Source organism: Microcaecilia unicolor, chromosome 4, assembly GCF_901765095.1.
Source record: "Microcaecilia unicolor chromosome 4, aMicUni1.1, whole genome shotgun sequence".
Lineage (NCBI taxonomy): Eukaryota > Metazoa > Chordata > Amphibia > Gymnophiona > Siphonopidae > Microcaecilia > Microcaecilia unicolor.
In genome coordinates this window covers 33,088,840-33,160,928 of record NC_044034.1, presented here as the reverse complement: position 1 = coordinate 33,160,928, position 72,089 = coordinate 33,088,840, and positions in this window count along the sequence as shown.

The window sequence follows — 72,089 nt, the reverse complement described above, 5'->3', positions numbered from 1 at the left end:
CACAGACCCTCTCCACCTCCCCCTCCCTCCCGCCCGCCCGCCACCAACCCGTCGCCGATTTTTGCTGGCGGGGGACCCCAAGCCCCCGCCAGCCGAAGTCCTCTCTTCCGTGCAGGATGCAAGTTTCAACGCTTCCTGTTCTTCTGAGTCTGACGTCCTGCACGTACAACGTGTAGAACGTCAGACTCAGAATTTGGAATTTAGTCTGACGTCCTGCGTGTTGTACGTGCAGGACGTCAGACTCAGAAGAACAGGAAGCATTGCAACTTGCAGCGGCGCAGCCTGCATGGAAGAGAGGACCTCGGCTGGCGGGGGGTTGGGGTCCCCCGCCAGCAAAGGTAAGTGACAGCAGCGGGGGAGGGTTGGCGGCGGCGGGAGGGGGTGGAGAGTGTCATTGGTGGCGAGGGGGGGTCTAGCAGTGGCGGGGGGGGTCCGGAAATGGCGGGGGGGGGGATCGGTGGCGCCGGGGGGGGGGCTAAAATGTGCCCCCTCCCTCTGGCTCTGGCCCCGCCTACCGCCAGAGTCCAGATACGCCCCTGCCACCAGGCCCTTCAAGTTAGGTCCGGGGAGTGCTGCAATGTAATGTGGTGGTGGTAGGCAACCAGGCTGAGCTTCCTAGAGCTTCTGGGCCCTCGGTCATTGCCCGGTTGCCTGAATGATCAGTCCACCCCTGGAGAGAACACACAAACATGCATTGTTTTGATCACTTGTTATGTCCTTGGGAAAGAGCCTTGATAAATGAAATTTCTTTTAACAGGTGACTTTGGCTTCTTAACTTTCTATTTGTGAAAATGGTTCTGGCATTCTTAGCGCCAAACACATTAGAACAGTAATAAGGGAACATCCTTGTTAACAAATAGCTTGAGTACATGCTATTCTGCAGTGGGCGAATGATTTTATTCTCTGAAAACAGAATATAATATTGATCTCAAATAATTCAACTGGATGTTATGCTAGTCCCTAATGCAAAGTAAAGTTCAGCTTGGAGAAGAGACGGCTGAGGGGAGACATGATGCAGGTATATAAAATAATGAGTGGAGTGGAACAGGTGGATGTGAAGCGTCTGTTCACGCTTTCCAAAGATAGTAGGACTAGGGGGGCATGCGATGAAACTACAGTGTAGTGCATTTAAAACAAATAGGAGAAATTGTTTCTTCACCCAATGCATAATTAAACTCTGGAATTCGTTGCCGGAGAATGTGGTGAAGGCGGTTAGCTTGGCAGAGTTTAAAAAGGGTTTGGACAGTTTCCTAAAGGACAAGTCCATAGACTGCTACTAAATGGACTTGGAAAAATCCACAATTTCGGGAATAACATATATAGAATGTTAGTACGTTTGGGAAGCTGCCAGGTGCCCTTGACCTGGATTGGCCGCTGTCGGGGACAGGATGCTGGGCTTGATGGGCCTTTGGTCTTTTCCCAGTATGGCATTACTTATTTACTTATGTACTTATGTACTTTTCTGGCTAACATTTCTACTTCTAATCTTATGGGCTTTGGAGTACCATAACAACTTTTAGGGGGTCTTTTGCGTAGGCGCACTGGCGTTTTAGGCATGCATTAAAAATAGGTGCGTGCTAAATGCTAAAGATGCCTATCAGCCTTATTTTCAAAAGTGATGGGCGCCCAGATTTCGACCCAAATCAGAAGATAGGCGCCCATCTCGCAAAGGCGCCCAAATCGGTATAATCGAAAGCCAATTTTGGGGCATCTTCAACTGCACTCCGTCGCGGGGAACGAACAAAGTTGATGGGGGGCATGTCGGAGGCCGTGGTGAAGGTGGGACTGGGGCGTGTTTATCGGCCGAGGAGAGATGGGCGCCTTCGGCCGATAATCGAAAAAAGAAAGGCGTTTTTAGCGCGAATTTGGGCCACTTTTTTTGGACACTTTTTTTTCACGAACAAGTCCCCAAAAAAGTGCCCTAAATGACCAAATGACCACCGGAGGGAATCGGGGATGACCACCCCTGACTCCCCCAGTGATCACTAACCCCCTCCCACCAAAAAACCCCCAACTTGAACAACTTTGTTTTCTAGCCTGTATGCCAGCCTCAAATGCCATATCCAGCTCCATCACAGCAGTATGCAGGTCCCTGGAGGAGTTGTTAGTGGGTGCAGTGGACTTCAGGCAGGTGGACCCAGGCCCACCCCCCCCTACCTATTACACTTGTGGTGGTAAATGGGAGCCCTCCCAACCGCCCCCAAAACCCACTGTACCCACATGTAGGTGCCCCCCTTCAGCCATAAGGGCTATGGTAATGGTGTAGAGTTATGGGCAGTGGGTTTTGGGTGGGGGGATTTGAGGGGTCAGCACCCAAAGGAAGGGAGCTATGGACTTGGGAGGTATTTGACTTTTAAAAAAAATTGTTACAAGTGCCCCCTAAGGTGCCCGGTTGGTGTCCTGGCATGTGAGGGGGACCAGTGGGACCAGTGCACTACGAATCATGGCCCCTCCCACGACCCAATGCCTTGGATTTGTTAGTTTTTGAGCTGGGCGCCTTCGCTTTCTATTATCGCTGAAAAACAAAACCGCCCAGCTCAAATCCGTACATATCTGATGCATTTGCCAGGTACAAACCGTATTATTGAAAAAAAAGATGGGCGCCCATTTTTATTCGAAAATACGGTCTGTCCTGCCCATTCATGTACTCGTTCTCGGACATAGACGCCCATGGAGATGGGCGTTCGTGTTCGATTATGCCCTTCCATGTATTCCTATGGGCGTCTTTAGCGTTAAGCATGTGCCTATTTTTTACACGCGCTAAAAACGCCAGCTCGCCTATGTAAAAGACCCCCTAAGTTTCTTGTCTACCTTCAGGATAAAAAAATAAAGAAATTGTCAAAGGGAATGAAGTCCTGAAATAACTGATTGTCAGCACTTAACCACCTAAGTTAACTGGACAAATTGAGTCACGTAAAATACAGTCCTATCTTTATCTTTATGTAAGTAGACAATTTACCTGCTATTTGGACAGATATTTTGGTTTACATCAGTCACAGTTTGGTTTTAGAGCTGTAAATAATAATAAAATAATAATTAATTAATCTCAACAGTGACAGAGGCCAGAACTGGCAACAACAACATAATATCATCAGCATAGGATAGTCGAAATTCCCCTAAGCCCAACTCTATGCTGCCAAAAGATGCCATAAAAAAAAGTTTAAAAGACCTGGAGAGAGCAGAGATCCCTGGTGGACCCCACATCCTGGAAACCAATGATCTGATAATTTCTGTTACACAGAATAACTCTGATTAGGTAAAAATTCATGGAACCATTTATATACAGTGCCAGATAGTCCTATTTGGCTCAAATGTCCCAACGACAAGACATGATGAAAACCTTTCTATTTCCTAAAAATGTTAATGATTAGTAGGATTTGTTTTGTTATGTTTGTAATTTGAACTCATTTTGTACTTCATCATCTACCTTGTACACCGCACTGAACCCCGAAGCTGGGATACTAGCGGTCGACAAGCTAGTATTTGACTTGATTTGATCTCATTTCACTTAGGCGATTACGGGGGTCTTTTACAAAGGTATGCTAGTGTTTTCAGCATGTGTTATACGCCAGAGACACCTATATATTCCTATGATTAATTTAGTGTACGCTAAAAACGCTAGCGCACCTTTATAAAAAGACCCATAAGTTGCAAATATTGCACTTACGTAGAAAAAAACAGTGAGGAAAAAACCAAGGAGGATGTAAAAAAACTTTATTAGGATTAAAAGTGAGCTGACACGGCCGTGTTTCGGCCCTAAGGCCTGCCTCAGGGGTCTTGATCAATCTGGGTGTAGCAGTGTAATTTAATACACTGATGAGAATTGATGCCCAATTATTGGATAATATAAATCTTCCTCCAATTTTTTCTCCTTGAAAAAATGGCTTGCTACACCCAGATTGATCAAAACCCCTGAGGCAAGCCTTAGGGCCGAAACACGGCCGTGTCGGGTCGCTTTTAATCCTAAAAATGTTTTTTGACATCCTCCTTGGTTTTTTCCTCACTTTTTACATCTCACGGTCACGTGAGGTATTTTACCTCCTTTTTTTTTTTTTGCTAAATATTGCACTTAACCAGATAGGAGAAAATCGACTGTATAAACCTGGATATTCAGTTCTGGTACCTGGACATGGCCTAGCATTGATTATCCAGGCCTAATGATGGCAGTGGCCAAAAAACCGCTGAACACCGCCAACAGAATATTTACCTCCGTTTCAAAGTTCTTCGACAATGACTTTAGAGAACGGTGTCCGCTGCATGTATAAACCAGGGACAACAAGGGTGTCAGTTTCCTTTCTCTGTAGTAAATGTTGTGGCATATGTGTGCGAGTACTGGGGCTTGGTTCACAGGGGGTCCTTTTACTAAGCCGCGTTAGGGCCTATGTGCGCCCAATGCACGCCGGTTCCGAGTTCCCGCCTGGCTACCGCGTGTGCCAGGCGATAATTTCATTTTTGGCGCGCGTTCCCTATGTGCACCAGAAAATAATTTTTATTTTCTGGCGCGCGGGGCGCTAAAAGGCATTTGACGCACATAGACCCTTACTACCTGGTTAACGCGTGAGACCTTAATGCTAAGTAAATGCTGGTGGTAAGGTCTCAGACCCAAAATGGACGTGCGTCAATTTTCATTTTGCTGCACGTCCATATTCGGTCAAAATAATAAAAAAACTACTACTACTACTACTACTATTTAGCATTTCTATAGCGCTACAAGGCATACGCAGCGCTGCACAAACATAGAAGAAAGACAGTCCCTGCTCAAAGAGCTTACAATCTAATAGACAAAAAATAAATAAAGTAAGCAAATCAAATCAATTAATGTGAACGGGAAGGAAGAGAGGAGGGTAGGTGGAGGCGAGTGGTTACAAGTGGTTACGAGTCAAAAGCAATGTTAAAGAGGTGGGCTTTCAGTCTAGATTTAAAGGTGGCCAAGGATGGAGCAAGACGTAGGGGCTCAGGAAGTTTATTCCAGGCGTAGGGTGCAGCGAGACAGAAGGCGCGAAGTCTGGAGTTGGCAGTAGTGGAGAAGGCAACAGATAAGAAGGATTTATCCATGGAGCGGAGTGCATGGGAAGGGGTGTAGGGAAGGACGAGTGTGGAGAGATACTGGGGAGCAGCAGAGTGAGTACATTTATAGGTTAGTAGAAGAAGTTTGAACAGGATGCGAAAACGGATAGGGAGCCAGTGAAGGGTCTTGAGGAGAGGGGTAGTATGAGTAAAGCGACCCTGGCGGAAGATGAGACGGGCAGCAGAGTTTTCAACCGACTGGAGAGGGGAGAGGTGACTAAGTGGGAGGCCAGCAAGAAGCAGATTGCAGTAGTCTAAATGAGAGGTGACAAGGGTATGGATGAGGGTTTTGATAGAGTGCTCGGAAAGAAAGGGGCGGATTTTACGGATGTTGTAAAGAAAGAAACAACAGGTCTTGGCAATCTGCTGGATATGAGCAGAGAAGGGCATTTTTACAGGTGCGCTTAAAAATGATTCTGCGCGCGGCCAAAAACACGCACCTACACTACTGCAGGTCATTTTTCAGCGCACCTTAGTAAAAGGACCCCTGAACCTTTTAAAGCCAGGCAAGTAAGTATTTCAGAGAGTATACAAATGAGGTGCTGTGAAGACCAAGGCAGTGCTTCTCAACCCAGTCCTCAGGGCACACCCAGCCAGTTGGGCATTCAAGCCAAGGAGAAAGTGCATGCAAATCTAACTCAAGCATATTCACTGCAGATATCTTGAAAACCCAACTGGCTGGCTGTGCCCCAAGGGCAGATAGTATTTTGGCTTCTTGCTTGTAGTTCTTACTGATGTCACTAAAGGGGTAATTCTGTGAAGGATTTCTCACATCAATATTGTACAAATACCGGGGCTTTTTTTGAGGGGGTACTTGGGGGTACTGAGTACCGGCACCTTTTCCATTGCCTGCTAAAATGGACCCATGGTCCTCAAGTTTTAATGGAAGAGCTCAGGCTCTACACACCAATTCTGCCTTGCCATAGATTCTGTGACTGGTTGCAAGGGACCTGGCTATTGTGGGGTGGGTCCTTCAGCGATCGCCCCGCTCCTGAAGGGTGGCCTAGCGTATGAGTACCGGCACCTTTTTTGCTAGAAACAATACACTGACAAATACACACTATCCGCCCGATAGTTAAAACCATTTAACCTGCTAGGAATGGCTCCTGGCCAGTTAAATGGCACTTAACCGGCTATCCAGCAATATTCAGTGGGAGATAGCTGGTTAGCGCTTAGTGGATAGCCAGTTATATCATGTGAAATCACCAGCTACATGCCGATATTCAGCGCATTGCCGGCTAAGTTTGGTGGCCAAATTAGGCCACCAAAATAGATGGGAATATCTTTGGCCAGTTTAAACTTAAGCAGCCAGTTTTGAATATTGGCTTGGATGGTTAAATTTAAAACAGCCAACAAACACTTGGATATTTTATTTATTTATTTGTAGCATTTGTATCCCACATTTTCCCCACCTATTTGCAGGCTCAATGTGGCTTACGTTGTTCCGTATTGGTGATCACCAATTCCGGAAAAGAGAAAATACATAGTTAAGATGGAGGTGACAGAGTGGATTAGATATTCAGGTAAAGAAAGTTCATTTTCGTGATGAGAAATAAAAGGTATAGGATTAAACTTCAATCGTGATAAATTAGCTTGAACAATCAGGAGTAAAAAAATTTCAATCGTGATAGATCGGTTTAAACAATCAGAAAATTAATGGTTACGTTTTGTGTAGTTCTGGTGGAAATTTCTTACTGGTGTTTAGGATGGATCTTTGTGAAATGCCTTTTTGAATAGGTTGGTTTTCAGTAATTTTCGGAAATTATTTATGTCGTGTGTTGTTTTTATGGATTTTGGTAATTCATTCCATATTTGTGTGCTTATATAGGAGAAACTGGAAGCATATGTTAATTTATATTTTAGACCTTTGCAGCTGGGGTAGTGAAGATTCAGGAACGTACGTGATGATCTAGTAGAATTCCTGGTTGCTAGGTCTATAAGGCTTGACATATATCATTATATTTAATGTCGGTCACTAGAAACGGCCCAGCGTTGACTGTCCAGGCTCAGCACTGCCTGTGGGAGGCAGCCCAGTAACCTCCCGGGGTCTGAATATTGGCACCTTTGACAAATAGGCATGAGTTTTTATACAACCCAGATGTGTGCGTGTCTGGTGGCAGAGTTTGGCTGGAATGTGGGTAGAATTATTACAAATACAGTATCCCCCGGATTCTATATAGGTTGCCCAAATTTATGCGCACATTAGTGATTTAATGAGGTGCCAACAATCAGCTATTGATGTTAATTGGCACTAATTTGGATTTACATAGTAACGTGGTAACATAGTAGATGACGGCACAGAAAGACCTGCACGGTCCATCCAGTCTGCTGAGGAGGAAGGAGGTGTTTTAGAGAGCTCTGCTGACTTCCAGTGGAAAGGGAGTGAGACCTAGCTCCCTCCCCAAAGATGAGGAGGGTCCCTGGGGAGAAGGCCTCAGGAAAGTCCCAGGCTATGGGGCCTCCTGGGGCCCGGGACCAGAAGGCCGAAAGGAGTGGCTCTCTCCCTGGTTTGACTACCGGGAGAAGGGAAAGGAGTCCAGTGGACCGAAGGGAGAAGCAGCCCAGTGGAGGCCATCAGAGCATTTCCCCCTCCATGGCCCAGCTTGCGGAAGGTAAGCGAGAAGACAGTGGAGGGGGGAGGAAGATAGTACAGGCCCCAGAAGGGCGCTTCCAAGGAAGGGAGAAGGAAGAGGCGATGGAAGTTTGCCAGAAGCCTTTGCTGGAGGCAGCTGAGAGTGAGAGTGAGGAGAGTGGATCGTCAGATGAGGAGTTCCTTGAAGTGAGCTATGACCCTGATGATCCAGCAAGTAGTGTGGTAAATATTGTAAGATGAATTAAGCTGGTGGAAAAAGAAGTAGTGGAGCTAGGAAAACGTCTGAAAATGGCAAGAACTATGTGTAAATTTGCCCCAGCGGAGCACAGACAAATGTATGTTAAAGAGGAAGCCCGGATATCAAAGTTGTTGGGGAAAAAAAGAACACTTGTTGAACTGTTTAAAAAAGGGCTCTGTGAATCCTTTGAGGGAGCTCTATGTTAACCGAGAAAGGATGGCTTCAATACCACAGTCTGGGGGTTCAGGAACACTACAGTTGCAGCAAGCTTCAGTGTCTTCAGCAGCATTAGACTCAAAAGAGTTGTCTGGGTTCAGAGGTGACCCCACTTTAAAATACATGAGACAGTTGGCAACACAGTCCAGAGCACTTACCCAGCAGCCAGAGGATAAGGAGGCAGCGGCAGGACATGGCTCTGAGGTGGGGGCTGGAGTAGAGATCCTACCTGTGGAGGGGAGGACAGAACTCAGTAACTTTTCAAAACTCCAGATAATGGAGGCAGCAGAGGGAGACGCAGGTAGCAGCCTGTTTTCTACAGAGGTGGTGGTCGAAGTCTCAGAGGGCTTACCTGCAGTTGTGCAAACAGCAGAGACAGTTGCCGTGAAGGAGGCCCTGTTGGAAAAGGGTCAGCAGAGGCAGACTCCGGTATTTTTGGCCGGGTCTGCAATGACTGAAGTGGAAACCGAAGCAGCATGGCATCTGGAGAAGCCCCGCCCACGAAGTCCGGGAGCAGGGGAGGTCTTCCCTGAGCATGGAGTAGCTGGCGGTTTACAGGAGAGGGGTCGGAGAGAGAGGAATAGGAGCGGGCAGCAGCTGGGAGCTCATTTGACCAGCTGTCCATTACAAGAGGTGAAATCGGGGGGTGCTAACAGCCAGCCTGTGGCGGAATCAGGAACAGACAAGCCATGCCCCCGGGAAGCGCCAGCCATTGGGAGAACGCAGGAGGGACTGCACCAGAAGCAAGGGGGAAGTAACCCGATTGTTGAGAGACTTTCGTTGACTACAGAAGTGGACATGGCAAGTCTAACAGATGTGCAGCGGGTGGTGGAGCAGACCTGCCAGCAGGACGGCTGGGAGCGAGGAGCCAAGGGGAGCGGCGGAGTTCCGGAGGCTTCGCCCCTGGTGCCGGAGGTTGGAGGGAGTTCGGGGGCAGAGCGAGCAGGGAGTCTGTTATCGCCAGCTGCAGACCTGACTGGGCAGGTGCCAGAGTATCGCCAGGAGACAGAGGAGAGGAGGCGATTAGCCCAGAGGCTGGAGCCTGCAGTGGCAGGGACGAGCAGGGACGTTCCAGGAAGTGGAGATGGGCAGGACAATCAGTTGGAGGCAGCCCAAGCCGCAGAACTGACTATGGACGTTGCTGGATGTTTGTCTGAGAGGGAAGGGGACGGGGGACAACGGGAGGGGGAGGGGGCGGTGGATATTGAGGAAGGGAGAGGGATGAGGGGAGGGGCAGAGGGACAGAAGGGGGGGGAGGCAGAGGGAAGGGCTGGAACAAGTGTGGAGGGGGGGCGGTGGGGGCTGGGGTCCAAGTCCTTTGCGGCAGTAGTCCAGGGAGGGGGAAGGAGGGAGGGGGGGAGATCGGGTGGTTTTGAGGGCCCAGGGAGGGGTTGGGGGGGAGCGGGGACAGGGGGTGGACAGCTGCCTAAGCGGCGAAATGTGGTACAGCTGAAATGGATAGGGGAGGGGGCAATGCCCTCCAGGGATCGGGTCTTGAGGCTGGTGATGGGGATGGGGTTTATACCCGAGGACTTTTACGCGTGTATACACCCCATCAACATCCCAGAATATGACTTGAGCTTCATGACCCAGAGGGGGATGGAAATATTCTGGGAAAGGTACGAGGGGGGTGAGGGGAAAGGGGGAGTGGCGGGACCTCAGGGCCATTCCAGTCAGCAAGCCGGACCTGGTGCAGATCACCCTGCTCGTGAGAAATGAGTCTATCTCTGGGGCAGATTTAGCCTACTGGCTACAGAGGTACGCGGAGCTGAGATCCCCACTTACAAAGTTACCGGATCCAAGCAGGGTTTGGGCAGGAGGTTGGGGAGCCCTGGTCAAATTGAGACAGGAGAGCCATGTGGTCCAGCACATTCCTTCGGCTGCCTTTATCGGTCGTGACAGGATACTGTGCTTTTACAAGGGGCAGCCGCGGCAGTGCTTCAGATGTGGTTCGTTTAGGCACTTCAGCATGTCATGCCCAGTGGTAAAGTGTGGAAGATGCGGGGATCAGCATGCCACAGAGGACTGCACCGCGATCAGGTGCAACCTCTGCGGCGGGTTAGGCCATGCATATCGGAACTGCCCTAGGGCGGCCCATAACGAGTGGGATATGTGGGGGAAGGGACGGGGAGGGGGGGGTAATGGAGGAGGGGATAGGGCAGGGGGTGATAGGCAGGGAGGGGCAAGGGGGGGAGAAGGAGGGGATGCAGGAGGGGGGGCGGCAGGGGGCTGGGTCAGGAGTGGAGCAGGGGGGAGAGGGGGAGTGGGTACAAGTGCCACAGAGGAAAGGGAAGTTTCGGAGGGGGGGGAAACTAGGGGTGGGCAGGGAGGGGTCGCTGCAGGGGAAGAGGGGGGGGAACAGATTTCAGGTGTTGGAGGAGGAGGAGGAGGATAGGGAGGTTGGGAGGGAGGAGGAAGAACAGGGGGAAGGAGAAGAGGTGGAGTTAATGGAGGAAGAGGGGGCGGCAGGGGGGATTGGAGAGGGCAAACGGAAATATGAGGAAGCACTGGAGGAGGGTACTGGTGGTAGGAAGAAGGGCGGGAAGGCTCTGGGGGAAGGGGGAGGGTGAGGGAGGAGGAAGAGGGAAGGGAGGGAGGGAGGGGAAAGGGGAGTAAGAGGAAAGCTGAGGGGGCTGGGCAGGTGGTGAAGGCCCAAGTGCAGGCTTGGGGGACAGAGTGGAGCTAGAGGAGGATCTGGAGGACTTGGAGGACTTGGGGGAGGTGGAGGACTCGGTGGAGGAGGTAGGGGGTGGGGGTGAAGAGGGGAGAGGGAGGGATCAGGGGGTGGGTCCGGATAGAGCAAAGAAGAAAGGAAGGAAGAAAGGGGGAGGTGGGGGTAAGGTGCAGACAGGACGGCTGCAGGGGGGGGAGGGGGATGTGGCAGGGGATGATGTAGACCGCATAGCAGAGGACCTGCTTCAGGGTAAGAAGGGGGTATCCCAGGAGATAAGGAAAGAAGTTGGGAGTGAGCAGACCCGTGACTCGCAATGAGGATGGCAGGCTTAGTGTTGACATTTGCCACGCTGAATGTGGCCAGCATCGCCTCTCCGAAGAAGCAGGGTTTAGCGTATGACTGGTTCGCGAGGGTCCAAGCAGATTGCTTCCTGCTCCAGGAGACTCGGCTGCGGTCCATTGAGGTGATCAGGCGGGCAAGGCGGGCCTGGAAGTGGGGTCCCTCGGTGTGGGGGTTGGCGGGGGAGAGGTATGGTGGGGTGGGGATCTTATTTAAGTCCCACCGGGTGAATATTCAGCGAGTGGTGGAGCTGGGGGTGGGGAGATGTCTTGTTGTGGATGCGATTTGGGAGGATAGAGCACTGAGGGTGGTGAATGTGTACGGGCCCCAAAGCAAGAAGGAAAGGGTGCTCCTCTTTGGGAAGATCAAGCCCTACCTATACACTTCGCGCCAAGTAGTCTGGGGGGGAGATTTTAACACCATATTGCGGAAAAAGGATAGTGGGGGACGATCGGTACAGGTGGGCTATGACGGGGTGAGGCTGGCAGGGATCATGCGGGAGGCGGAGCTGGTAGACGCGCATGTGGCCTTCTGTGAGGAACAGGAGGGGTTCACGTTCTTTCGAGGGCAGTGTAAAAGTAGAATCGATAGATTCCTGGTAAAGAAGGGGGTTTGTCTGGGGGGTCCACGAACCGTGGACGTGGACTTTTCAGACCACCACATGGTCCTCCTTCAGGTGGGGGGGGGCGGCAGCGCAGAGGCCAGGGAGGGGGCTATGGCGACTAAATTTAAAGTGGTTAGGTAGCGAGCAGGTGCGGGAGGAGTACCGCCGGTTTTTGGAAGATCAGGTGTCAGTGCAGGGGGCATTTCAGTCATTGGGGGAGTGGTGGGATACAGTGAAAAGACGAACGCGGGGATTCTTTCTCAGACAGGCGAGAAGGGAGGGGAGGGAAAGGACAAAGTTGGGCATGGCGATAAAGAAAAAGAGGGACACACTGATTTCACAAGGGGGGAGGGAGGAAGAAATACATGATCTCCAAGCACTCCTGGAACAGGTACAGTACAACCGCTACACCTCCTTGGTGTACGAGCGGGACTTCGGAAAAATGTGTAGCCCGGACCCCTTCGCATGCTGCCGGGAGCGGAGGGCGCGCAGGGTGATGGAGGGGGTACGGGACGCACAGGGGGTCCTGCAGGACACCAGGGAGGGGATTCTGGGGGCAGTGAGGGACCACTTTGCGGCGTTCCTTTCAGCCCAGCAGATTGATATAGAGCAGATGGAGTGTTATGTGGAAGAAACCCCGGGGATAGGTCACGGGGGACCCCAGCTTCAGGCCCTCTTGAACCCGTGGACAGAACAGGAGGTGGAGGAAGCCATCGGGGCGCTCCACAGGAAGACTTCGCCGGGGCCGGATGGGCTAACAACTGAGTTCTACCAGGCCTTTAAGGAGCAGCTGGTGCCGATCCTGGTGAGGGTATGGGGGGCAGCCCAGTTGGAGGGTTCCTTGCCTAGGTCCCTGACGGAGGCGGCTCTTATCCTACTAAGTAAGGGGAAGGACCCGGCGATGCTGGCCAACTGGCGGCCTATAGCACTGCTTAATACAGATCGGAAAATTTTTGCGCGAATGCTATTCCAGAGAATGAGGCAGGTGTCTGGGGATTTGCTGGCAGCCTCACAAGCATGTGGGGTTAAAGGGAGAGGGGTCTTGGAAGCGGCAGCGTGGGTGCGGGAGGGGGTAGAACGCAGTAGAGTGGGAGGGCATGGTAGGCTGTTGGTAACACTCGACCAGGAAAAAGCGTTTGATAGAGTGCAGTGGGGTGTCCTATGGAGCATTTTGGAGCGCTATGGGTTTCCGAAGGGCTGGATAGAGCAATTACAGCTACTTTATCGGCATGCGGGGTGTTTCCCCCTGGTTAACGGGTGGAGAGGGCAGGGGTTTGAGGTAGGGGCAGGGGTCCGACAGGGGTGCCCACTCAGCCCGCTGTTGTATGCATACGCCATCGACCCTTTTATAAGACGGCTGGAGAAGGGGGGGGGCGGAGGGGCTGGAAGGGGTGGAGGTGGGGGACAATAACCAGTTAAGGGTCGTGGCGTATGCAGATGACGTTACAGTGTGGGTAGCGGACCAGAGGGAGGGAGGTAGATTGCAGAACCTGATCCAGGAATACTCGCAGGCAACAGCGTCGCAGGTCAATTTTCAAAAGTCCAATAGCCTGTGGGTTGGGGATCAGGGGCTGCAATTTGAGTTGGGAGGTAGGTTTCCTACAGCTGTGGAACGTATACGGGTCTTGGGAATATATTTCGAGAAGGGGGATTATAGGCTCTACAACTGGGATAGGTGTCTCCAAGAAGTGAAGGGGAGGGTGGATAGATGGAAGGGGTGGAAAATGACCATGGGGGAGCGGGTACAGCTCATCAAGGCACACTTAGTTCCTTTGTTTCTGTTCGTCAGTTACATCTGCTTGCTGCCGGAGAGCCAGTACGCGGCCTTGTATGGGGTGTTCTTCCGGCTGCTCTGGGGCAACAGGACGAATCCGGTAAAACGGAATGTTACCTATCTGCCTAGGAGGGAGGGGGGGGTGGGCATGATAAACCCAGTCCTGTTTTTCAGCGCTTTGTTCCTGCAGTTCAATCTGGGGAGGGCGGTAGGGCGGGAGCCACCGGGGTGGGCTAGGAGTGTCCTGCAGTGGTGGCCGAGATATTGGGACCTATGGCGGGAGGGGGGGAGGGTAGTGGCACTGCGAAGGGGGGCCCCGGGGGGGGTGAGTTATTGCAAGACCCTAGTGAAATTGGTGAGGGTGGGGGGGGCTGACGGTGGGGGAGGTGAAGGCAGGACAACGGGGGGTCTGGATGGACAGAGTACGGGCGCAGGTGTTCTCAGCTCCTCTGGCGCTGAGGGACGCGCCGGCCCCACGGATGCAGCAGGGGTTACGGTTGATTGCTTCGAACCGCATCCCGGTGAAGTATAAAGACCTGGCGTGGCTGTCCTTTCACGGTAGACTGTACGTCCGAGGAAATTTGAAATATCGCAATGTGCGGGATAGAGGGTGCCCACGGGAGGAATGTGCTGGAACTGAAGAGACGATGGAGCATTTCCTGGTGAGGTGCCCATTTACAGTCCAGGTCTCTGACCGGGTTTCCTCGTTGCTGCAGATCCCCAGTTTCCGCAACTACAGCTATGCGGACTGGGTGTACGGCCCAGAGGGTGGAGGGGGACGCGGGGATCCGGTAACACGCTTTCTGATTTCGGTGATATTGCGGTACTGCCTCTGGATGGCGCGCTGCAGGGTGTCCCTGTACCAGGAGGTCCGGCCGGCGGAGGTAGTCAGCTGGGATGTGGTAAGGGCGGTGCAGGAAGCGGCAAAGTGGGAAAGGGTGGAAAAAGGGGTGGGGGTGGCTTCGAGATGGTGGAGACACGTGAGGCTTAAGCCACCATGAGGGGACATGCTTCCCAGGGGATTGTGTGCCAGTTGTCTGAAGGGGTTGTGGGGGGTCGGGGGGGGGGGGGGTTGATCCATTGTATTATTGAGGAGGGGGTGTACATAGATAGGCAGACCATGTCTAGCTAGGAGCCTGGGGTTTGATTTGCATGTCCGGTTTTTTTTTTCTTGGGTTTTTCTAATACACAGTTTCCACTGTAGTATTGAGGAGGGGAGGGTGTGTACATAGATAGGAGGACTGTGTATAGCTAGGGGCTTGTTTTTGATTTGTATGTTATTTGTTTTTAGTTTTTTCCAATAAAAAGAGTTTTCCAGTCTGCCCAACAAGATAAACTCATATGTGCTACTTTTTGTGTATACCTGACCTTGATTTGTATCTGCCATTTTCAGGGCACAGACCGTAGAAGTCTGCCCAGCAACCTGAGTTCAATGTGGCTAACAATACAGTTAATCAAGGCTAAAGAACACAAAACAAAGTGAATACGACTACATCATGCAATATTACAGAGAATACAAACACTACAGTGCCTGGATCAGACAGAGAGAGTTAAAAGTAAGAGCAATCAGATCAGCCTAAACAGAAAGATCAGGAACTGCTTCATGGAATCTGCTAAAGAGGAAGGTCTTTAGCAATTTTTTCTAAAACCTGACTGAGAGAGGCGATAAGGGCTCCCACGCTAATCTGGTGGTAATCCGCCGGGTTACCACCGCGCAAGCCATTTCCGGGGGATTTCTTTTTCCCCCGGTAATGGCATGTGCTTGGGGTGGGAATACCGCTGGCGGTTGCGTTGGGCCGATGGTACTCCCGAAAGAGCAAACTGTAAGCCCGCATTGGGCTTACCGCCGCTTTGTAAAAAGCCCCCTTGGTTCCATGATGGCACAAACTGTCCTAAGGATTTACAAATAACCAGTGGCGTACCAAGGGGGGGGGGGGCGGTGGAGGCGGTCCGCCCCGGGTGCACGCCGCTGGGGGGTGCCGCGGCGCACGCCTGCTCTGAGATCGTTGATTTCGCGCGTTCGCTGCAGCTCCCTCTGCTCTGCCCTGGAACAGGTTACTTCCTATTCCGGGTCAGAGGGAGCTGCAACGAATGCGCAAAATCAGGAAACTCTGAGCAGGCGCGTGTTGCGGCACCCCCCCCCAGCGGCGTGCACCCGGGGGGGTCCGTGCTGCATCGGGGGGGGGGGGGGGTCCGCGCTGCATCAGGGGGGGTGCTGCACCCGGGGGGGTGGGGTGCCGCCCCGGATGTCCGCCCCCCTAGGAACGCCACTGCAAATAACACAGCAGTTTTCAGACTCTAAGCCACTGCATAACAATTTCTGTAATAGTAAGAAACTACTATTAACACTTGGTATACCGAAATAAAGAGATGTTTCTGAGGTCACACAAAGAGCCATGAAAAAGTTCCTTTTTAGCTAATTATAACTCATAGTCTACTGTGTGTTTTAATGTCTCAGCCCACACAGTATCCTTTGATTTACGAAGTTTTATTCAATATAAAGACAATAACTTTCAGAAAGAAGGTTCTCTTTTATATACTACTGGAGAATTCAAAATCGTAATATTTCTTCTTTGGAGCAGCTGAGTGCTTTGATGCATCAAAACACATAAGAGATCTGTGATTCAGTATGGAAGACATTTTGAATGTTTATTTGGATTTACTAACAGCTGTTTCTGTTTTATACAAAACTTTAGCCTGAAAGTACATGGATTTGGGCTACAGATATATAGATAGTAATTTTTAACAGCATGCCCATATAGAATTAAAAAAAAAAGACACCTACTGTGTGCCCATTTATAAATACAACACATGTGTGTATGTGCCTTCATGAAATGGAATCCCCAGTATAACCTCAGTGGTGTGCAAATAATTCTCACGTGAAATTACTCCTGCTCCAAGGCAGGAGCAATTTTCTACAGATACATGTATGTTTTAAGTATACATGTACCCTGAAACTTTGCCCGTGTTCCACCTAAACTAAACTTTCTTACGTGCTTACTCACAGCAGTGGCGTAGCCAAGGGTGGGCCTGGGTGGGCCCAGGCCCACCCACTTTGGGCTCAGGCCCACCCAGTAGCAGCATACCTATGATGTGGCTGGCAGGGATTCCCAAGCCCCATCAGCCGAAAACTCCCAACAACTGTTCCTCCTGCATACGTTGTAAATAGCAGATCTTTGCCTGCAGCGAGCAGCGACTGTTACATACTGCTTGCACCGGCCCCATAGCCTTCCCTCTGATGTATTCCCGCCTATGCGGAAACAGGAAGTTGTATCGGAGGGAAGGCTGTGGGGCCATCATGAGCAATGTGTATTAGTTGCTGCTTGCTGAAAGTGAAAATCTGCTATTTAAAAAGTATACGGGGGAGGGGGGATGTTTGAGATACCATATGGCATGCAGGCAAAGAGAGGGAGAGACCAAATCATTTGTGGGACAAGGTGGAGTTCTTCTGCCCACCCATCTTGGGCCCAGGCCCACCCAAAATTGGGTGTCTGGCTACGCCCCTGACTCACAGTCTGCAGAAATGCATGCATGTAATTGTTAGCACTCATATTTGTTCCTCTCTATATACCCACATAATTTTAGAAAAGCAATTTCCTATGTGTTAAACATGCTTCAGAAGAGGAAAATGCTTTATACATTTACACCCTTTAAAATCTTCTATAACGAGTCATAAAAATGCGGTTTAGTCCTCCTAAAAATGCATAAAGAAATTTGAAAACGAACACTCAATGGTAATCATTGCGGTCAATCTGCATTTTAAATACTGCCTTCACATTTGACATTCATAAGTCCTTTCTTTCAAGTTCCTTCTCCCAGCAAGACGACACTAGTTGATTAAATACAAGACAGAAGTGTCAAATCCATCAAGCTGACAAGTAAGCTCCTTTCAAGGAAAACTTTTTGCTATTTGTTATTACATTCTCTTGTTCATGCCCCCCAGAATTAGAATAACATTATGTTGTGCCACTGTATTTTTTTGTCCTTGATCAGGAAAATCTGCAAACTAATTGCAATCCCGCTAACTTATTCCAGCAATGTTCATCTTATTTATAATCCAAAAGCAATTAAATTCTCCTTTATAACACACTGACTCGATGACAGATGTGTGGTACCACTCAGACACTTGATGGCTGGCATAAATCATTCTGCGATCAAAGTGTCTGTTGACTGAGAATCTGTAGCTACAGCAGATGCCTTTGCAGACAGAGTGACAGAGAAATTCGTCATGTAAGTCTCATCTCAGTTAACCGCCTTTCCTAGTGCTAACTTTGGAATCTGACAGTTTGCTTTTTTTGACAATCAAGATTCTTAACATGCGCTTTATAAAAGGCACTGATTTCAGTTTACTATTTACACTAAATAATACCTTTATAATATCGCCAAAATTCGCCCTTTCCTTTCTGAGCATGCTACCAGAACCCTCATCCACACTCTCATCATCTCTCGCTTAGATTACTGCAACTTGCTTCTCACAGGTCTTCCACTCAGCCACCTCTCTCCTCTTCAGTCTGTTCAAAATTCTGCTGCAGGACTAATATTTCTCCAAAGTCGTTATGCCCATATCAGCCCTCTCCTGAAGTCACTTCACTGGCTCCCTATCCGTTTCCGTACAAAATTCAAGCTCCTCTTATTGACCTATAAGTGCATCCACTCTGCAGCCCCTCACTACCTCTCCACCTTCATCTCTCCCTACACTCCTTCCCAGGAACTCCGGTCACTGGGCAAATCTCTCCTAATTGCTCCCTTCTCCTCCATCGCTAACTCCAGACTCTGTTCCTTTTATCTCGCCGCACCTTATGCCTGGAATAGGCTTCCTGAGCCGTTACGTCTAGCTCCATCCCTGGCCGCCTTCAAATCCGGGCTAAAGGCCTACCTCTTCGCTGCTGCTTTTGACTCCTAACTTATCACTTGCTCGTAACCTTGTCTTCCTGTCTTCAATTAGTCTCTTTCCCTATGTGTCCTTCTGTCTGTCCTACCCTTATCCCTCATTGGTCCTGTCTGTGCATCCTGATTTAGATTGTAAGCTCTTTTGAGCAGGGACTGTCTTCTTCATGTTCAATTGTAAAGCGCTGCGTACGACTGGTAGCGCTATAGAAGTGATTTATAGTAGTAGTAGTAGTGTTCTAAAATACACGAGACCTAGTCATCCATGATTTCAGTTTGATGTCCTTTCTAAAATTCTGCTCAAAACTATTGTTAGAGTTTTTACAGTGAGGTCTGTCCATTAGCATGATGAATATTCTGGAGCTACAGAGTGGAAATTAGAGTTGTACAGTCATGGGAAAGTGTTGCCTCCCCTTGAATTTGGAGTTTGGGGCCCAGGGAAGGAAGAAACTGCTCTCAGCATATGCAGCTACCATGTATGTGAAGATACCAGAAGATTCTCTAAGAGTTTTAAAGTCACAGGCTATGCAAGAGCGAATGCTGGCACTGTGGGATTAACTGAATGGCTGTAACGTTATCAAGTACACGATCACCACTTGTCCGTCCCCTGAAGAAGCTGAGGTGAAACGGAGGGCCCCATTGACAGATTACAAGTGCTGTTCCTATTTTCAAGCTCAATGGAACATATAATTGCTGATTTGTGACACATTGGATTTTTTTTATTCGTTTGAACTGCATATCATGTCAGTCAGAAATATTTATACGAGCCGCAATTTTTGTAAGGCATATTTAAATGTGATGTTTGCCATGTTACATTCTCATTAGAACATAAGTACATAAGAACATAAGTAATGCCACACTGGGAAAAGACCAAGGGTCCATCGAGCCCAGCATCCTGTCCACGACAGTGGCCAATCCAGGCCAAGGGCACCTGGCAAGCTTCCCAAACGTACAAACATTCTATACATGTTATTCCCGAAATTGTGGATTTTTCCCAAGTCCATTTAGTAGTGGTTTATGGACTTGTCCTTTAGGAAACCGTCTAACCCCTTCTTAAACTCTGCTAAGCTAACTGCCTTCACCACTTTCTCTGGCAACGAATTCCAGAGTTTAATTACACGTTGGGTGAAGAAAAAATTTCTCCGATTTGTTTTAAATTTACTACACAGTAGTTTCATCGCATGCCCCCTAGTCCTAGTATTTTTGGAAAGCGTGAACAGACGCTTCACATCCACCTGTTCCACTCCACTCATTATTTTATATACCTCTATCATATCTCCCCTCAGCCGTCTCTTCTCCAAGCTGAAAAGCCCTAGCCTCCTTAGTCTTTCTTCATAGGGAAGTCGTCCCATCCCCGCTATCATTTTAGTCGCCCTTCGCTGCACCTTTTCCAATTCTACTATATCTTTCTTGAGATGCGGCGACCAGAATTGAACACAATACTCAAGGTGCGGTCGCACCACGGAGCGATACAACGGCATTATAACATCCTCACACCTGTTTTCCATACCTTTCCTAATAATACCCAACATTCTATTCGCTTTCCGAGCCGCAGCAGCACACTGAGCAGAAGGTTTCAGTGTATTATTGACGACGACACCCAGATCCCTTTCTTGGTCCGTAACTCCTAACGTGGAACCTTGCATGACGTAGCTATAATTCGGGTTCTTTTTTCCCACATGCATCACCTTGCACTTGCTCACATTAAACGTCATCTGCCATTTAGCCGCCCTGGCAGCAGCTCTTGTCCTGCAAGGAAAACCTCATCTCAGAGGAGGTGGACATGTGTGGGGGAAAGTGCTGAGACACTGCAAACATCTTTTTGTTGTGGCAGGGCAATGGATCAGTGCCAAAACCACACAAAAGACATGGGTTGGACTTTGCCATTGTAACGAAGGACTGTTCCAGTGCCTCTGACAATACAAAGGCTGTGGGTAGAACGGTGAACATGCTGAGATGGACAAAACAGCGAAGATGACTAAAAAAAATAAAAATAAAAAAATATATAAAAAATGAAGACGACACTTTGGTTATAAACACATAAAAATATTTATTAACCATAAAAAATAATGCAGAATTAGGGAGAAAAGGACTCGACACAGCTGTGTTTTGGCCGGTCAGGAGCAGTGGTGTGCTGGTAAATTTTTAACAACAGGCTCTCTCCCCGGTCCACCTCGGGCCCCCCCCCCCCGTCCACCACTGCGCCCCCCGTCCACCTCTGCGCCCCCCCATCCACCTCTGCGCCCCCCCAAAATTGCAGAGCTGGCTATAGCCGGGGGGGGGGGGGGGGCAATGCATTACTCGCTCCAGGAAAAAACTATTAAATGATGCCAGGTTCCAATCTAATTCATGTTTAATGTGGGATAAAATGCCATAAATAAGTAAATAAATATAAACTTTTAATGTTGAGCACCTGATTCTCAAGGTGAACATATTCCAAACACTATAATGAAAATAAAATGAGTTTTTTTCTACCTTTGTTGTCTGGTGACTGTTTTTCTGATCATGCTGGCCCAGTATCCGATTCTGCTGCTATCTGTCCTCTTAACTCCATTTCCAGGGCTTCCTTTCCATTTATTTCTTTCCTCCTTTCTTCTTCATTTCTGGTCCTCAGCTTCTGCCTATTTTCTCCATCCATTTGCAGTTATTCTCCTCTCTTCCTTTTCCCTCTTCTCATCTCATTCCTCACTCTTCCCTCCCCTCCACCCATGTCCAGCATTTCTTCTCTCTCCCTTCCCTCTCCTCCACCCATGTCCAGCAACCCTCCTCTCCCCTGCCCTCCATCCATCCACCCATGTCCAGCAACCCTCCTCTCCCCTGCCCTCCATCCACCCACCCATGTCCAGCAGCCCTCCTCTCCCCTCCATCCATCCACCCATGTCCAGCAGCCCTGCTCTCCCCTGCCCTCCATCCACCCACCCATGTCCAGCAACCCTCCTCTCCCCTGTCCTCCATCCACCCACCCATGTCCAGCAACCCTCCTCTCCCCTGCCCTCCATCCACCCACCCATGTCCAGCAACCCTCGTCTCCCCCCTGCCCTCCTCTCCTCCATCTGCCTTCTTCCAGCCCTCCCCACTCCCCTGGTCGTCCATCTTCCGTCTGCCCTCTGCAGCTCTGCTCCCCGATAGTAGGCCTGGTTTCCTTCTTGCCCCGCTGCCCTGCCTTTAAAAAATTTTATTTTCCCTCGAGGCGAACCAGCGTTGAAGCGAAGGCAGTAGGCTCAGCTCGGTTCCAGCCTTCGTTCCGTTCCTTCGCATCATGGCTCCGGCCTCGCGCAAACAGGAAATACATCAGGCGAGGGCGGAGCTATGATGCGAAGGAACGGAACGAAGGCTGGAACCGAGCTGAGCCTGCTGCCTTTGCTTCAACGCTGGCGCGCCTCAAGGGAAAATAAAAATTTTAAAGGCAGGGCAGCGGGGCAAGAAGGAAACCAGGGCTACTATCGGCAGATCTGCAGAGGGCAGACGGAAGATGGACGAGCGGGGGAGCAGAGGCGAGCCGGCTCGCACGGGCCAACAACCGGCTCGCAAGATGCCAGTAAATTTAACAACCGGCTCTTGCGAGCCGGTGCGAGCCGGCTCCAGCACACCACTGGTCAGGAGTCTTCTCACTACATAGAGTGTCTTTCTTTATTTCTACATCAGATGTTTTTTATTGATACGTAGAACAACTTGTGAAAGAATTGTATTGAATACGGTTGTATAAATAACTCTCCGGGTATCTCTTCAGGGAAAATCCAATGAGAGCCAGACAAGATCACAAAAAGGACCTGCTGCTCTCCAGAGGGGGAGGGGAGGGGAAGGGGAGGGGAGAGTAGAGTTGAGGGCAAAAGGTAGTTGGCATGGTATTGGAAGGGTAGAAGGGGGCAATGGCGTAGCTATGGATGGGCCTGGGTGGGCCAGGGCCCACCCTATTTGGACTCAGGCCCACCCAAAATTTTGGCACCCTTCCTATGGCTGGCAGAGATCCTCAAACCCCACCAGCTGAAGATTTCTTCCTCTTCAGGCAGCTGGTGCTCTTTCAAACCACAGCTGGCAGAACTTGCCTCAAACTGACACCAACATCAGCCCCTCTGCACATGCTTAGTTTTCATGCATGCACAGCCTGCTGGCCATGGCATCAACTCAAGGAAAGTGCTGCTGGCTGCTGTTTGGAAAAGCGCTGACTGCCTGAGCAGGAGGAAATCTTCAGCTGGGGGGGGGGGGGGGGGTTTAGATCCCTTCTTGCTCAGGTATTTAATATTTTGGGCTTGCAGGTGGAGGGAGGGATAAAGAGCAGAGAGCGGAGCAAATCAGAGCAGAGGGGGGCTAGGGACGGGGGAGCATGAGTTCCATGCCCACCCACCTTGGACTCAGGCCCACCCAAAATTGGCTGTCTGGCTAGGCCCCTGGATGGGGGGCTGTGGAAGCAGGTAATGCAGTGGGGTGTTAGCTGGTAGGTGGAGGGGGAGGTAGCAGGTGTGGAGATGGAGGGTTTTCAGATGACAGACCTGGATGGACATGATTACAGACTCTCTCTCAGCTCTCTCATACAGAGCTATTTAAACCTCTCAATACAGAGTAGAGAAGGATTGGCTCAGTGAAATGAAAATTGCCGCACCTCCATTTTGGGTCTGAGACCTTACCGCAAGCCATTAGCGGTAAGGTCTCATGCAGTAACCGGGTGGCAATGGTCTGCATGCGTCGAATGCCACTTGACGTGCGTAGCTGCTGCGCGCCAGAAAATAAAAAAATATTTTTCAGACACGCGTAGCGGCCGCATGCCAAAATTGAAATTAGGCGGTAACTCCAATTTGACGTGCGTTGGGAGCGCGTAGGCAACTACGCGGCTTAGCAAAAGGGCCCTAAATTAGGAACTGGCTTGGCAGACATTCTGAAGCAGGGGTTTAGTTTTAAAAGTCTTAGCTTTGATCAAAAGAGAAAATACTTCAGAATAATTTACAGTAAGTGAAAAGCAAGCAATCTTCAGGTTGTTAATTTCGAGGAACTACTGCTCAATATGATACATTGCTGCAGTGAATTGAAAGCGTCACAGAAATAAAAATATGGCCTGAAAGGCTTTAGAAATTAATGGACTACCTCTGATGTACTGGGCTTCTGTCATGCATCTATAATTGGTGCACCGATTTATTTCAAATCACTTCAAGCACGGTAATTATAGTACATCTTTGTTGCTGTTTAACATTCACACGAGAAGAGGGCAAATAATATTGGCTAGAGACCAAATATTGGATATAAAGCAGACTCTTCTATTGCAAACATCTCCATACTTAGATGATTGTTACTAAGCTGCTTAAGCGCCTACGCACGCCTAACGCACGCTAATTTGGAACTACTGCCTGGCTGCCATGTGGCCCGGGCAATAATTTAATTTTTTTTACGTACGCCAGAAAATTTCCGGTGAGCGGCGCTAACCGGGCAGTAATCGGCAGTGTACACGGGTTGACGATTACCGCCCGGTTAACAAGTGAGACTTTACCACTAAGTCAATGGGTGGCTGTAAGGTCTCAGGCCCAAAATGGACGCGTGCCAATTTTAATTTTGCCGCGCATCCATTTTCGGCCAAAAAAAGGGACCTTTTTTGCAGGTGTGCAGGCCGTTTTTCGGCGCACCTCAGTAAAAGGACCCCTTAAGGAGCAAATTTTAAGAAGAATTGCCTACAGAATAGCAGAAAAAGAAGACGAGGAAAAATCCTCAGAGCCCCACCTTCATTGAAACAATAAAAATGATAAGGAATTATATGCAACCACCTCAATGGCATAAAAAAAAATCCTCCTCAGACATCTGTTCAAACTCTGTGCAATGCAAATTAAATCATATAAAACTTACGTGACTTATCTGCAGCTTAACGTGCTTATGAAAATGCTGCCAAACTGATCACACCGACAGAGGCCTGTGTTTCACTTTCAGCTGCTTCAGGGCATTCCAAGTGATCAATCCGTAGTCTCACACTGCTAATTTTCAGTGTCAGTGGTTTCTAAAACATATAGATGGATTATTAATAAAATAAAATTGGTATTGTACATAATAATAATAATAATTATTATTCATAAGATATGTTTCCAGTTTATTACAATACAATACAATAGGACTTGTACCTCGCAGAATCCCTCAGGAGTTCTATGTGGTTCACAGATTTATGAGGCTCTTTTACTAAACTGTGTATTTATTTATTTATTATATTTGTATCCCGCACTTTCCCACTAAAAGCAGGCTCAATGCGGCTTACATAGTAATAGGTAGCACAGAATTTTGTTATGTAAAGTAGGAAATTAAGTATAACATAATAGAAGGATGGATGGGTAGTAAATGGATAGGAAGGTAGGTAGAGACAGGTGATAGAGAGAGGAGGGTAAGGTGGGAGATAGATTCTGGGTCAATGTCGTTTTTTCTTCAGTATATGTAAGGCACCTATGCGTTCCCAACATGCTTCAATTTGGAGTTAGCACCTGGCTATCGCGTGGCCCATGAGGTAATTTCATTTTTGACGCACGTCTGCTATGCGTGCCGGAAAATAAATGTAATTTTCTGGCGCGTGGCAGAAACCAGGCAGTATTCATCACTGTATGCGTAGACGATTACTGCACAGCTCCCACGTGAGACCTTACTGCTAAGTCAATGGCTGGCGGGAAGGTCTCAGACCCCAAATGGACGCGCACCAGTTTTTATTTTGCTGCATGCCCATTTTCGGCAAAAATTTTAAAAAGGCATTTTTTGCAGGCGTACTGAAAAATGGATCTGCGCGTGCCCAAAACACGCGCCCACACTATTGCAGGCCATTTTTCAGCGCAGCTTAGTAAAAGGACCCCTAAGAGAGCTGGACAGTCTCCAGGAATGTACAAATATAAACAAAGATCTCTCAACCATTATTAAACAATTTAAAAAGATAGGCTTTCAAAGCTTTTCTAAACCTTGTAGTTTTCTAATTTCCTTATACTTAATGGCAGAGCGTTCCACCACTTAATGGCTTGATATGAGAATAACCCATTAAACACTGTTTTCTAACGCAGAAGGGTAAAGCAACAACAATGGAAGTCTATCAGAGCAATCCCTATTTCTACGAGCTAAATTAACCGATTTAGGCAAATATTCAGGAGACGTTCCATGTAAAATGAAAAAAGTCATAGAACAGAGCTTGAAAATAATCCGAGCTCTGACTGGAAGCCAAAGCACATTCCTCAACAGAGGAGACGCTGGTTCAAATCTTGAAAAACCAGATCTCAAAAGGGCAGCTGTGTTCTGCGGATTTTGTAGTTTGTTTTTTTTAAAACAAACCCTCGGATAACCAAGATAACATTACAATAATCTGTGTGAACTAGGATTAGAGATCCTAAATGCATTGAAATTAAAATGAGCTCTAATCCTTATCATATTTTTTTCATTGTATAAAACACTTTTTTTAATGACTCCATTTACATGGGGTTCAATAAGCAAGACACATTCTGGTCAATATTCAGGCTTGGTAGTTGGCAGTTTTTCATGAAATAGAATAAAGCTGAAAAATAAATTGGATATTCAATGCCAGTATTTGAATAAGGGATTTGACTATCCGGATATTCAGAATGTATCTGGATAAAGTTAGGACATCCTCCTAGGTGATGAAGGGGTCCTTTACTAAGCTGTGGTAAAAATTGGCTTATGGTAGTGTGGGCACATATGTTTGGCGCATGCTGGGCCATTTTTTATCGTGGCTGGAAAAAAATGCTTTTTTTTTATATTGGGGGCAGCAAATGGCCATGTGGTAGAATTAAAAGTAGCACGCAGCTATTTACTCTCTGAGCCCTTATCACCACCCAGTGATCTAGAGGTAATGTGGCTGCGCTGACAATTACTGCTGGGAATGCCCCCCACGGTAGAAAATAGAAAAATATTTTCTACTGCGGGAAACAGTACGCGTCAACTTCAAAATTATTGCCGAGTGGGTGACTAACCAGGCGGTATTGTCGATTTGGTGAACGGTACACATGCAGTAGCCCTACTGCCACTTTGTAAAAGGCCCCCCCCCCCTCAAGTGCGATCTTCAGCACTTAACTAGCTAACCAGCTTATAATCGAAAGTGATCGCCGGCCATCTTCCGACACAAATCGGGAGATGGCTGGCGATTTCTTAAAAGCAGCAAAATCGGTATAATCGAAAGCGGCATTTTTGACAGCATCGCCGCTTTCCCGTCGCTTCGCCGGCGAAAGTTCAAGGGGGCGTGTTGGTGGATTAGCGAAGGCGGGACATGGGCGGGCATGGGCGTGGCTACCAGATGGCCGGCTTTCACCGATAATGGAAAAAAAAAAGCGGCGTTAAGCAGTATTTCGCCGGGTTTACTTGGTCCTTTTATTTTCACGACCAAGCCTCAAAAAGGTGCCCCAACTGACCAGATGACCACTGGAGGGAATGGGGGATGACCTCCCCATACTCCCTCAGTGGTCACCAACCCCCTTCCATACTAAAAAAATAAAACTAAAAACCTTTTTTGCCAGCCTGTATGCCAGCCTCAAATGCCGTACCCACCTCCATGACAGCAGAATGTGTTGTATCCTCCGACAGCCTTTCCCTCGTTGCAATATATGGCTCTCAGGTGATTGTGACACCTTTTCTGTTAGGTGCCCTGCAGAGTCACATTAGCAATGCATTGTGGTGGGTGTAGGGTACTGGGCTCTACTCCCATGGTGCTTTTCCCCCCTGCTAACTGGGTCAGAGTGTGCCCTGTTTTGTTTCCTGTTGTAGTCCATGCGGTAGTGGCCATCTCAAACCCGGCGAACTCCACGGCATTTGGCCAGGCTAAACCATATTATCGACAAAAAAGATGGCCAGCCATCTTTTTCGATAATACAGTTCCGGCCAGCTGTAGCGCCGCCGCCAACATAGATCGCCGGCGATCTATTTGGCTGGCGATGTTCGATTATGCCCCTCCACGTGACACTGCTTAAAGATAGAGCTGAGTTTTATGAAGTCTGATTTGGCTGCTTAACTTAGGTGGTTAAGTGCTGAATATCGACACTTAATTGCATAGGTGGCAACTCTGCCCCTAGACCACTGATAACTTAGCTAGCTTTCCTTGTGGAGTTTCCCTTTGAAAATTTGGAACTGGTGATTGTATAACGCACGAGCTTTGTAGCAGATAAGTACTGGGTTTTTAAAATGAGATTCCTGAAGTATTTTGTTATCTCCGCCCTTGTCTTATGGCTATGCATTTTCCTCATGGCTAAAAGAATTTAAGCTATTGAAGGAGGGCAAATTTCATTTCAAGGAACTTATCTGGGATATCCCTTTGAAAGCTGTCCTTCCATGATCTGCACATCATAAATTATAATTTGCAATCATCTCTGTGGAAGGGCATGTTCGACATGACGTCTAAGTCCAAACTGGGATGGTTTGCCGAAAACATCTCAATCCAACATCTAGCACGCAGCCATAATCAAATATTAGGGTCATCTTTGACTCCTCTCTCTCTTTCTCTGCACATATCCAACAGACTGCTAAAACATGTCATTTTTTTTCTTTATAATATCACCAAAATTTGTCCCTTTCTTTCTGAGCATACTACCAAAACCCTTATCCACACTCTTATCACCTCACGCTTAGACTACTGCAACTTGCTTTCCACAGGTCTCCCACTAAGCCATCTCTATCCCCTTTAATCTGTTCAAAACTCTGCTGCATGACTTAAATTTCGCCAGTGTCGCTATGCTCATATTAGCCCTCTCCTCAAGTCATTTCATTGGCTCCCTATTCGTTTCCGCATACAGTTCAAACTCCTCTTATTGACTTACAAGTGCATTCACTCTGCAGCTCCTCGGTACCTCTTCACTCTTATCTCTCCCTACAGTCCTCCTTGGGAACTCCACTCATCGGGTAAATCTCTTATCTGTACCCTTCTCATCCACTGCCAACTCCAGACTCCGTTCCTTTTACCTGCACTGTACGTCTGGAAGAAACCCACCTTTTTGAGGCTGCTTTTAACTCCTAGCTCCTATTCACTTGTTCAGTACCCATGTCTGCTTTATCATTCCCACCTTAAGTAATTCCCTTATCCCTTATTTGTCCTGTTTGTCTGCCTTGATTAGATTGTAAGCTCTGTCAAGCAGAGACTGCCTCTTACATGTTTAGTGTACAGTGCTGCGTACATCTAGTAGAACCACAGAAATGATAAGTAGTAGTAGTAGTAGTACCAGAAAAATGTCTAAATTTCTGGTTCAGTTTTGACTTTGAACTAGGCTTTTTCAGGCTGAACATGTCCATCTGGAAGTCCCTGGGAAAAAAACAAGCCACAGGGACATCCGTCTGGCAGCATTCCTAGTGAACTGGCTACACAGACAACCCAGTAGTGCAGAGGGACAGCCTAGTGGTCAGTGAAATGCACTTCACATAAAAAGACCCAGGTACAAATCCCACCTAAACATAGTAACATAGTAGATGACGGCAGAAAAAGACCTGCACAGTCTATCCAGTCTGCCCAACAAGATAAATTCATATGTGCTACTTTTTATTTGTACCTGTCCTCTTCAGGGCACTATCCCCGCCTCCCAACCACCAGCCCCGCCTCCCACCACCAGCTCTGGCACAGACCGTATAAGTCTGCCCACCACTATCCCCGCCTCCCAACCACTATCCCCGCCTCCCACCACCGGCTCTGCCACCTAAACTCGGCTAAGCTCCCAAGAATACATCATATTGTATGGTGAACCCTCCAGGATCAGAGAAAACCTATTGTACCTAATGTTCCACCACTGCAATAGCCCTCAGGCTTGCAGGTCACTTATATATTTAGGTACAGGAGGTATTTCTATGTTCCAGGAGGTCTCACATATTTGTACTTAAATGAAAGAGTTAAAGTGGGAATTGAACTTGGGTCCTGCTGTTCACTGTCCGCTGCACTGACCACTAGGCTACTCCATCCACTCGCTTGCTGCTGTTTTAGGAATGGCCATAATATCTGGAGCTGTCATAGAGCCTGGTATCTACTGTCACTGTCACACCTTTTGGGGGTGGGGGTGGGTGGGGGTGGGGGGTCAGTGACCACTGGGGGATTAAAGGGGGGGGGTCATACTTTCATCCCTCTAGTGGTCAGCTGGTCAGTTAGGGCACCTTTTTCAGATTTAATTGTGACTGAGTCTAGATGAAAACAGATTTCTTTTCTGCTCTGGACTTTTTTTTCTGTTCCATTATCGCAGAAAAACATCCAGATTGTAAGCCTGCCTAAAACACGCCCCCCCCAACATGCCCCCTTGTTGTTTGAAGAAACTCAGTGAAAAAAGTACAATTCTGCCTTTTTGAAAATCGCGATTTAGACACTTTGGCTGGAAAAACATCCATCTGCCGCTCTGTGCCACTTTTGAGACATTTTCCTCTTTTGAAAACGAGAGCCAAAGTCTACCTTTTATAGAATACTAGTAAAAAAGGCCCGTTTCTGGGAGAGATGAAACGGGCGCTAGCAAGGTTTTGGTGTGCAGGGATGGTTGTGTCTCCCGGCGTGTGCAGCCTCCCCACCCATCCGGACCCATCGTCAGTGACCGAGCTGTCCCCCAACCCCCGGTTTTGGTGTGCAGCGATCCGCGTGTGCTCTGGCGTGTGCAGGCTCCGCACCCATGCTGACGCATTGCCAGTGACGCAGCTGTTCCGCAAACCCCCTGCAGGCCCCGGTTGATGTGCAGCGATCCTCGTGTGTGCCGGCGTGTGCAGCCTCCGCACTCATCCCGACGCATCATCAGGGATGCAGCTGTCCTGCACTCCCCCGGCAGGCACCTGGGCACTCCGTGATGTGGGTCCCGTCTGAACCATGGGCGGCGAGTCGCCGAGGGGCAGCGTTTCCTGGGCAGCATTTCGTGGAGCGAGGTGCGCCATGCGGGTCCTGTCCGAACCATATTTCCTGGGCAGCGTTTCCTGGACTGTGGTGCGTGATGCGGGTCCCGTCCGAACCATGGCCGGTGACTCACCGAGGGGCAGGGAGAGATGTCAGTTTCTGGACGTGAGGGCGGGGCACAGGACGCCTCACACTTCCTGTTTTGAGCCATGGGCAAACCGGATAACTCGACGCCTCACACTTCCGGTTTGGAGCAGTTTGGTGGCTTCATTTAGAACGTTGGGGTTGCGAATTATGTCCGGAAGGGGCGTGGCTGAGGGCGGGTCTATGAGTCACAGTGAGTGGTGCATGAGTGAGAGTGAGTGAACTGAAAGCCTAGCCTTCAGCGTTTCACTCCCACAGAGTAAGCTTCAGAATGTTCCAGGTGCGAATTATTTATATAGAATATAGATGAGGAAGCATGGGGCATGATGCTTGTTGAAATGAACAGTCTTGCTACTTATGAAAACTATACAGCCTTGCTACAAATATAAAAACCAATATCAAATATTGAAGGCCTGCTTAATTAAGGTTTAACTGGATTGGTTTTCTATCTGCCTGTCATTCAGTCAAGTGCTTACCAGAACAAGCAGTAACAATTTCTGTTAGTATTCGAGTACTCCCTGCTGGCATTTCAGAACTAACCACGAGTTAATTTCGTCGCGCTGCTGAATATTTCAGCAGTATGGATTTGAGCCATCAAATTAGATTTTCCCCAGTTGCTTTTTTACATTATGACACCATAAGCACACATTGGTAACTAGCTCAAACCTGTTTTTTTTTATTCTGATTATTAAATCACTGCTGCAGATACTCAAAACAGCCCCATAGTGGTATGCGTTGTACGTGACTTCCATTCTGTTCCCCAGCATTTTGTCCCTTAATATCTATCTTAGGTTTAGGTTTATTGAGTTGACTGACAAAGCAGTGTGCATAATAAATAAAATTGAGATAGAAGGGATAAACCAAAAGCATATGAACGCACTTAGGCCAATGAGAACAGGCAAAATTTTGCAGTACAGTAAAGTCTTGATTATCCGATGTAAACAGGACCGACCCATTCTTGGCAATGGCGTAGCTAGGTGGCTGTCACGCATACAAGCAGGAAACTAGGTTGTGAGCCCTTGGGCCACTGCTGAGGAGCGGCAGTGGCAGACAAAAACACCCCACGCTAGAGACAGGGCAGATCTCTGACAAATAGTTAGGCTTCACCTGCACCTGGCCACCTTTCACCAAGAGTTGAGCTCCAGGCTTCAGGTGGCCGGCAGGACTTACTGGACAGGACAGGACTAGATAGCAGCTAGGCAGCACAGGGACAGCAAGGCAGGGAAAGGATAAACTAAAGGACAGGACTGAAAGCTGAAACCAGCCACTAAAACAGGGAGCAAAACACTAACTAACAAGACACAAAACTAAAAGCTGCAGAGCAGCCAGTAAGATACAAACAGACAAGGACTAACACAGAACTACAACTCAGAAACAAGACAAGCAAACAAACAACAATCTAATCTAACTATCCACAGACTAGCAAGAACAGACAAGAATCAAGGCAGGAATAAACTAGAAACTGGGAACAGCAGAAGTGCACCAGCACCCCAACATACCAGGGCCTTAGGCGCAATGCAAAGGCAAGCTCAGAAGTCTCCAGATAGCTAATAAAGCCAATACCAGCTGAAGCTCTCAGCTGCAAGAATCAGAAGGCAGCTACGGGTGCTGTTCAGGGACAAACAAGAAGAGCAAGTCTGGCAGTCTGGAAGATCCGGACCGGACCGGCCTGAAATCTGGAACGGATGACAGTTCGTAGCAGCCACCAGTTCTGGCCACCAGAGGGTGAGGTGAGCACAGACGTAACAGTGGCAAAGAACAACAAAGAGAGTCCAAATCTCCCACAAAAAACACAAGTCTATGCTTTACTTGGATATCACCAAGCGATCGTCTCACTTTGTGAGAACCTTTGGAGGAACATCCGTACATGCCAATTTGTAGACCCCTGAAGAAGGCTTCTTTTGGCCGAAACACGGACCGTGTTGGGTCCTAATACATTATTTTGGTTTCTCAACATCTGTGACTTCAGTTTGGTCTTTCTGGATTTCTTCCGCTTGTCTTGTTGTCTTCTCGTAACTAGGTGGCCGCCAGTGGAGCAACTGCTCCCTTAAACGGACTTCCGACGGCACCAGCGCCTATTTTTTACACGGTCCTGCCAGTCCATTGTGCCTACGCATGCCTGCGCAGTCCACTCTCTGCTCCCCCTGACTTCACCACCTGGCTATGCTTCTGATTCTCGGAAAAGCGAAAAGTCGGTTAATATGGAAAACACTGCATAAAACTCCTCAAAGAATGCAGAAACAAAAGGCACAGACTTCCCAATTTTTAAAAATTGTTCTAAAACAAAGATTTTTAATAGAAATAAATGCGAAGACTTCACCAAGGAGTCTGTCGGATATGTCAGGTGGTCAGATTAGTGAAGGTTGGGTAATCGAGACTGTACTATACTTGGCTATGGACACAGCATGCTAAAATATAAGACAATATCACTCACAAAGATGTTAAAAAGGGCCATACCGAGGACCAATCCCTTTCCTCAGAGCAAGCTCCATTTACCACTTTCTCCTCCCATTTAACCAGTTTTTAACCCAGTCAGTCACTTTAGGTCCCATACCAAGGGCACTCAGTTTATTTATCAGTCGCCCATGCAGAACTGTGCCAAAGGCTTTGCTAAAATCCAAGTACACCACATCTCCCACATCCCACCTCCCACGGCCATCTGTTTGGTCATCCATTCAAGGAAATCAATCAGATTTGTATGACATGACCTATCTCTAGTGAAGCCATGCTGCCTCGGGTTCTGCAGTCCATTCGATTTGAGAGACCTCACGATCCTCCGCTTTAGAAACGTTTCTATTAGTTTACTCACCACAAAGGTCGGATTGACAGGTCTGTAATTCCTACCCCCCCCCCCCCCCCCTTACTTCCATTAAAATAGTTCCTTTCAGTTTCGCCCAAGGCTGTTCTACTTCCTTCAGCTGTTCCCATCCAACCAACTGTCCTTGAGAAATTCCCCCATCTTGGCAAAGTTAGTTCTTTTGAAATCTAGGACCATCAATCTCGAGTAAGCCCTCTCCCCCTTTTTGTTAATATTGCACCATACCATTCTGTGATCACTAGAGTCCAAATGATCTCCCACTGTAACATCAGAAATAATGTCCTTGTTTGTAAGCATGCGGTCTAGAATATCTCCATCCCGCGTGGGTTCAGTCACCCGCTGCTGAAACAATTCTTCCTGTAGAGAGTCTAAGATCCCTTTGCTTCTAGTTGACCCCGCAGCAGGGACACCCCAATTGACGTCAAGGCAAGAGATTTCGTAATTCTGAGAGCTGTATCGTGGGTGGAGATGGAAATCAGAAGAAAAGAAACCTTATTTCAGAGTTGGAAGATTGGATAGGTAGATGAAAGCAGTTCAGAGATGGGTGCTGAGTTTGTGCGATATCTTGAGAGAAAGATTGATTTATTAGTCTTTGTGCTGCATGCCCCTAGCGCATTGGTTCCCAAACTTTCTTGGGTAATGGCACCCCTAGGCTACTTCTTGGGTAATAGCACCCCTAGGCTACACATTTCCTCTTGTCTCCCCCCCCCGTCACTGCCGCAGCTGCTGCCACTAGGGCCACCACTGCTGTTGCCACCACTATCGATGGTATTGAGTCCTACCTTCCAACCAGCTTCTGCCCACCTTTTCTCCCTCCTTCATCCAGTTTCTTCCCACTTTTCTCCCTCTTCCATCCAGCTTCAGCCCACTTTCCCTCCCACTTACATCCAGCTTCTGCCCACCTTTCTTCCCCCTTACATCCAGCTTCTGTCCTTCTCTCTCCCTTCCATCCAGCTTCTGCCCACCTCTCTCCTCCTTCCATCTAGCTTCTGCCTATCTCTCCCCCATCCATCTAGCTTCTGCCCACCTTCTCTCCCCCTTCCATCCAACATCTGCCCGCCTTCTCTTCCTCCTCCATCCAGCCTCTGTACCCTCTCCCCCTTCCACCCAGCTTCTTCCCTCTTTCTTTCCCCTCTTCTATCCAGCCTAAATCCCGTTTCCCCCTGCAATCCATTCAGTCTAAATTCCCTCCTCTTTACCCCTCAGACACACCTGTGCCGCTGCTGCTTCTCTAGACCAGCAGCAGCAGCAGCAGCAAAGTAAGCTTAAAAGTGTCCCCCCCCCCCCCCACCTTAATAGGGAAATGACCTTGTTCCGGGTTTCAGGGTGGTTTGTTATGCTGTGGCTCCAGCTCTCAGTAGCAATCTAACACAGCGGTTCCTAAACTGTGTGCTGCAGTTAGAGCGGAGGAGTGGCCTAGTGGTTAGGGTGGTGGACTTTGGTCCTGGGGAACTAAGGAACTGAGTTCGATTCCCGGCACAGGCAGCTCCTTGTGACTCTGGGCAAGTCACTTAACCCTCCATTGCCCCATGTAAGCCGCATTGAACCTGCCATGAGTGAGAAAGCGCAGGGTACAAATGTAACAAAAATAAAATAGATACTATTGGAGATTCTACATGGAATGTTGCTACTATTGGAGATTCTACATGGAATGTTGCTATTCCACTAGCAACATTCCATGTAGAAGGCTGTGCAGGACGTCAGACTCACAGAAGCAGAAGCCTGCGCGGTCACATTGGTGTGACTCTGGGCAAGTCACTTAACCCTCCATTGCCCCATGTAAACCACACTGAGCCTGCCATGAGTGGGAAAGCGCAGGGTACAAATGTAACAAAAATAAAATAGATACTATTGGAGATTCTACATGGAATGTTGCTACTATTGGAGATTCTACATGGAATGTTGCTACTGTTGGAGATTCTACATGGAATGTTGCTATTCCACTAGCAACATTCCATGTAGAAGGCTGCGCAGGCTTCTGTTTCTGTGAGTCTGACGTCCTGCACGTACGTGCAGGACGTCAGACTCACAGAAGCAGAATCCTGCGCGGCCACATTGGTGTGACTCTGGGCAAGTCACTTAACCCTCCATTGCCCCATGTAAACCACACTGAGCCTGCCATGAGTGGGAAAGCGCAGGGTACAAATGTAACAAAAATAAAATAGATACTATTGGAGATTCTACATGGAATGTTGCTACTATTGGAGATTCTACATGGAATGTTGCTACTCTTTGAGATTCTACATAGAATGTTGCTACTGTTGGAGATTCTACATGGAATGTTGCTATTCCACTAGCAACATTCCATGTAGAAGGCTGCGCAGGCTTCTGTTTCTGTGAGTCTGACGTCCTGCACGTACGTGCAGGACGTCAGACTCACAGAAGCAGAATCCTGCGCGGCCACATTGGTGTGACTCTGGGCAAGTCACTTAACCCTCCATTGCCCCATGTAAGCCACACTGAGCCTGCCATGAGTGGGAAAGCGCAGGGTACAAATGTAACAAAAATAAAATAGATACTATTGGAGATTCTACATGGAATGTTGCTACTATTGGAGATTCTACATGGAATGTTGCTATTCCACTAGCAACATTCCATGTAGAAGGCTGTGCAGGACGTCAGACTCACAGAAGCAGAAGCCTGCGCGGTCACATTGGTATGACTCTGGGCAAGTCACTTAACCCTCCATTGCCCCATGTAAGCCGCATTGAACCTGCCATGAGTGGGAAAGCGCAGGGTACAAATGTAAAAAAAAAAAAGACTGTTACTAAGAGCTGTAGCCACCCTGCAACCCGGAACAAGAAGGTTAGCTCCCTATTAAGGTGGTGGTGGGGATTTTTAAGAGGAACACCACGGACAACCTTGTTTGGCCACTACTGCTGCTCATCTAGAGAAGCAGCAGCAGCGGCACGGGTGGTAGTGGGAGGGAGGTGCAGAAAATATGCAGCGGCACTCCTGCGAGTTTGATGTGGTGCCCTGGGGCGCCGCAGCACACAGTTTGGGAACCTCTGCCCTAGCGCATAAATGTCCATTTCTTCTGTGTTTTAGAACAGGCTCTACATTGGCAGATTCTGTCTAAAAAACTTGTGAAACTTAATACATCCTGATCCGCATGTCTTGATTCCAATTTCTATGACGTGTCTTAAATAGACCTGCCCATGTCCTATGCTAATTAGATCACTTCAGTCACTTTGGTGCATGTTTGTAATATATTTACATTTTTTGACATTCAAAAAAAATAGTACATTTTCAATAGCTAACTAACTAAGTGGCCCTCTTACAATGCCACAGTAGGGGTACCAAGGCAATGGCTACCGCAGGAGCCCGATGGTGGTTCTGGCGTGTGCCGCACGTCATTTCCAGTGCTCCAATTTTTTTTTACGGCTGGGTTGCGTGGGAGCCCTCACCTCCTCCTAAATACCACACAGCCATTTCCTTAAAAAAACTCCTGGGGAACCAGGTTCAATTCCCTCTGCAGCTCCGTGTGACCCCGGGCAAGTCATTTGCCCTCCATTGCCCCAGGTACAATATACTTAAGATTGGGAGCCCACCAGAGACAGTGCAAGTACCTGAATAGTCATATGAAAACCACCTCGATTTGTGCTTCAAAAGAGGCAGTATATCAAAAATTGAGAAACTTAAACCTTTACCTGCTGTGCTTGGCGCACAGCAAATCCATGCGCTGATGCCATCACAAGGCCCCTTTTGCTGCAGCTTCGTAAAAGGACCCCTAATTTCATTTTTGGTGCATGTCCAATATGCGCGGCCGAAAAATAATTTTTATTTTCAAACGCACATATCGGACGCGTGCCAAGTGGCATTTGGCACTCGTAGGTCATTACCGCCCGGTTACCGCGTGAGACTTTACCACTAACACGTCTAAGGCTGGTGGTAAGGTCACAGACCCAAAACGGACACACGGCAATTTTGATTTTGCCGCACATCCATTTTCAGCAAAAATTTTTAAAAAGAGCTTTTTCACAGGTGCACTGAAAAATGGCTTGCGGTAGTGTAGGCGCAGGTTGTGGGCACGCGCTGATCCATTTTTCAGTGCGCCTGTGAAAAAGCTCTTTTTAAAATTTTTTGCCGAAAATGGACGTGCGACAAAATCAAAATTGCCGTGTGTCCATTTTGGGTCTGTGACCTTACCGCCAGCCATAGACTTAGTGGTAAAGTCTCTCGTGGTAACCGGGCAGTAATGACCTACGAGTGCCAAACGCCACTTGGCGCGTGTCCGATATGTGCGTTCGAAAATAAAAATTATTTTTTGGCCGTGCGTATTGGACGTGCACCAAAAATGAAATTACTGCAAGAGCCATGCGGTAGCCAGCGGTAACTCCATTTTGGTGCATGTTGGGTGCGTGCCGAGCCTTACGTGGCTTACCCTAAGGGCCCTGTTTACTAAGCCACGCTGGAGGTGCGCTAAAGCGCATGCTAAAAGCACTAGAGACACCCATAGGAATATACGGGTGTCTCTATCGTTAGCGAGCGCTAAATTTTAGCGCGTGCTAAAAACACTAGCGCGCCTTAGTAAACAGGGCCCTTAATAGGTTTAACTGATTACAGTACAGGAAATTTCTGCCCTAACTTGAGATCCCTAAGAGAAATTGGCTTAATATAATGAACTAGTAACGAAGGCCCGTTTCAAATCGCAATGAAATGGGCGCTAGCAAGGCTCCCCTCCGTCCCTTTGTGTCTCCGTGTGTCGCCGGCCCCCCTGCAGCCTCCGTGCGAGAGCTACAGTGCAGTACAACGTTGGAGCTGAGAATGTGCTCCGCCCTCAACGTCATAACGTTTGACGCGAGGGCGGGGCCCACAGACTTTTTGTGATTTTGTGTGGCTTCAGAGCTTCGAACTTACGAACCTGGCTTCAGTGACGTCAGTGCAAATAGAACGTTGAGGGTGAGTTTTATATATATAGATTGGTTTACCTCTTACTGCTGATTTTGAAATAACGTTGCTTTCCTATAACTCATTGCGATCAGCGTTACTAGAGCTGATAATATGCTCTTGTCAACTATTGTTGCTCTCACTGCATCCGTATAAATGAGTTTTGCCTCAACCAGCTGCTTTTATCATAAAGGAAGTAGATAAATGGCAAACAATCTAAAAGGGATTTAATAGTGGGACTAGAAGGATAGTTATGAGCAGGACGAGGGGAAATGTGTTACATCCAACATAAATGGATTTCCCAAACCAGAAAGCATATTACGTCTAATTCAGGCCATAGCAGGCAAGAACATCGCCGGCAAATTTAACGTCAGAACAATAATGTTTTCTTCGCTTTTTTCTCTGTTGCAGCCTTTAATTAATTAATTTAGAGTCAGTTGAATGCCGTTTCAAAAATTATTACTGCGCAGTCAGGTGCGGTAAGCAGAAAAAAAAAAATTCATTAATTAGTGAAAAGCCCCTTTGGTAAGGAAGCTATCATGAGACTTATAGGGCTTTGGGCTGCTGTCAGTCATATTCACAAGGCCTGGAACATTCAGATCTTGAATATTATATGTAGTACACAACTCACAAAAAGAAAACAAAAACAATCTCTGGATAATTCATTATCAGTATACTGTTTTCAAAGGGCAATTTACAAAAGAGATTTAGCCTAAAGCAGTGGCGTACCAAGGGGGGGGGGGGGTGGGGGCAGTCCGCCCCGGGTGCACGCCGCTGGGGGGGTGCCACGGCACGCGCCTGTTGCCTTGTCTCAGTCCGAGAAAATTCGCAGTTCACATGTGTTCTCTGCTCCCTCTGAGTCTGCCCCGGAACAGGTTACTTCCTGTTCCGGGGCAGACTCAGAGGGAGCAGTGAACACATGCGAATTGCGAACTTTCTCGGAGACAGGGCAACAGGCGTGCGCCGCGGCACCCTCCCCCCCCAGCGGTGTGCACCTGAGAGGGGGGTGTCATTTCACCTGGGGGGGGGGAAAGAGGTGTCATTTTCGCCGGGGGGGGGGGGGCGCATCGGCGATCCGCCCCGGGTGTCAGCTAGGGTCGGAACGCCACTGGCCTAAAGCAACTAAGGGAGATGTTATCAAGCTGTGTTAGGGCAATAATCTGCATTATGTGCCCCAGAGTGTAGGAGTAGCCTAGTGGTTAGTGCAGCAGGCTCTGCTCCTGGAGAGCTGGGCTTGATTCCTATTGCAGCTCCTTCTGACTCTGCGCAAGTCACTTAGGGAGTCTTTTACTAAAGCTTAGCTCAAGTTATCTGCAGCAGGGCCCATTTTATCCTATGGGCCCTGCTGCAGATAACTTGAGCTAAGCTTTAGTAAAAGACCCCCTTAACCCTCCATTGCCCCAGGTACAAATAAGTATCTGTATATAATTTGTAAACCGCTTTGAATGTAGCTGCAAAAAAACACAGAAAGGTGGTATATCAAGTCCCATTTCCCTTTCCCTAGTTGAGATTCTACATAGAATGTTGTTACTATTTGAGGATCTATATGGACTGTTGCTAGTGGAGGAATAGCCTAGTGGTTAGAGCAGTGGATCTTTGATCCTGGGGAACTGGGTTTAATTCCCATTGCAGCTCCTTGTGACTCTGGGCAAGTCACTTATCTCTCCGTTGCCCCGGGTACAAATAAGCACCTGTACATACTATGTAAACCACTTTGAATATAGCTGCAAAACCACAGAAAGGTGGTATATCAAATCCCATTGCCTTCCCTTTAAAGCAACATGAATGGAATGGTACTAATGCAGCATTAGTCTTGGCAGCCAGCTATGGCAAACCACATAAAGATGGGACTGACTTTTATGTGGTTACCATGGCAGGATAAGTGCAGGGTACAGGCATTTAAATTGGGTCGGTAGGGTATGCCTTTTTGAACAGGTTAGTTTTTAATGATTTCCGGAAGTTTAGGTGATCATAAGTTGTTTTCACGGCTTTTGGTAATGCGTTCCATAGTTGTGTGCTTATGTAGGAAAAGCTGGATGCATAGGTTGATTTGTATTTGAGTCCTTTGCAGCTTGGATAGTGGAGATTTAGGTATGTTCGTGTTGATCCCGTTGTGTTTCTGGTTGGTAGGTCTATGAGGTCTGTCATGTATCCCGGGGCTTCGCTGTAGATAATTTTATGAACCAGGTTGCAGATTTTGAAAGCAATACGTTCTTTGATTGAGAGCCAGTGCACATTTTCAGTGCACTATCCAGGGGCGTAGCCAGACTTCGGCGGGAGGGGGGTCTAGAGCCTGAGATGAGGGGGCACATTTTAGCCCCCCCGGCGCCGCTGACCCCCCTTGCCATTGCCGACCCCGCCGCCACCACCAACTTTGCCCCCCCCGCCGCCGACCCTTTCGACCCCCTCCCACCGCCAACCCGCCGTCGCCGTCGCCTGCCTTTGCTGGCGGGGGACCCCAACCCCCACCAGCCAAGGTCCTCTTCTTCCCGCGCAAGGCTTCCTTCTGTTTCCGACGTCCTGCACGTAAATAGCTTTAAATATCGGTCTCATAAAAGTGTAGAATACTAGCATACTTAGGGGATCTTTTACTTAGGCGCGCTGGCATTTTTAGTGCGCGTTAAAAATAGTTGCACACTAAATGCTAAAGACGCCCATAGGAATACATTGGCATCTTTAGCATTTAGCGTGCACCTGTTTTTAGCATGCGCTAAAAACGCCAGTGCGCCTTAGTAAAAGACCCCCTTAAGCATTTATATACCCGTATGTTGCCTAAGCGCTGGTTCTGCAATTAACAGCTTAACTTAGATTTCTTTCTAGAATAGTCCCCTTCTGCATACCCTTGGGGTGCCTAAATGGAGTCACCCTGTTGTAGAACTGCCCTCTGAATATGTAGAGACAAATCTCTTTCAGGAAAAAGGAGGCTTTGAAACGAGCCGGCCGATAATCAAATTGATTTAAGTGGGCAGAAGCTCCTGCAAAGTTAACTCACCTGGGGTTGTCCAACCGCCGATATTCAGCAGTACTTAACAGGCAGTGCTGCTAAATATTGGCTGTGACGGGCTCACAAAAAAAATAGGGCAGGTCAGGGGTGGTACAGGGGGCGGCACTGGGGAGGAACCAGCAGTTATGGGAGTGCTGGCAATAGTCAGTGCCGAGACCTGCATACCCAAGCGACTGAAATTAGGACAGCTCAAAAGCAGTATTGCGATGCTGCTGCAAGAGGTCACAGCAGCCATTTTGTGGAAGTTGCTGCTAGGGGCAGGAACGAGTGGGTTTCGCTCCTACCACTGACGCCCCCAGTGGCCACCAGGGATACAGATAGGCCCAGGGAGGGTGATGGCAAGTTAGAGGGGGATTGCTGTTGTGGGGGCAGTTGCCGGGCAGAGGGGGATCCAAAGGGGCCTGTAATTTCTGGGGGAGGGGGCAAGAATGGGGATTGAAGTACCTGGGAGGGAACTATAAGTTGTACAAGTACTATATAGCTGGGGTTCGCCTACCTGTCTTATGCAGGCCTCAGTTGAATATTAGCTGGCACCTGCATTAGCTTGGGTGGCCAGGACACCCAAAATCAGTCCAGTATTCAGTGCCAGTGCCTGCACATGGCCTGGTATTGAATATCCAGGGCTAATTTGGCTAGCGTCATCAGCGTTTAAAAAAAAAGCTGACTGCTGACGGCTGATTATGTACCCTGAGGCGTTTTAGAATCAGGATGAAATTGGGTAAACTCGGGAGCAATCTAAGAAAGTATGAAGAGGAACATTGACTAACCACAGACTCTCAGGCACATCTACAGCACTGACCGTTCCCCTACAAACTAGGTCCCAAAGGACAAATTTCTTTGTTTGAATATTATCTATAGCAGTTGTGAAAGTGGATATATCCCTTTTTGATGATGTAGATGCATACTATATATGAGCTCCAATCAGAATATGCCCTTTTTCCAGCCGTGCGTGGCCCGTGCAGTAATTTCATTTTTCGATGCGCGTCCACTGTCCACCTTATAATTGAAAGAGAAAAACGCCTAGATTTCGACCCAAATCGGGAGATAGATGTTTATCTCACAAAAACGAATAAATCGGTATAATGGAAAGCCGATTTTGGACGTTTTTAACTGCACTCCATCGCGGAAGTGTACAAAGTTGATGGGGGCGTGTCGGAGGCGTGGCGAAGGTGGAACTGGGGCGTGGTTATCGGCCGAGGAGAGATGGGTGCTTTTCGCCGATAATGGAAAAAAAGTATGCGTTTGTAGCTAGAATTTAGGGCACTTTTCCTGGACCCTGTTTTTTCACAAATAAGGCTCCAAAAAGTGCCCTAAATGACCAGATTACCACCAGAGGGAATCGGGGATGACCTCCCCTGACTCCCCCAGTGGTCACTAACCCCCTCCCACCACAAAAAATGATGTTTCACAACTTTTTATTTTCACCCTCAAATGTCATACCCACCTCCCTGGCAGCAGTATGCAGGTCCCTGGAGCAGTTGTTAGGGGGTGCAGTGGACTTCAGGCAGGTGGACCCAGGCCCATCCCCCCCTACCTGTTACAATTGTGCTGCTTAATGCTTAGTCGTCCAACCCCCCCAAACCCACTGTACCCACATGTAGGTGCCCCCCTTCACCCCTTAGGGCTATAGTAATGGTGTAGACTTGTGGGCAGTGGGTTTTGAGGGGGATTTGGGGGGCTCAACACACAAGGGAAGGGTGCTATGCACCTGGGAGCTCTTTTACCTTTTTTTTTGTTTTTGTAAAAGTGCCCCCTAGGGTGCCCGGTTGGTGTCCTGGCATGTGAGGGGGACCAGTGCACTACGAATTCTGGCCCCTCCCCTCCATTATCACTGAAAAACAAAAACGCCCAGCTCACAAATTGTCGAATAAAACATGGACGTCTATTTTTTTCAAAAATACGGTTCGGTCCGCCCCTTCACGGACCCGTTCTCAGAGATGAACGCCCATGGAGATAGACGTTTTCGTTCAATTATGCCCCTCCACGTGTGCCAGAAAAGATATTTTCTTTACTGGTGCGCGGAGAAAATCAGGCAGTAACTCCGACTTGACGCACGTAGGTGATTACCGCATGATTAACGTGAGAGACCTTACCGCTAAGTCAATGGCTGGCGGTAAGGTCTCAGATTGAAAATGGACCCGCGCCAATTTTTATCTTGCCGCTCGTCCATTTTCAGCAAAGATAAAGAAAGGCCTTTTTTTTACAGGTGCGCTGAAAAATGGATCTGCGCGAGCCCAAAACACGTGCCTACACTAGCGCAGGCCATTTTTCAGCGCACCTTAGTAAAAGGACCCCTAACAGAACATACATACCATAATTCATCATCAGTCCTTATCAAAATGTTTAACCGCCTGAGTTAACTAGCAGGTCTAAGTGGTATACAGACTAATTACAAAGTTTTCAAAAAAGGTAGGAAAGAAAGTACAAATTTTACAGGAGAGATTAAGGCACACGTCCTAGCACAGTCATACGTGGAAGGAGTTCTGACTAAGTGTAGTGGGTAAATGGGAGGGGTTGGAAGTGAGAAAGAGAAGGAAGAACAAACAAGGAGGGTAGGAGGGGAGAGGTACCTGGGAAAGCCATTAACAAACTTTAATTTTTCCACAAGAGCAAGGTTCTCCTATTTAAGCACACAACTATGGAACGCACTGCCAAAAATAGTAAAAACAACGTACGACCACCTAAAGTATCGGAAAAATCTAAAAACGAACCTGTTCCAAAAGGCATACCCCACCGACCCAGCAAGAGTACCTGTTACACAACAACACCAAGAACGCAATGGACTCACCCCAACTCTCCCTCTTCCTGCCTAACGTTCCCCCAATCTATCTACCACATATGATCCCCATTCTACCATAACCACACCTTGTCCTTATGTACACTTTGTACTTGTTCAGACCGGAACCGGCGAACGCTGCTACGGTACTATGTAAGCCACATTGAGCCTGCAAATAGGTGGGAAAATGTGGGATAGAAAAGTAACAAATAAATAAAATAATAATAAAATTATAATCAGAGTGCACTTTTCCTCTTTCATTGTGATTTAAAAATCAGCATAAAATGCTTGATTTTTATGCCAACTAGTGCATGCAAAAGCTTATATTTTAAACTATTTTGTCTTATGTATATATAGTTACATAGTTACATAGTAGATGACGGCAGAAAAAGACCTGCACGGTCCATCCAGTCTGCCCAACAAGATAACTCATATTTGCTGCTTTTTGTGTATACCCTACTTTGATTTGTACCTGTGCTCTTCAGGGCACAGACCGTATAAGTCTGTCCAGCACTATCCCCGCCTCCCAACCACCAGCCCCTCCTCCCAACCACCGGCTCTGACACAGACTGTATAAGTCTGCCCAGCACTATCCTCACCTCCCAACCACCAGCCCTGCCTCCCAACCACCGGCTCTGGCACAGACCGTACAAGTCTGTCCAGCACTATCCCTGCCTCCCAACCACCAGTCCCGTTTCCCACCACCGGCTCTGGCACAGACCGTATAAGTCTGCCCAGCACTATCCCCGCCTCCCAACCACCAGCCCCGCCTCCCGATCTTGACTAAGCTCCTGAGGATCCATTCCTTCGGCACAGGATTCCTTTATGCTTATCCCACGCATGTTTGAATTCCGTTACCGTTTTCATTTTCACCACTTCCCGCGGGAGGGCATTACTATCCCTTTATAAAGTAGAGGAGATTGCAGAACTCTCTCTCTATACCTATATTCCATTTTTACATTTTACATGGTGCATAGCTTTTATAAAATCACTTCACAGTGCTTACGACAAATCAGGAGTTTAAGAATTAAGATATTCTAGTAAATAGACTTTACAGTACATTTTGTCTCTCTGAAGAAGCTCATATTCGCATGGGCTGAGGGAGAAGTTGGGTTATTAATTTGTTAATATATATAGAAATTTTTTTAGGTTAACAGAAATATCCTTTTATAGTTCCATCAATAAAATATCATGTGGAAATTAGTATTTGAATTAATGTTGTCTGACTGAAGCTTGAAGAGCAGTTCTGCTTTTATTACATGATAAAATGTCTTTGATTATTGGAGTTGAACAGCTTTATTACATATAGTTACTTTTTTATAAGAACTCCTGCCTTTCAATTGATCAGATATGTTATCAACAGCAGCCAGATTGACAATAAAACTAAAAAATAACATTACAGAGACCTAATGGGGAAAAATAAATTAACAATAGCAAGAGTTTGAATGCATAAGAAGACTAAATTAATAAGTAGATTTGTACCACTACAAATTTTACTTGCCACACGGCCATTTCCTGCAGGAAAGAGAGACTTTCTTTTTACTCGCTGCAGTAAAAGGGGGCCTTGGCGCATGTGAAAAACACACGCTAACGCAGCAGTTTGGTAAAAGGGGCACTCAGAATCATAGGACCGTTCTCTTTTTCACTCGTGTGCTCCGGGCAGCCGGATACTTCTGTAACAAAGCCGGACTTGATTAGTCAACCAATTGCCAAACCAAGCTCTGCTCCACCTCCCTGAATTCAGTGGCGTACCAAGGGGAGGGGGAAGGTGGGGGCGGTCCGCCCCGGGTGCACACTGCTGGGGGGGTGCCGCGGCGCGCGCCTGCTGCGCGAGTTCGCTAACTTCTCTCATTCACTGCAGCTCCCTCTGCCCCGGAACAGGTTACTTCCTGTTCCAGGGCAGAGGGAGCTGCAGTGAACGAGCAAAGTTAGTAAACTCGCAGCAGGCGCGCGCTGCGGCACCCCCCCAGCGGCATGCACCCGGGGAGGGGGCTCTTTCACGGGGGGGTGTCTTTCGCCGGGGGGGGGTCCTCGCTGCATCAGGGGGAGGGGGGCGCTGCACCCGGGGGGCGGGGCGCCGCCCCGGGTGTCCGCCCCCCTAGGAACGCCACTGCCTGAATTCTACTACTAGTACTACTTATCATTTCTATAGCGCTACAAGGCATACGCAGCACTGTACACCATACACATAAAAGACAGTCCCTGCTCAAAGAGGACTTTGAGTCCCCGGTTTTCGGCGATAATGGAAACCGAGGACGCAAATCCAAGCCATTTGGTCGTGGGAGGAGCCAGCATTCGTAGTGCACTGGTCCTCCTCACATGCCAGGACACCAACCGGGCACCCTAGAGGGCACTGCAGTGGACTTCAGAAATTGCTCCCAGGTGCATAGCTCCCTTGCCTTGGGTGCTGAGCCCCCCCAAACCCACTCCCCACAACTGTACAACACTACCATAGTCCTAAGGGGTGAAGGGGGGCACCTACATGTGGGTACAGTGGGTTTCGGGTGGGTTTTGGAGGGCTCATATTTACCACCACAAGTGTAACAGGTAGGGGGGATGGGCCTGGGTTCGCCTGCCTAAGTGTACTGCAGTACCCACTAAAACAGCTCCAGGGACCTGCATACTGCTGTCAGGGAGCTAGGTATGACATTTGAGGCTAGCATACAGGCTGGCAAAAAATATTTTTAAAGTTTTTTTTAGGGTGGGAGGGGGTTAGTACCACTGGGGGAGTAAGGGGAGGTCATCCCTGATTCCCTCCGGTGGTCATCTGATCAGTTCGGGCACCTTTTTGAGGCTTGGTCGCAAGAAAAAATGGACCAAATAAAGTCGCCCAAGTGCTCATCAGGGACGCCCTTCTTTTTTCCATTATCGGCCGAGGACGCCCATGTGTTAAGCACGCCCCAGTCCCCCCTTCACTATGCTTCCGACATGCCCCAAGGAATTTTGGTTGTCCCCGCGACGGAAAGCAGTTGAGGGTGCCCAAAATTGGCTTTCGATTATGCTGATTTGGCGACCTTGGGAGAAGGACGCCCATCTCCCGATTTCTGTCGAAATTGGGCGCCCTTCTCTTTCGAAAATGAGCCCATACGTCTATCTTATGGAACTATCTTTTATAAAGTCAGAAGATTGAGTACATTAGGAGTTGTTTTAGGAGTGGAACTTGTGACTGACTGTTTTTTTTTTCTATAGTGGTTTTTTCTCGCAAGGAGTCGAGAGAGGTAGCTGTTAGGGGTCACTGGTGGTAAAGGTCTATAACATTCCCTGGGCAGATGAGGCTCATTTTGGTAAAGATACCGCTTTGTTATTACTGTCCTCTCTCTTAATCTTAAGAGCATAATTATTTTTTGTAGGTGGTTTATTTAGTAGTTTTTTGCTCTTCCAAAATATGTTTTGATTACCTCTTATCTATCATCTTCACAGCAAGTAATACAATACTGTATGTCAAGTGCAGAAAAATATTCAGTGGAGTCCCACAGAGACCAATATAATAGGTAGATTTCTCCCCAATAGATTGTTCTTTACTGCAGGCAAAATTCTTGCTTTGCCTGGATCACTTTGCAAAGATTTGCGTCTTGTAAATCTCAATAGGATTGTTTTCTCTCTATCCATGCTGAATAATCACCGTCATTAATTTTCCCTACTCTGGTTGCTAGATATCTATCTCACACATTTTCCTGTAGTACTCAATAAAAAAAGAAGGGATTTTGGAAAAAAGAAGTCCTGGCAAGTCATTTGTATCCTATAATGAATATGTCTATTCGGAGTGTATGTCAAAACTTCCTCCCCAACACACCGAGGATAGTAAACTGTATGGTAGGATACTGTTCATAACATTGACATTTGCATATCATCCAGTCCTCATCTTGCAATCTATTAATTTATAAATAATAACACCACAACTCATCATTGGAATTAAATTTTGGCCACCGCTTTATTAACCATCAAACATATAAATGGCGAGTGACCGTACTCACCCGCAAATGTGCAGTAGAGACTTCCCTCTCTGTCCTGCCCCCACGTCAATACGTGATGACGGGGGCGGGACAGAGAGGGAAACTGCACGAAGGGGGGGAGGGAGGGCGGGAACCACCGACGTCGCTACCGCTCTCCCCCCCCCCCGAGGTCGCCGCTACCGCTCCCCCCACCCGGAGTCGCCACCATCCCTCCACCCCGCCCGAGCACTCTCTTCGGTATTGAACTTACATCGCCGACATGCAGCAGGCGGGACACAGGCAGAGAAGGAAGGCCGACGGGAGCTCAGCTGATCTGCCTGCTGCGTTTCGGCGATGTAAGTTCAATAGCGAAGACAGGGCCTGGGCCAGGTGGAGGGGTGGCGACGGCGGTGACTCCGGGGGGGGGGGGGGGGCCCTGCAGCGGCGAGGGGAGGGGGCCTTGGAAAAACCCCATACTAGCCCGTTTTAATGGGCTCAACGGCTAGTATATAAATATATAACTCAATTTTATAATTTAACCTTTACCCAATGCATTAAATTCTTCCATACCAATGTTAGCATTCCCAGAGTGGATTAACAGTTCAGAGCCATTCGGTAACGATACTGGCTCTCTGACTTGTCCAAAATGACCCCCTTTATTCTATGTGACTCACGGTGCCGTCAAGTCACATCTCACTCGTGGCGGTTCCGCCCACAAGTTACTTTTTCCCATCAAAATATCTTTTAACCAATATCCACTTAACCGCATCTGGTGCCTCTTTATCCCCACATATCCAGCTGACTCAAAAGCTGCTACCGACCTCCCATTCCCCACCCAAACTCACATACCCACCATAACCATCCCACCAAAATCATTATACAATAAACCCACAACATGTCACCAACTATCCATTGTAATTAAAGACAAACCACACAACACAGGGCGGGTTGGGAAGGGCACAAAATCCTAATCCCTCATCCACCCTCACCCGCTCCTGCCCACCCAAATAATGATTTTAAACCTCCAAAAACCCTTCTGTTTACCCACAACCGTTCCTATGACAACCACCAATCCTCACCTCCCCTTATCATCCAATCACCCTTCCTCTCCTGTTACTACCCTACCCACACTTCAACATTAACCCTCTCAACTCCTTCTTTCAAACCATTCTATCTTTTCCCTACCCTCACCTCTATTAACTATTTATCTCCCTTCCTTCTGTCTCAGTCAATGTTATTGCCCCAACAGTCTAAACTGTAGGGTCTCCATATTTCAAAAGCCTGCTAAACTTTATTTTTAATGTCTGAAAACATGCTAGTAGAGGTATGCAGGGCAAACTTTTTCATCCTGTCTAGTTTTCCTTGATGTATCAGGACTGTGGTTTTGTTTTCATTTTCATTTTAGGGGGCAATGCTGTTAATAGCGCACAATCTTCGCAGAGTGCACATCATCAACAACACTGGAAAAATCCCGACATTTCCTGTTGTTTCAAAAGAATGCACATTTTAAATAGATTCCTTATAATGAAAAGATACCAGTTTGATCAGCGTCAGGATATCCTTACCAGACGATCTTCACTGAAACCGAGACAGGGGATTTGCCTGGGTGTTGGTAGTGCTGGATTTCTCAGTAGCTTTTAACACTGTGGGTCACGATGTCATGCTAGCATCATTGGCAGAAACAAGTATCAATGGAACAGTATTTGCTTGGTTCAGATCCTATCTATCAGATAGGATCTGAACAACAGTCCATTGTGTTCGGCAGCTTCCTATTGAACAAAGAATTGTACATAAGGTTCTGACACTCACTTTTAAGGCTTTTAGGACAGGGTTACCACAATACCTGGCTAACCTTACTATCCTGTATTCTCCAGTTCGCCTTCTCCAATCAATTAATGATTATCCCTTCCAAATCCCAAAAAGCTGTACTTGAATCCACAAGACACTGTCAGCGGCATAATCGAAAGAGAAGGGCGCCCATCTTCCGACACAAATCGGGAGATGGGCGTCCTTCTCTCAGGGTCGCCCAAATCGGCATAATCGAAAGCCGATTTTGGGCGCCCTCAACTGTTTTCCGTCGCGGGGACGACCAAAGTTCACGAGGGCATGTCGGCAGTATACCGAAAACGGGACGGGGGCGTGGTTAAGAGATGGGCGTCCTCGGCCGATAATGGAAAAAAGAAGGGCGTCCCTGACGAGCATTTGGCTGACTTTACTTGGTCCAATTTTTTTCACGACCAAGCTTGGAAAAGGTGCCCGAACTCACCAGATGACCACCGGAGGGAATTGGGGATGACCTCCCCTTACTCCCCCAGTGGTCACCAACCCCGTCCCACCCCAAAAAAAATTAAAAAACATTTTTTTCCAGCCTCTATGCCAGCCTCAAATGTCATACCTAGTTCCATCACAGCAGTATGCAGGTCCCTGGAGCAGTTTTTAGTGGGTACTGCAGTGCACTTCAGGCAGGCGGACCCAGGCCCATCCCCTCCTACCTGTTAAACTTGTGGTGGCAAATGGGAGCCCCCCAAAACCCACCCAAAACCCACTGTACCCACATGTAGGTGCACCCCTTCACCCCTTAGGGCTATGGTAGTGGTGTACAGTTGTGGGGAGTGGGTTTTGGGGGGGGGGGTTGGGGGCTCAGCACCCAAGGTAAGGGAGCTATGCATCTGGGATCAATTTGTGAAGTCCACTGCAGTGCCCCCTAGGGTGCCCGGTTGGTGTCCTGGCATGTGAGGGGGACCAGTGCACTACAAATGCTGGCTCCTCCCATGACCAAAGGGCTTACATTTGGTCATTTTTGAGATGGGCACCCTCGGTTTCCATTATCGGTGAAAACCAAGGTTGCCTATCTCTATGGTCGACCATCTCAACATTTAGGTCGACCATCTCTTAGGTCGACCTAAATGTTGAGATTTGGGTGTCCCCGATCGTATTATTGAAACGAAAGATGGACGCCCATATTGTTTCGATAATATGGGATGCCCCGCCCCTTTTGTGGGGACGTCCTCAGAGATGGGTGCCCTTAGAGATGGGCGTTCCCGTTCGAAAATGCCCCTCTGTGCTTTTTATTTCACAGCTCCCTTTTATTGGAACTCATTCCCTTGTGATATTCGTGCTGAATTATCCTTGAAATAATAAAAGGCAGCTGTAAAGTCTTGGGGGCTCATCTACTAAGCTGCGTAGGCGCCTACGAGTGCCCAACGTGCAGCAATTCAGAGTTACTGCCCGGCTATTGCGTGACCCAGGCGGTAATTTTGTTTTTTACGTGCATCCGCTATGCGTGCAAGAAAAATAATTTTTATTTTCTGGTGCATGGTGTAAACCAGACGGTAATCGTCATTTTACGCGCGTAAACGATTACAAAATGGGCGCGCGCCGATTTTTATTTTGCTGCACGTCCATTTCCGTCAAAAATGTTAAAAAAGGCCTTTTTTACAGGCACGCTGAAAAATGGATCTGTGTGCGCCCAAAACACGCGCCTACACTAGCACAGCACAGTTTTCAGCGCACCTTAGTAAAAGGACCCCTTGGCTTTTCTTCCAAACCCACAATTCACAATAGGTTTCTGCTACTGGGCCTCTGTTCCTGTCCCTTCTTTTTCTGCTGCCCTCCCTTTCTCTCTCTACCTGTTCCCGCCCAAACTTCCTAGTTTTTTTTCCTACCCCTTGGTTACTATTATATGTGTAATTTTAAGTGGTTACTCTTTTCTGTATTTATTGTAGTTCCTTTCTACCTTTTGCTTTTTTTTGAGCATTGTAAAAAGTCTAGATTTTCCAGTTAGTTTATGGCAGTATAGCAAGTTTTAATAAATAAATTCAGCATCATGGCCACTGACCTGCGGGGTTCCACAAGGACTGATATTCCAGCTTATAATTGAAAAAGAAAAACGCCTATATTGCGACCCAAATCGGGAGATAGACGTTTATCTCACAAAAACGAATAAAGCGGTATAATCGAAAGCCGAATTTGGACGTTTTCAACTGCACTCCGTCGCGGATGCGGACAAAGTTGATGGAGCGTGTCAAAGGCGTGGTGAAGGCGGAACTGGGGCGTGGTTATCGGCCGATCAGAGATAGGCGCCTTTCGCCGATAATGGGAAAACAATATGCGTTTTTAGCGAAAATTTAGGGCACTTTTCCTGGACCCTGTTTTTCCACGAATAGGGCCCCAAAAAGTGCCCTAAATGACCAGATGACCACTGGAGGGAGTCGGGGATGACCTCCCCTGACTCCCCCAGTGGTCACAAACCCCCTCCCACCACAAAAATATGCCATTTCACAACTTTTTATGTTCACCCTCAAATGTCATACCCACCTCCCTGGCAGCAGTATGCAGGTCACTGGAGCAGTTATTAGGGGGTGCAGTGGACTTCAGGCAGGTGGACCCAGGCCCATCCCCCCCCCCACTTGTTACACTTGTGCTGGTAAATGGGAGCCCTCCACAGCGCCCCCCAAACCCACTGTACCCACATGTAGGTGCCCCCCTTCATCCCTTAGGGCTATAGTAATGGTGTAGACTTGTGGGCGGTGGGTTTTGAGGGGGATTTGGGGGGTTCAACACCCAAGGGAAGGGTGCTATGCACCTGGGAGCTCTTTTACCTTTTTTTTTGTTTTTGTAAAAGTGCCCCCTAGGGTGCCCGGTTGGTGTCCTGGCATGTGAGGGGGACCAGTGCACTATGAATCCTGGCCCCTCCCACGAACAAATGCCTTGGATTTATTTGTTTTTGAGCTGGGCGCTTTCATTTTCCATTATCGCTGAAAAACAAAAACGCCCAGCTCACACATTGTTGAATAAAACATGGACGTCTATTTTTTTCGAAAATACGGTTCGGTCCGCCCCTTCACGGACCCGTTCTCGGAGATAAACGCCCATGGAGATAGACGTTTTCATTCGATTATGCCCCTCATTGTCACCTATTCTGTTCAATATCTACCTCAAGCCACTAGCCAAGCTGATTTGGTCGATGGACACTCAGTTTTTCAAAAGGTTGTGGTGGTGGTGGCAGCGATTCCCATAGGCTGCTCTGCCACTGGTCCCGGCCCCTTCTTTCTACTGCGGCCTTCCTGTTTCCTCGGAAGGCGGGCCGCAGTAGAGAAAAGGGGTGGGGACAGGCAGCAGGGCAGCCCATAGGAATTGCTGCTGCTGCTTTGAAAAACAAGAAAAGAAAAGGTACATTTGGAGAAGGAAGAGGAAGATGTCAGACCGTAGCCGGGGGGGGGGAGGGGGGGGGGGGTGAGGAGTTAGGGCGGCATCTAATTCTTCGCCTCAGGCGGCAGATTTTCTTGGGTTGCCCTTGCGACCAGCTTGTGCATATTTCACCTTTATTGAATAGGCTCTTACCAGGTCCTTTCTGGGATCCTAATTATAGGCAGTTTGTTATAGAATTATCGTTTATCTTATAATGGGCCATTTAAAGATATACTTGACGTGCTTATGTATAGAGTTGTTACTGAAAATACATATAGGAAGTAATTCTATAACAGGTCAACAAAAGTTAAGGTGCCTATTTTCTGTGTGCTGTGAGCCTATATTGTAAGAACACTTCAGATAGTTGCATGTTCTAGAATACTAATCTAAACTGGTATTGGTACACCTATATTTTAGGTGCACTTACATCAGGACTATGGCTGGCATACATGAGAGCACCTAAATGTGACATTGTCTCATTAATCCATGCTTTTGAATATGCTTTGTAATTTTGTTCTTTATAATAGTCTCTACCATTTTGCCCGGCACCGACGTCAGACTCACCGGTCTATAATTTCCCGGATCTCCTCTGGAACCTTTTTAAAAAATCGTAGTTACATTGGCCACCCTCCAATCTTCCGGTACCACGCTCGATTTTAAAGATAAATTACATATTACTAACAATAGCTCCGCAAGTTCATTTTTTAGTTGTATCAGTACTCTGGGATGAATACCATCCGGTCCAGGAGATTTGCTACTCTTCAGTTTGTAGAACTGCCCCATTACATTCTCCAGTTTTACAGAGAATTTATTTTCCAACTCGTCAGCTTCGAATACCATTTCTGGTATCCCACTCAAATCTTCCTCGGTGAAGACCAAAGCAAAGAATTCATTTAATCTGTCTGCTATGGCTTTGTCTTCCCTAATCGCCCCTTTTTCTCCTCAGTCATCTAGCAGTCCAACTGATTCTTTTGCTGGCGTCCTGCTTTTAATATACCTAAAAAAAATTTTACCACGTGTTTTAGCCTCCAACACAATCTTTTTTTTCGAAGTCCCTCTTAGCCTTCCTTATCAGCGCTTTGCATTTGACTTGACATTCCTTATGCTGTTTCTTATTATTTTCAGTCGGTTCCTTCTTCCATTTTCTGAAGGATTTTCTTTTAGCTCTAACAGTTTCCTTCACCTCACTTTTTAACCATGCTGGTTGTCGTTTGGTCTTCTGTTCTCCTTTTTTAATACGTGGAATATATTTGGCCTTTCTCCTGGTGCATATCTGATGCTTTCATGTCTTCTTAGAGTCTTTTTAGCAATGTCACGTTAGCATTACTCCTTTTTTCTGTTTATTAGAAACCCAAATAGTAGCATCATTCCATGCTACCAATCCCAGGGCAAGCAGTGGCTTCCTCAAGTCTCTCTCAATAGCATACTATAGTCTTTTCCTCCAGGAACTTGTCCAAACCTTTTAAAAACCCAGATATGCTAACTACTGTTTCCATATCCTCCGGCAACAAGTTACAGAGCTTAACTATTCACTGAGTGAAAAAACACTTCCTACTTTTAAAAAAAAAGTATTTACATATAACTTCATTGAGTGTCCTCATGTCTTTGTAGTTTTTGAAAGAGTAAAAAATCGATTCACTTTTACCCGTTCTACACCACTCAGGATTTTGTAGACCTCGATCTTATCTCCCCTCAGCCGTCTCTTTTCAATGCTGAAGATCACGATCCTCTTGAGCCTTTCCTGGGTTATAAGGCAAAGAAGGAAGCACTTGGTTATGTGTGAAGAGGTGACTGCTTTGGGGGCACCATTTGTGGTTAGATTTCCATATAAATGTATTTTAAGATTATATAATGTGAAAAATGTATTTTACAACCTGATCCTGCTAAGGGTTTTCTTGGATACAAAAACATGAAAATGCTAGTAATCCTTGTACAATGTTTCTGACTGAAGCAATTGGATATTGGGCTTGTGGAAAATGAGAGCCAGTCTTGCAGAGAAGGCATGTCCTAGGCATGTTCTGGGTAGGCCTCTCACCTGCTTCAAGGTAATGCTGTGCTTGTAGGGCTTCCAGCAAAGGAAATCCTTCCTGTCTCATCAGCTCATAACCTTGGGGTCATCTTCGACTCCTCCCTCTCCTTCTGTGCACATATTCAACAGACTGCTAAAACCTGTCGTTTCTTTCTCTATAATATCAGCAAAATTCGCCCTTTCCTTTCTGAGCACACTACCAGAACCCTCATCCACGCTCTTATCACCTCTCGCTTAGACTATTGCAACTTGCTTCTCACAGGTCTCCCACTTAGCCATCTCTCTCCTCTTCAATCTGTTCAAAATTCTGCTGCACGACTAATATTCCGCCAGGGTCGTTACGCTCATATTAGCCCTCTCCTCAAGTCACTTCACTGGCTTCCTATCCATTTCCGCATACAGTTCAAACTCCTCTTATTGACCTATAAGTGCATTCACTCTGCAGCTCCTCAGTACCTCTTCACTCTCATCTCTCCCTACATTCCTCCCAGGGAACTCCGTTCACTGGGTAAATCTCTCTTATCTGCACCCTTCTCCTCCACCGCTAACTCCAGACTCCGTTCCTTTTATCTTGCTGCACCATATGCCTGGAATAGACTTCCTGAGCCGGTACGTCAAGCTCCATCTCTGACCGTCTTCAAATCTAAGCTAAAAGCCCACCTTTTTGATACTGCTTTTAACTCCTAACCCTTATTCACTTGTTCAGAACCCTTATTTTACCATCCTCACTTCAATATTCCCTTATGACTTGTTTGTCCTGTTTGTCTGTCCTAATTAGATTGTAAGCTCTGTCGAGCAGGGACTGTCTCTTCATGTTCAAGTGTACAGCGCTGCGTACATCTAGTAGCGCTATAGAAATGATAAGTAGTAGTAGTAGTAGTAGTAGTATGTTTTCCAATCATTCAGAATGTTGCTGTTAAAATCATATCGGCGCAAATAGGTTTGACCATGTCACTCCACTATTGAAGTTCGAACACTGGCTGCCTATTCAGTGTCACGTACATTACAAGTTACTCATATTAATATATAATATTGTCTTCTGGTTTACCAACTTTTGTAGTCCATTTGCTATTACTGTATACTGCTACTTGTCCGCTTCGTTCCTCCCAACAGAATTTACTTCATGTTCCTTTTTTCATCGAAAATGCCCCTGCAAGTGACTTTGACGCATACTTTATAGAACAGTGGCTAACACTGATGCATGAAATACCAATTATGGATTTATCTAAGGTTCTATAAACTATTTATTTATTTGTTACATTTTTATCCCACATTTTCCCACCTGTTTGCTGGCTCAATGTGGCTTACATAGTACCGTAAAGGCGTTCACCAATTCCGGTGTAAACAGTTACACGGTGATGTTATGGTAGAATCAGTTTCAAGTCGAACAGCATATTAGGGAATCATAGAGGAAGAGTTAGGTTATGTCCATTACGTTCTTTGGTTTCATAGTGTTGCAGAATTCAGGTATTTAAGTAGGGTCGGTAGGGTATGCCTTTTTGAACAGGTACGTTTTTAGTGATTTCCGGAAGTTTAGGAGGTTATATGTTGTTTTCACGGCTTTTGGTAGTGCGTTCCATAGTTGTGTGCTTATGTAGGAAAAGCTGGATGCATAAGTTGATTTGTATTTGAGTCCTTTGCAGCTTGGGTAGTGCCTAATAGTTGACGGCAAGTGGTAACTTACTTCTCACATGGATCGTTATTTAGAATCAGGCATTTACTGTGGTATTAGAAATAGTATGGGTTTAATTGTCATGTTTCCTTTAGTGTTAGAGGGGGAAAGAAATGATGGTGGGAAAAGAACTGTGTAGCTGTTAAATGCTGTTTACTTCCAGGCTGCTGAGGTAGCTGAATATATGCGGGCCGATATTCAAAGTGATTAAATCGTGTGTTTGGGGCTATCCGCTAATTTTCAGCGGCACTTAACCTGTTAGTGCCACTCAAAAATAACTGGTTAGCATTGAACTGAAAGCCAGCTATTTTTTTTTTTTTGGGGGGGGGGGGGGGGTGGTGGTACGCCATGGGTGGAATCAGTACTTGGCCAGTTAAGGGCTGATATTTTACTACTAATCATTTCTATAGCTCTACTAGATGTACACAGCACTGTACACATTATATGCAGGTACTTTTTCTGTCCCTAGAGGGACCAAACCATAAGATTTTATACCTGGGGCAATGGCGGGTTTTGTGACTTACCCAACATCACAAGGAGCTGCAGTGGGACTTCAATCCAAGTTACCAGGATCAAAGCCCACTGCACTAAGCATTAGGCCACACCTCCACTCACTTAACTGGCCAGGGTCACTGTGTAAATAGGACTGCATAAACGTCAGTCCTTTACATGGTGCCCCATAGCCACTTAAGTGCTGAATATTGCACCTAACTAGCTATGCATTAGCCGGCGCTGCAGTGGAGGAGTGGCCTAGTGGTTAGGGTGGTGGACTTTGGTCCTGGGGAACTGAGGAACTGAGTTTGATTCCCACTTCAGGCACAGGCAGCTCCTTGTGACTCTGGGCAAGTCACTTAACCCTCCATTGCCCCATGTAAGCCGCATTGAGCCTGCCATGAGTGGGAAAGCGCGGGATACAAATGTAACAAAAATAAAATAGATACTATTGGAGATTCTACATGGAATGTTCTACATGGAATGTTGCTATTCCACTAGCAACATTCCATGTAGAAGCCTGCGTGGCCACATTGGTGTGACTCTGGGCAAGTCACTTAACCCTCCATTGCCCCATGTAAGCCGCATTGAGCCTGCCATGAGTGGGAAAGCACAGGGTACAAATGTAATAAATATAAAATAGATACTATTGGAGATTCTACATGGAATGTTGCTACTACTGGAGATTCTACATGGAATGTTGCTATTCCACTAGCAACATTCCATGTAGAAGGCTGCGCAGGCTTCTGTTTCTGAGAGTCTGACGTCCTGCACATACGTGCAGGATGTCAGACTCACAGAAGCAGGAGCCTGCGCGGCCACATTGGTGATCTGCAAGGGCTGACTTCTACATGGAATGTTGCTAGTGGAATAGCAACATTCCATGTAGAATCTCAAATAGTGGCAACAGTGGAGGAGTGGCCTAGTGGTTAGGGTGGTGGACTTTGGTCCTGAGGAACTGAGTTCGATTCCCACTTCAGGCACAGGCAGCTCCTTGTGACTCTGGGCAAGTCACTTAACCCTCCATTGCCCCAGGTACAAATAAGTACCTGTATACAATATGTAAGCCGCATTGAGCCTGCCATGAGTGGGAAAGCGCGGGGTACAAATGTAACTAAAATAAATAAAACCCAAAAATTCAATGCTGGTGGAGGTCAGCAAAATGCTGATCTGCGCCAGCTGAATACTGGGCCCATTGTATATTTAATTTACACCCCACTTATCAATTCCATAGAGCCACAGAGGATGGAAATGAGATCATGTACTGTATATTCTGCAAGCTAGTTAAACTGAACTGAAGGGCAAATCTGAAATGTTTTCAACAGCTTATAAATATTTTGTTTCATAGCTTGTGCTCATCGAGACATAGAAAATCTTCTATTTTCCTTTTCAAACATTGCTGCTAATGGAATTTACATAAAAGCTATTGCTGTAATGCGGGCTTCTAACTATAGACATTAATTGGAAGGATTATTTTAGATGCTTATTTCCAAGTAAGGAGATAGCTCTGGAGCTGAAATGAATTGGCTACGGTACTTTCTGTGGTTTGTTAACTGTGAGATTTTCCCTGTGCTAATGTCAGGGTAAAAATGTAGTTTCTGCTCATGACAAATGTAATTATTTATAAGGGTGTCAGGACGCATTGGGATGTGAACCTGATTGGCATACAGGAGGTGAGTGTGTGGGGGTATGGGGAATTTTGGATGCTGTCATTTGGGCATCCAAAATTCTTGCAGCAAAATCTCCAGCACCCAACAGCGTCATTGTTGAAATAGCCACATCAAAATGGCAGCTCCAAAAGGTCATGCACCTGCTGAATCTTGGCTATCTAAGCCAACATCACTCCATTGGAGTGGAGGAGTGGCCTAGTGGTTAGGGTGGTGGACTTTGGTCCTGGGGAACTGAGGAACTGAGTTTGATTCCCGGCACAGGCAGCTCCTTGTGACTCTGGGCAAGTCACTTAACCCTCCATTGCCCCATGTAAGCCGCATTGAGCCTGCCATGAGTGGGAAAGTGCGGGGTACAAATGTAACAAAAAAAAAATCACTAATTATAGTTAGGAATCAGGGGCTGAAGGTGACCTGTGAAGGAAGAAGAATCAAGAGGTTACTACTGATTCTGTGAAAGGAGAGGATTCAGAAAGCTACACTAGGAGCTGGATCTCGGAGAGCCGGTGTTCAGAGGTAGACGTGCCCTGCAGCCTGTGCCTGTCACTTATCTCCAAAGAAGAAGAACTGAGAAGAGTTGGAGAAAACTGGATTCCTCATCTATGGGGAATGACAAAAGAAATGGATGAAGGCTGTGCGCTAGATGTAATCTACTTGAATTTCAGCAAAGCCATTGATATAGTCCCCCACAGAAGACTCGTGAATAAGCTGAAAGGGCTGAACCTAGGACCGAAAGTGGTGAACTGGATAGAAAACTGGTTGACCGACAAGTGGCAGAGGGTGGTGGTAAATGGAATCCGCTCGTAGGAAAGGATGGTGAGCAGTGGGGTTCCTCAGGGGTCGGAGCTGGGGCCCATTTTCTTTAATATATTTGTGAGAGATATTGCTGAAGGGTTGGAAGGAAAGGTTTGCCTTTTTGCGGATGACACAAAGAGTGGATACCTTGGAAGGAGTAGAAACGATGAGAAGGGATCTCCGAAAGTTAGAAGAATGGTCGAGGGTTTGGCAGTTAAAATTTAATTACTTAATAGTTATATAGAAACTTATCAGTTTGTCATATATGTAAATGAATCATGTTACTCAGTGAGGTAAAACAATTGTTTTACGTCACTGAGTAACATGATTCATTTACATATATGACAAATTGATAGGTTTCTATATAACTATTAAGTAATAATATTTAACGAGAAACCGAACTTGTTTGTTCCCAGTTGATATTTGAGTTAAAATTTAATGCCAAGAAGTGCAGAGTGATGCATTTGGGGTGTAGAAACCCAAAAGAGAGATACCGAATAGGTGGGGAGAGATTAGTAAGCTGGTGTCGGAGGGTATGAAGGTGAAGAAACAATGTGACAAGGCGACGGCTAAGGCTAGAAGGATGCTAGGCTGCATAGAGAGGGGTATAACCAGCAGAAGAAAGGAGGTGTTGATGCCCCTCTACAAGTTGTTGGTGAGGCCCCACTTGTAGTATTGTGTTCAGTTTTAGAGGCCGTATCTAGCTAAAGATTTAAAAAGACTGGAAGCGGTGCAAAGAAAAGCTACGAGGAGAGACTTGCCGACCTGAACATGTATACCTTGCAGGAAAGGAGAAACAGGGGTGACATGATACAGACGTTCAAATATTTGAAAGGTATTAATCCGCATATGAACCTTTTCCGGGAACGGGAAGGTGGTAGAACTAGACGACATGAACTGAGGTTGAAGAGGGGCAGAGTCAGGAGTAATATCAGGAAGTATTTTTCACGGAGGGGGTGGTGGATACGTGGAATGCCCTCCCACGGGAGGTGGTGGAGATGGAAACGGTAATGGAATTCAAATATGCGTGGGATAAACACAAAGGAATCCTGTTTAGAAGGAATGGATCTATGGAATCTTAGCGGACATTGGGTGGCGACGCCGGTATTTGGAGAATAAAACTGGTGCAGAGCGGACTTCTACGGTTTGTGCCTTGAGAAAGGCAGGGACAAATCAAACTCTGATATACATATAAAGTATTACATACCATGTAAAATGAGTTTTTATCTTGTTGGGCAGACTGGATGGACCGTTCAGGTCTTTATCTGTCGTCATTTACTATGTTACTATGTAACAAGCCCTGAAAATGAAAGAGGAGCTTTCTCAACTTACTGGAGAAGAAAACATGAATTTTATTTTTTTTCCTTAATGCTCTGCATGTTTTTGTTTTGGTCACTCTTTAAGGCCTTTCAGGAAACTTTAATGGTTCAGAACAAAGCCTAGACATTGTGGGAGTGGAAGATCCTAGAGACCAGTGGTCTACTAGCTCAACTGACCCTGTCCCCAAGCTCTGTATATCATCACATTATTTATTTTGATTTACTCACACCTTTTTCAGTAGTAGCCCAGGGTGGGCTATATTCAGGTACATTGGGTATTTCTGTCCCTGGAGGGCTTACCATAGCCGCTGAGGGGGGGGGGGGGGCAGGGGGGACAATATTCCCTGGTCCCGGGCCTCCAAGAGGGGCCCAGCGCCACAGTCCCACCTGCCCTCCGTCGTCGACCGTCTGCCACCAGGCTGGGCCCCCTGCATTGAAATCACAGCGCCTCTCACCTCTGTGTTAAAGCACTGCAGGCAGCAGGGTAGCAGATCGCCTCCCTTCTGGCCTCCTTCCCTCCCTGTGTCCCGCCCTCATCTGACGTAACTTCCGCGAGGGCAGGACACAAAGAGGGAAGGAGGGCTGAAGGGAGGCGATCTGCTGGCCTGCTGCCTGCAGCGCTTTCACACGGAGGTGAGAGGTGCTGTGATTTCAATGCAGGGGGCCCGGTCCAGTGGCGGACGGAGGGGGGGGGGGGCGGCCTTGCCCCAGGCCCGGCCCAGTCTCTCAGCGGCCCTGGGGCTCACAATCTATGTTTGTATCTGAGACAAGGGAGGGGGTTAAATGACGTGCCCAAGATCACAAGGAGCAGCAGTGGGATTTAAACTTGTCACCTCTGGACGTCAAGACCAGTGCTCTAACCATTAGGCCACTCCTCCACACTGTATTACAGTGGGCATTTATAACCCACATAAGCCCACGTTCAGGGGCCCTTTTACAAAGGTGCAGGAGGGCTAACACGTGGGAAGCGTGGGCCCAAATGGCACTACCGCTGGGGTTGCGCATGCACCTGGTGGTAATTCCGAGTAAGGTGTGCGCCGAATCTCACAGTAGAAAATAATTTTCTATTTTCTACCGGCGGTAGCAGGCAAGTATGCCCACGTTGATGCAAGTTGCATGGTTGCCACGTGGGTAGCGTCTGAGCCCTTACCACTAGGTCAGTGGGTGGCGGTAAGGGCTCAGGCTGTTAATAGGTAAGTGCTAGTTTTAATATTAGCGTAGGCCCATTTTTTGGTCCATTAAAAAATAGCCTTTTTCCCAGCCACAGTAAAAATGGCCCAGCATGCACCTAAATGACGCACCCACACTACCACAGGCCACTTTTCACCGCGGCTTTGTAAACAGATCCCTCTGTGCAGTTTACAACATAAAAAATTGGGTATACCCAAGAAATTTACATCAGTAATAAAAACAATTGAAAACATTCAGCATGAAAAAAACCCTTTGAAATAAGAATTTGCATGCACAGCTTCTAGAATAGTTACTAAGTTCAGATGTCTGCGCAACTGCTAATTGGTGCCAATTACTGCCAATTAACACAGATTAAATCCAATAATTGGATGTTAGCTCCAATTTACAGTCAATTATTAAATTAAATTGTGCATAAAACTGACCTTATTCTAGAAATTGTGTGTTCAAATTTGCATGCTAAGTCTAGATTTGGGTACACAAGTTTTTAGAATTAGAGAAAGAGATTTTGAAAATGGGCCAGATCAGACTAGGGATTCCAGATAAATAATCTCTCCCAACAAATGTACCAGTGTATTTGTGTGGGAGAAGCAGCAGCACAGAAACGTTGATACAGTGAAACATAGCGCTTAGAGAATTGCTCCTTTTAAGTTCCTCTCCCCTGGTCTCTATTTTCCTGATCACAGGCAAAGATAAAACCGTAGGACAGTGTAAGTAGGGACCTGCATACTTTATTGTGGTAGCACTATTAGGGTTTCAATGTCATGTCTGTCGGACTGGGCAAATCTGAGTCCTTAGCTCCTGGATATACTAACAAACAACGGACACAAGTCTTAAATAATACAAATAGAAACCAATTTAGTTACAAACAAGTAAAACAACCAAAAATGAAAATAGAGATAAATAGAATTAGGTAGCTCAGAAAGAGGAAATAAACAAATGTTCTTTAAATGTTGTTGTCTGAACACTTGACCCCTGGAGATGCCCTTTATATTGCTATTATAGAGGCACTGTCTCCGAAGAGACAATAAATCATTGGTTCTGATCTGGACGTTATGACTTAAAGAACCACAAGAATGTCTTTTGACATTATTCTGGAAGCTTTCTTGGAACCCAGGCTCCGAAGGGGCTAGGGTTGACTTGACCAGGAGTTCTTGTCTCTGAGCAAGATGCTCCTTTTACAATGATTACCCACCTCCTGTATCAGACAAAGTGGGTCACAGGCACTTGGCAAATACTGAGACAAAACTTCATGCTGCATTGAAGCATTATCCATACATAGGGTTACAATACTTGCTCTAAGGAAAAAGAGGACACAAGCCCCGCCACTGTTGCACCCTGCCCCACCCCCTGTCACACCATGCCACCTGTCACACCACACCCTGCCCCCTGTCACTTTGACCCCCCCCAAGGAAAGCCAGATTCTCTCTCTCTCTCCCTCCATGTATATCCCCTCCCCTATTTTCCAGCCTCCCTCCACCCACATGACTCCATTCACTACCCCTCCCCATTTATGCCGCTGAAAACCTGGTGTAAATACCTAATGCAAAATTAGGCGCAGTTCCCTGAATCCTATAACCATGCTCATAAAGCTGAGGAATGCCCCCAATATGCGCACACTCCTCAGATCGCCATGCCCCCTTTTCAGCTATGTGCGCTAGGATTTATGCACATTTCTTTTCCAAATACGCCTAAAAAGATGTGCATGTAAATTCCAATTATTACCAATTAGTGCTGATAATTAGTTATCAGCCAATTATCAGTGCTGATTGGCTCATTGCTCAATTAAGTTATTAACTAAACCAAAATACGAGGGAGAGAACCCAATAAAAAAAATAGCATAGCTATAAACAGAAACACAAGGGTTCTCCTAAACTTCCGAGCAGTATAGATTCACAAGGACGAAAAAGCCTCAAGAAGCTCACCGGCGAGAAAAAGCATCGGGAGCAGGGCTGCTTCATCATTGGCACAAAAAAACCTCCTTATAACAACATATACAAAATTAACAGCTTCTACAAAAATGTCTTCAAATAATACGTCACAGGTCTTAAAACATTGTACTGTATTTATATTAGCTGTAAAGTCCTTCCTTTCCTTTCTTTTCTTAAGAAACAGACCGAGGCCAATTAAGTTATGTATGTAAATTGAGTACATGCCCAATTTAATGTGTGCAATTCACTGCGCCCTATTTATGATATTTACTAGTCGTTGAGCCCGTTAAAACGGGCTAGTATGGGGTTTTGGCAAGGCCCCCTCCCCTCGCCGTTGCCCAGTGGCGATCCTAGCCGGCATGACACCCGGGGCAGATCGCCAATGCGCCCCCCCGGGTGCAGCGCGGCCCCCCCGGCAAAATGACCCCCCCCGGGTGCACGCCGCTGGGGGGGGGGGGGTGCCGCGGTGCGCGCCTGTCAGCTGACTTCGCTAACTTCGCTGCAGCTCCCTCTGCCCCGGTCGGAACAGGAAGTAACCTGTTCCGGGGCAGAGGGAGCTGCAGCAAAGTTAGTGAAGTCAGCGAACTCAGCTGACAGGCGCGCACCGCGGCACCCCCCCAGCGGCGTGCACCCGGGGTGGACCGCCCCCACTGCCCCCCTTGGTACGCCACTGCCGCTGCCCCCCCCCCGGAGTCGCCGCCACCACCCCTGCACCCGGCCCGGGCCCTCTCTTCGGTATTGAACTTACATCGGCGAAACGCAGTGCAGGCAGCACGCAGATCAGCTGAGCTCCCGTCGGCCTTCCTTCTCTGCCTGTGTCCCGTCCTCATGTGACGTAACGTCGGCGAGGGTGGGACACAGGCAGGGAAGAAAGGGCGACGGGAGCTCAGCTGTTCTGTGTGCTGCTTTTCGCCGATGTAAGTTCAATACCGAAGAGAGGGCTTGGGCCGGGTGGAGGGGGGACGGCGGCAACCTCGGGAGGGGGGGGAGCGTTAGCGACGTCGGCGGCTTAGCGCAGTTTCCCTCTCTGTCCCACCCCCGTCATCACATATTGACGCGGGGGCGGGACAGAGAGGGAAGTCTCTACTGCGCATTTGCGAGTGAGTATGGTCACTCGCCATTTATATGTTTGATACCCCATGTTATCCCAAGCAGCCTCAGGTTCAATATGGCTTACAAAGCACAGTGAAAACAAGCAAATAAAGAAAACAATGTATAATACAATACACTCAATTTCAAAAGTACAAAACCATTCCAAAAGATAAACACCACCAAGAGAACTCAAGCTTGTGTAGAACTGTAATCCTAAACTAAGCCTGGTGAAGTTACCCCTGCGGACGGAAATTTCCTAAAGAGGAATAACTTCAACAATTTACAGAATAGTAAATAATTATCTCGATATTTGATGGTATTCGGTAGAGAGTTCCACCGTTTGGTACCTTGAAGAGAGGAATCAGTGGAAAGAACCAATTTATAAGTGATTTTCCTGTAATTGGGGAGATGAAGTCGGAGAAAGTTTCTAGTGCCAAAATGAACGGTACGCAGAAGGAGCCTTTTCAAAGGCTGCATATAATCCAGCACTATGCCATATATTATTTGGAAACTTAGGGCACGGAGCATTGAAGATGACCCTTGCCTTAGTAGGGAGCCGATGCGACTTAATAATGAAGTAGCCCTTTCAAAGCGTGAAACTTGAAGGATAAATCTTTCCGCTGTATTCTGGGCCATTGGTGATCTTTTAAATTCGCTCTCCTTACATCCGTCCATCCTTGTACAGAATCTGGGTGAAAGTGCATAAATGATAGTGTATTCGGGGGCTCTGCTCGTGCTCCACCGAAACTGCACCCCTGTACATGCCCTCCTGGCTAGTACCTGCTATCAAAGCACGGCATGCACTTTCCCACTAATCGGTATTTAATAAGAGGTCATTTGCCCACGCAAGTGGCCACTTATGCATATGAATCAACATTTCCGTGTGCTCCTGCTGCTTTAAATTAGGCAGATCCTGTAGAATTACCCCTACGTGTTTAATTCTGCACTTAGCACACGCTAACAGTTAACATGCTGTGTCAACTGATAATGCTGTGCCGCACTGTTAGGTGTTTAACGTGGCTTTTAATGCATGTTATTATTGGTTGGTAATTAGGCCCCGTAGCCTTTCCCTTGCATTTCCCTGAATGGGATGCGAAATACAAACCGACGATAAATAAAACAGGTGAGCAGATAAACTAGTTTACATTTCCTAGCTTTCGTTTATTATTTTTCAATTTTCTTTGGAACTGTTTCTACTTTTAAGCGTTGAAGGCAGACTCTCCCATGGCACAATTACTGCAAGTGGAATAATAAAAACGGAATTTGGCAGTAGTTCATGGTTTATTTTCCTGTGCCCAGGAGTGATTATTGTATTTTGTTTATTAGTACTGTAAAAGGACTAGAAGCTTCCTTTGTAAAGATACTTTACGAAATAAAAAGGAAGTTGCTAGCAGTAGAGACGCTGGAGTGTGTTATGTGTTATCACTTATGACAGGGGTTCTCAAACTTTTTTTCGGTTTGCAGCACCCCCCCCCCCCCCCCGGCTACAGGGGTCTCCGCACCAGCACAACTCTGCCTCCCCGCAACCCCCTCCTCTTACAACGGCACACCTCTGCCTTCCCTAAATCCAGCATCGCTCACTACCTTCCTTCCTGCAGGTCCAGGATCACTGCTGCTTCCTTCTCTTTCCACCACCACTGCTGCACTGCTTGCAGCTGACATTTTCAGGCCGGCCGCGATTCACACAGGCTCTCCGGGGCCTTCCCAGTCTGCCGCGTCCGGCCCTCTCTGATGCAACTTTCTGTTGCGAGGGCCGGACGTGGCAGAGGGAAGTTCCCGCAGTGCTTGTGTGAATCGCGGACACCCGAAGATGTAAGCTGCAAGCAGTGCAGCAGCGGCGGGGGAAGAAGCAGGAAACGGCAGATGCCGGACCTGAGGGAGGAGAAAGTAGGGAGCGATGCGCTGCAGCACCCCCTGAGAGTTCACTGTGGTATACCAGGGTGCCTCGGTGCACAGTTTGGGAACCGCTGGCTTATCATATGTAGTTTTATACTGATGTTTTATTTATGACTCGCCTTGGATTTACTGAATGGTAGGGCAGGCATTCAAGAATGATTAAGAAGCCTTTCAACTAAAATAAAGTTTAAATGCACAGCAAGCCCAAAACAAACAGTACATCAAGAAGGGGCGTTCCCAGTATTTTTAAATTAATGTGCAGTACCTGCTCCGGGTAAAGATGGAAGTGCTTAGCACCTCCTATTTCGGAGGCTGTAAGTGGTGTCAAACAGGGGTGGGAGGGGGGGTCCAGAGCCCGAGGTGAGGGGGCACATTTTAGACCCCCCTGGCGCCACCAACCCCCCCGCTACCGCCATTGCCGACACCCCCCACCGCCATTGCCAACATCCCCCCGCCATTGCCGACACCCCCCCGCCGCCGCGAGCACCACCAATGACAACTTTGACTCCCCCCCTGCCAAAGACCCTCTCGACTCCCCCACCCACCCGCCATCACCTACCTTTGCTGGCGAGGGACCCCAACCCCTGCCAGAGGTCCTCTTCTTCCTTCATGCTGCTTCTGAGTCTGACGTCCTGCATGTACAACGTGCAGGACATCAGACTCACAGAAACAGAACGAAACCTTGCGATCTGCAGGGCTTTGTTCTGTTTCTGTGAGTCTGACGTCCTGCATGTTGTTCGTGCAGGACGTCAGACTCAGAAACAAAACGAAGGAAGAAGACTTTGGCTGGCGGGGGTTGGGGTCCCCCGCCAGCAATGGTAGCAGATGGTGACGGCGGTTTGGCGGCGGGAGGGGGGGTTGAGAGGGTCGTTGGCAGAGGTGTCCAGGGCCAAATCTATGGGGACCCAGGCCCCCCGTGGCCCCATAGTAGCTACGCCCCTGGTGTCAAGTTAACTCTGCCTTAGCCAGTTAGTGATAAGTACAAGGCACTAGCTGGCTAATGCTTCCACACCCACTCTTTAGCCATGCCACGTCCCCTGAAAAAAATTCTGAAAAATTCAGTAATGCATGATCTAGTGCATGGAAACAGGCAAATTACTGCAAAAGCCCTTACTCCCGGATTCTATATAGCCAAAATCCAGGCTTATTCTATAACAACACGCGTAACTTAATTGGCTGAACAAGCTAATCAGCATTGATAACAGCACTTAACAAGCAATAATAAGCAGTAATTGGCAATAATTACAATTTATGTGCACAGCTCGCTAAGTGTATTCTGTAATGAACTGGGTCTATATTCTAATGCATGCAGTTTAAAAGGGGTGTGGCTCTAGGCAGGGAAATGGGCATTTCATGGGCGTCCCAAATTTACGTGCATAATTATAGAATATGGCCCAGTGTGTGTAAATCTATGCACAGGGATTTATGCTATGTTTTCATTGGTATAAATGGAGGCACGTAGTTTTAGTCGCTAGGATATCAAATAAGCATATTCTATATACCGTGCCTAAATCTAGGTGCCGCTTATAGAATAAACTTAGACGGAAATGTTTACCAAGCGGATTTTTTAGGTGCTTTATATAGAATCTGGCCCTTAATGCTTTTGTGTGGTAGTCTGTTTCCGTGTGTTAACCGTGAATTAAGGGCTTAACAGCCTCTATTATAAGGGCTGTATATAAATTTAGAAATGTGCTTTTCTGTTCCTTTGAAAAATGTAGAATTAGAAAACACAAGGCTTCAAGGTGCATGATTGCACCCATGTGCACAAGGCAGCTGCTGCATATATTAAGTGGGAGAGGAAAGAACAGCTGTATGTTGAATGAAGGCTCATTGGCCCAGGAAAGACAAATAGGTAACAGCTGTTTTTCTACAAGATGCATGCTTTTTCTAATGCCCTATTTCTGACGCTCCTCTTAAATGAATCACATTATTGGCTAAAGGGCAAGACACATTTATATATTACAGGGGCAGATTGCTGGAGTTGTTGAAGAAGATAATTTGTCCTGGTTGGAGGAAAATTGCTCTTCTCAGTCACTACGGAAGTGGACACAGATGTTTTCTATGATCGGCACAGCCATGCAGAAAGGATTTTAGAAAGGGATTTTGCAGTTCCTCACAATAATACTCCAGTAAATATATTTTAGCCTTCTTCTTATTGGAATGTCAGTTATTATTATTATTAGCATTTGTATAGCGCTACCAGACGCAGGCAGAGCTGAACACCTGACATAAAGAGATAGTCCCTGCTCAATAGAGCTTACAATCTAAGTAATACAGACAGACAAGACAGTTATGGGTGAGGGAAGTAAAGGGTGAGAAGGGAGGAAGGGACAAGGGGAGGGCAATTGTGGCTAGGAGCTAAAAAGCAGCAGTGAAAAGGTGGGTTTTCAGCATAGATTTGAAAACAGGTAGAGATGGAGCTAGACGTATAGGTGCAGGAAGTCTATTCCAGGCATAAGGTGCCACGAGAGAAAAGGAGCGAAGCCTGGAGTTAGCAGTGGAGCAGAAGGAGGACGACAAGAGAGACTTGTCCAGTGAGCGGAGTTCAGGGGGAAGAATGAAGGGAGAGATGAGAGCGGAGAGGTAATGGGGGGCTGCAGAGTGAATGCATTTAAAGGTCAGTACGAGAAGTTTAAACTGAGTGCGGAAGCGGACAGGGAGCCAGTGAAGTGACTTGAGGAGCGGGCTAGTGTGGGTATAACGATTCTGGCGGAAAACAAGTCGTGCCGCAGAATTTTGGACAGATTGGAGAGGAGAGAGAGATGGCTGAGCGGAAGACCAGTGAGAAGTAAATTGCAATAGTCCAAGCGAGAGGCGAAAAGGGTGTGGATAAGGGTTCTGGCAGCGTATTCAGAAAGGAAGGGGCAAATTTTGTTAATATTGTAGATAAAGAAGCGACAGGTTTTGGCGATCTGTTGAATATGGGCAGAGAAGGAGAGAGAGGAATCAAAGATGACTCCAAGGTTACGAGCCAAGGAGACAGGGAGGCTGTGAGAGCCATTAACAGAGATAGAAAAAGGGGGAAGAGGGGAGGTGGGTTTAGGGGGGAAAATGATAAGTTCCGTTTTGGCCATGTTGAGCTTTAGATGGCGTTGAGACATCCAAGCAGCAATGTCAGACAAGCAGACTGAGATTTTGTCCTGGATCGAGGTTGAGTAAGGTAGATAAATGGTAAAAGTTTAATAGTAATAGCATATTTAATATGCGCATCAATTGCTAGCTTATTTTCGAAAGAGAAGGGCAGCCATCTTCCGACACAAATCAGGAGATGGGCGTCCTTCTCACAAGCCCACCCAAGTCGGCATTATCGAAAGCTGATTTTTTGACACCCTCGATGGCTTTCCGTCGCAGGGAGGACCAAAGTTCATGGGGGCATGTTGGCAGGGTAGCGAAGGCGGGACTGGGGCGGGACTGGGGCGTGCTTAGGAGATGGGCGTCCTCGGCCGATAATGGAAAAAAGAAGGGCGTCCCTGAAGAGCACTTGGCCGACTACTTGGTCCATTTTTTTTCATGACCAAGCCGTGAAAAGATGCCCAAACTGAGCAGATGACCACCGAAGGGAATCAGGGATGACCTCCCCTTACTCTCCCAGTGGTCGCTAACCCCCTCCCACCATAAAAAAACAGGTTACAAATACTTTTTTGCCAGCCTCTATGCCAGCCTCAAATGCCATACTCAGGTCCATCGCAGTAGTATACAGGTCCCTGGAGCAGTTGTAGTGGGTGCAGTGTACTTCAGGCAGGCAGACCTGGGGCGGGGGGGGGGGGGGGTTGAGTGGCTCAGCACCCAAGGTAAGGGAGCTATGCACCTGGGAGCAATTTGTGAAGTCCACTGCAGTGCCCCCTAGGGTGCCCGGTTGGTGTCCTGGCATGTGAGGGGTACCAGTGCACTACAAATGCTGGCTCCTCCCATGACCAAATGGCTTGGATTTGGCCGTTTTTGAGATGGACGTCTTTGGTTTCCATTATTGGCGAAAACCAAGGGCGGCCATCTCTAAGGGCGGCCATCTCTAAGGTTCACCTAAATGTCAAGATTTGGGCATCCCCGACCGTATTATTGAAACGAAAGATGGATGCCCATCTTTTTTGTTGTTGTTACATTTGTACCCCGCGCTTTCCCACTCATGGCAGGCTCAGTGCGGCTTACATGGGGCAATGGAGGGTTAAGTGACTTGCCCAGAGTCACAAGGAGCTGCCTGTGCCTGCAGTGGGAATCGAACCCAGTTCCCCAGGACCAAAGTCCACCACCCTAACCACTAGGCCACTCCTCCACTGTTGCTACTATTTGAGATTCTACATGGAATGTTGCTATTCCACTAGCAACATTCCATGTAGAAGTCGGCCCTTGCAGATCACCAATGTGGCCGCGCAGGCTTCTGCTTCTGTGAGTCTGACGTCCTGCACGTATGTGCAGGACGTCAGACTCACAGAAACAGAAGCCTGCGCAGCCTTCTACATGGAATGTTGCTAGTGGAATAGCAACATTCCATGTAGAATCTCCAATAGTAGCAACAGAATCTCAGTAGTAGCAACATTCCATGTAGAATCTCCAATAGTATCTCTTTTATTTTTGTTACATTTGCACCCCGTGCTTTCCCACTCATGGCAGGCTCAATGCGGCTTACATGGGGCAATGGAGGGTTAAGTGACTTGCCCAGAGTCACAAGGAGCTGCCTGTGCCTGCAGTGGGAATCGAACCCAGTTCCCCAGGACCAAAGTCCACCACTCTAACCACTAGGCCACTCCTCTTGTTTCGATAGTACGGGTTTCCCCGCCTCTTCGTGGGCCGTCCTTAGAGATGGGTGCCCCTGTTCGATTATGCCCCTCTTGGTAACACGCCAATTCTCTGCCCATATGTGTGCTCCCTTCAGTCACACACTACCTTATTAATTTATTTGTTACATTTGTATCCCACATTTTCCCACCTATTTGTAGGCTCAATGTGGCTTACATAGTACCGGAGAGGCGTTTGCAGACTCCGGTGAGAACAAATACAAACTGATGTTATGGTAAGATAAAGTTCATGTGGCATGGCCACATTGGGGAAACGTACATTGGAAGAGTTGAGT